This window comes from Pholcus phalangioides, unplaced genomic scaffold (assembly GCF_987345545.1).
Source record: "Pholcus phalangioides strain wild (caught in Gottingen) unplaced genomic scaffold, Ppha-v1.0 ptg000040l_1, whole genome shotgun sequence".
In the NCBI taxonomy this organism is placed as follows: Eukaryota; Metazoa; Arthropoda; class Arachnida; order Araneae; family Pholcidae; genus Pholcus; species Pholcus phalangioides.
Window position 1 is genome coordinate 4178822 of NW_028301626.1, and position 69493 is coordinate 4248314.

At 37.8% G+C, this 69493-nt stretch overlaps 3 protein-coding genes across 3 annotated transcripts; 2 read left to right on the top strand and 1 right to left on the bottom strand.

The window, feature by feature from the left end:
* Positions 1 to 1485: 1485 nt before the first annotated feature.
* LOC149065290 (adhesion G protein-coupled receptor B2-like) lies at positions 1486 to 23622 on the bottom strand. The gene is made up of 8 exons (XM_089254197.1): positions 23549 to 23622; positions 7682 to 7792; positions 6127 to 6232; positions 5846 to 6002; positions 5659 to 5725; positions 5373 to 5522; positions 2099 to 2276; positions 1486 to 2005 (listed from the first exon to the last, which is right to left on the bottom strand). Exons 2-8 carry the CDS (start codon positions 7774 to 7776, stop codon positions 1835 to 1837), a joined length of 924 nt encoding a protein of 307 aa, XP_089110323.1. The 5' UTR covers positions 7777 to 7792; positions 23549 to 23622; the 3' UTR covers positions 1486 to 1834.
* Positions 23623 to 29443: 5821 nt separating this feature from the next.
* On the top strand, positions 29444 to 45802 carry LOC149065291 (receptor-type tyrosine-protein phosphatase kappa-like). Its single transcript, XM_089254173.1, has 17 exons — positions 29444 to 30009; positions 32641 to 32893; positions 33021 to 33108; positions 33310 to 33383; positions 34862 to 34898; positions 35012 to 35109; positions 35451 to 35567; positions 36048 to 36208; positions 36329 to 36464; positions 37768 to 37917; positions 43118 to 43217; positions 43450 to 43517; positions 44372 to 44506; positions 44604 to 44735; positions 45070 to 45224; positions 45323 to 45458; positions 45552 to 45802. Exons 2-17 carry the CDS (start codon positions 32654 to 32656, stop codon positions 45615 to 45617), a joined length of 1893 nt encoding a protein of 630 aa, XP_089110299.1. The 5' UTR covers positions 29444 to 30009; positions 32641 to 32653; the 3' UTR covers positions 45618 to 45802.
* Positions 45803 to 52854: 7052 nt separating this feature from the next.
* On the top strand, positions 52855 to 58926 carry LOC149065292 (uncharacterized). The gene is made up of 2 exons (XM_089254208.1): positions 52855 to 54446; positions 58418 to 58926. Exons 1-2 carry the CDS (start codon positions 52983 to 52985, stop codon positions 58430 to 58432), a joined length of 1479 nt encoding a protein of 492 aa, XP_089110334.1. The 5' UTR covers positions 52855 to 52982; the 3' UTR covers positions 58433 to 58926.
* The last annotated feature ends 10567 nt before the right edge of the window (positions 58927 to 69493 follow it).

Genomic DNA, 69493 nt, shown 5'->3' on the forward strand with positions numbered 1-69493 from the left:
TATTTACGCTGTTGTCAAACGAAACAAAACATATACAGTACATTTTTTTTGTACATTTACAGTACATGTATATTGAAATGACATGAGCTTCCCGTGATGATTAAGAATTTCTGTTGTAATCAGAGGATTTCGTAATGTGGAGCCAATGATGCGGTATTCATTCCGTATCAAAATATAAAATTATCAAAAGGTTATTCATTCAACCCACATTCATTTTTAAAAATATTATATCTTGAAACTCGATAATCTGGTCCCCAAATTTTAACTGTATACAACATCAAACCCTCTTATACGTATCTTGATTACTTTATACGACAAAAATATGGAACGCGCAGAACTTTACGAATTAATTGATGTGGCCGCCAAAAGTTACAATTTTAAGATTCCTACGTTGGGATCGTGCATATAATGTATATACACGCACAACACTTTCCAACACGCAAAGTTGTTCAGAGAAATGCTTGAGGTACATGTGCACATGGAGTAGTTGTAGCAGTCTTCCCATATCTTGATTCTCGTGGTCTTGAAAGAGCGTGGGATGTTGAGACTATATTTCAGGATGGATTCGCACTTTGGGAAGGATCAAAATTGCACAAGTGACGTGAACTTTACAAAACGACCTAGGTGTATCTGATTCTCCAGGTTCAGGCCTTCGTGGGACAGTTCCCGTAATTCTAGATTTTCCTAGAATATGAACATCTTTTTGTGATAATAATTCCTTGTTTTCCTGGAAAAAAAAACATCGCTGTCTCAGGATATCAATTCTCATAGTGTTTCAAAACCCAGTGATTCTCGTAGTCAATCACGGTTGGTACCATAAAAACTAGTCCTAGTATTAATTGGTTCCCATGGTCTTTTAAAAATTATTTCTTAACCTATTCAAACTTATTCTCATCACTGATTTTGATCGTTGTCTTCTTAGAATTCTCGTCATAGGTGGAGATAGACTTGAAGGTCTGGGGGTGCACGATGTTGACGATGTTCCGTATATATATATACACATAGGTCACACGTGAAAATTTTTGTCGTTAGGGGTGGCAATGCCCTCCCTATGCCCCGCGTATCTCCTTCCATTATTCACGAGGTAATTCAACAACTTTCAGGGGCGTCGGGTGTGTTTCGAACCTGTTGGGAGCTCGGCTTTAGTTTTATGTATAAAATTTCGATTTCTGAATCCATTCGGGATATGCTCGGATCCATACCACAAACTACTGAGGGTGCTCGAGCACCCACCGCATTTCCGGCTCCGACGCCAGCTTGCACACACGCTTAAATCTAACGGAATAAAACGAAAAACGTTCGCTGAGCTCTGTTCAACGTCCTAGTTATTAGTTGTCTACATTTTCTCATTCTGGTTTAGAATTGAAAAAAAATATGCAGAATAAAGAATCGTCTGGGGATCACCAATAACATCTTGATTAATTATTATTTTCTTTCCTGAATAAAATTTACCATAAAACAAAAAAGAAAAAGATCAAACAAACGTGTGTGTCAACATGATAAAAACACCATGCTTTATTCTCTCGAAACGCGCTAGAAAGCTCCTTCCTACGAATACATGGTGATTTATCCAAAATGAGCAAAACAACGAATGTACGAGTATTCAGTTCTTCATGAAGTGGTACGTATTATAAAAGTTCTAAATGCAATTCAATAAACGAAACCAGAACATCAATAAAATTCTCTCATTGTCTTTAAAGTGTCTCCAATATGGAATTTTCTTCTCATAAATTCTCTCTTCCTTAAGAAAGGTTTTTATGCTCCTTCGTTGGCCTTGAGGTAGACGTTTCAGAAACGTGTAATCATTATTCAAAGATCCATCCTAATCCGATTGCTATCGGTGTGACGTGAGTTGACCGGTAGAATTGATTTGAGGGACATCCATTACAAACTTCTTGGCGATCGTCTGAGGTTTTTTAGCAACTACTTTCTCAGTCCACATGGTGACTTTATTTCTCGAACCAGCAAGGTGGCTTAGGACGTGTGATGTCATCACTTTGCGTATCTGAGGCAAGACAAAGGGAATGTATAAGATTCAAGAAACTAAAGAAATTGAAATTAGTCACATTTTAACAGATAGCCTGATTGTTATTATTACCTCATCATCAGTAGATATCCTCAACGTGAAAATAATCACCCCGAGAAAGATACTGGCCACTGTAAAAGCTGCGTAGAAGGACTCCTTGTTGGTGTCTGATGCCAAGATACCGAATATCCAGGACAGAATAGCGCAGGGAGTGATGATCAGAGATGACCAACGTGTTTTCAAGAACGAGCTAATTGAACGAGAACGAAATGAACGAATCAAGCATTAACCCATTGTATGACAAAGTCTATTATTTAACTTTTTCAAAAAAAAGAAAAAACATAAAAATGATAACATGAATGAAATATGAAAGGAAAACTATTTGAGAAAAAAAGTTTATTAAAATTATTAATTAATCAATCATTATTTATTAAAAGTTTTAGATTATTTTTATTGAGTTTATAACGTTTATAGCAGTCTGTTCAAAATTTAAGTGCAACAATGAAATTCACTGCTTAAATTAGAAATGAAAACAAGCGTTTCGACAAAAAGGACAATGGTAAATAATGGGTTAAGTAATTTGATTGTGATACTAAAAACCACTTTCATTTTTGGGGAATTATCATATTTCTAGTATTAATTGAATATTTTTGTTATAATGACTAGATCTGTGAAAAATAGTTTTGATGATTATAAAAGCTTTTTGAGACGAATTCAATTAATTAGTCATTGCATATTTTCAATGTTATACTAGTTCGCTCCGTAAAATTTAAAATGGAAATTAGAGGTAACTAGTCAGAAAATGCAAAACGTGACAATATTGCTTTTGAATGTCGATGCAATGTCTTAATAGATTAAATATTTGTCAATTACGTGAACTAGCAAGGCAAGCATTTTACAAAATTTCAGTTAAACATTGGAGTTTATGATATGAAAAAAGTTGCTCCCGTGTTACAACTAATGTAACTTTGGGTAGTAACTGGTTATCAAGAATATTACCGCTTATAAAGCGTAAAACTGATGCGCAGTACCAAAATTTTTACATTTAGGCCGAGTATGACCTGACTAATCGCACAAGACGATTTCCTACCAAAAAATGATCATTTCAGTTCTGACGGTGGAAGAAATTCATTCTCCAAAGCAGGGAGTTTTAGGAATCCCAAAGTCTCACCTGGATGCGCATTGGAGACTACCAAGTGTATGAAACTAAATTATAATATACTATAGTCCGTTTCAGGTTAACTTTGCAGTGAAGGGGAAGCTACGAGGGAACCGCATCACTCGTTGCTATGGGAACGAAAGCCTCTTAACCTATGTATCGATGCGCGGCCTCGGTAAAGTATGGCCGATTCTCGCCAATCTCACTAAAAAAAATCTTTTTTACGTGTAACGTAATTGCACAGTTAAATAAGTAATAATTATAGAATTAAAAGAAAACCATTGCCGATACTTTCAGAAATTAAAGTGAAGTTTTTGAAATCTGTTTTTTGATTAGAAAGTGTTTTAAAATGTAGAAAAAAGAATTATCTTCTATCAGCGTGTCACTTACTCTTCATTAATGTGCCGTAAGTAACACTAAAAATTTCAAAAAACAGTCATATGTTTCTGCAATACTTCCCTTCCCTTAGCTGAAATTTATTTACAAAAAAAAATCCGAACAATAATATGAAAGCAACGTATAATTTTAAAATACTGTATATTAACCATGGCTCTCAAAAACTTGGTGATTTTTAGTTTTTTCTTCAATTTAAATGGAAAAAAATTAATGTTAAATAAAATTGAGAAGAAGCAGATTAACTCTGTTTTCACGTGTAAATGCAGGAATAGCCCCAAATAATAATAATGATACGGAAAAGTTTAGAATTTTTCTACTCACTTTTCTTGCCGAAATTTCCGTCGCTCGACCTCCCCCCTTCCCCGAACGGTATACGTCGATGCCACTTGTTTGTTTTCACCACAGTTTTAGTCTTTTGTTACGGTTGATGTGCTGCTCATGGTTGTTACGGATGATTCTTATTGAGTTTTGTTTACAGCGAGTATTCAAAAACCAAAAATATAGTATTCAGGAATGGAAGAGCAGAGAACTTTAGCGTGGCTATCTCTGGTGAAAATAAAGACACAACTGTCACATAAAAGATGAAAGCCCACACCACTGTGGACCCCCCCCCCCCCGCCCATTTATTTTATCTGAAGAGACACTAAAGGCAAGGGGCGCATCGAGAGAAACAGGTGGGTGGAAGACGGCGTCCAGAGTTGCCAGGTCCTTAAAAAGTTTCCAGCCAAAATCCTCTTCAAAAGTAGCCAAAAAGTAGCCCAAAATATTTGAACTTGTGCTTCCATCTATGAAGCAACAAGCGAGCTACAGTTTGGCGATATTCTAGTCTGGAAATGTGTGGTTTATAGCTTTTCTTATTATAGTCCAGTGATTTTTCTGATTCCCTACATGGAAAATCCCCGAAAAATACAACCATCTCTAGTTTTTCTGAGGCCCTCTTCTCTTGAGGCCTCCGAGCCATGCCCTGGTGGGCCCATGCGTTAAGACAGAACTGGTTCCTGGGCTTGAGCTCTGCCAGCTCCACGCTTGTGAAGGCTACGGTTTCTTTCAGAGGCTTCTGTGGTCTAGATACTGTGTTTCCCAACCGTCGGGTCAGAGCAACACCTTCTATAGCAGAAGGCCTCCGTGCGAAGCTCGTGAGGTCACTGAAGTCTCCCATTTCCCTTATAGTCATTGCATATACAACATACCTAAAACTTCTGTACCCATAGAGGGCCTCTCATAACAATATCGGTGCTCTCGTGGAAGAGAAACACTTCTTGTAATCTATGAGTGAATATCTGAACTCACTGAAGCCTATTTTTGGGAGAAAATAAAACTGATTGAATATTGGTTTTTATGTAAGCCTATAACTGCATGTAAAATAATGAAAAATTGTATTGTTATGGAAAATTCAACCAAATAACGAAAAAAAAAAATATATATATATAGTATACAATTGTGTAACGGAAAAAACACGACAGTGATATTGGCGGGAAAATTTCTAGGATATCGCGCCAGAGTGTCGTTGCCGTTGCTATGGATTTCTGATAATGGTAACCAATATTTTTTATAATTTTAAAATTTTAAACAAGTAAACATCGGTTCAAAACGATGTTTTTTCAGTATTTTTTTCAAAATCATAGAAAAAATGTAAATATTCTGTATAAAGGTTCATCTTAAACCTCCGATATATGAGAACTATATTTTGCGGCGAAGGAATACACTCTCTACCTTTCTCTTCACTGCAAAGTTAACCTGAAACAGACTATAAATTACAATACAAAGCGTAGAAGTCTGTCCGCTACTCACAACGCACGATCGTATTCATCCACGGACAGGTAATAAGGCACTTCTGAAACACACACGACCATAATAAGCAGCAAGGCGTGTACAGCGACGAAGATGCACACGGGTCCGACCGTAGCCCATAGGGCATCTCCCGACATATTCAACCAGCAACTGAAATATCATCGATTATTAAAACCAGACATAATTTTGGACAAACTCGGTGTTTAAAGAAAACTAAACTCTACCTGAATTAACAATTAACAGAGAAATTAAATTCATATATTATACATATAAAAACGGAACTTACTTTCTCTTGGAAGTGTATTGATTATGTAAAATAATAGCGGAGAGTCCCGTTATGAGAAATGGCAAACCTATATGATGGAAACACACAAAATCAATAAATATGGGAAAAGTTTCTATTTTAAATTATTCTAATTTTGGTGATTCTATGTAAAGTTATTCATATTTTCGCAAATATTACGAATTATTACCAAAACCGACAAAAAGTAAACTCCTCCATGTCGTGAGAACATTCTTCGGCATGAAATCGAGTAGATAACGTGCTATGCAAAACACTTCGAGCAACATGAATAGGAAAAAACTCATGAAAATGTACTGCAAGAAAATGGCTACGCCTAAACAGAAACCCTGGAAAAAAATGGGGAAAAAACCGATATATTCTCTTAGCATGTGTTGCCATGAGGTTACGAGCATTCAAAACATGTGAAAGTGAAGAATACTACTTTAAACATCATGATGGATTTTCACGTACCCTATCCAATCGCGCTTTCTCCGTGGTAATGAGAAGTATGCACGTGTAGGCACACAGCAGACAGATTTCCGAGCATATCTGGACCAAACAGTCGGGGTAAAACATACTAGAATATGAGAAAAAAGACTGATTAGTTTATCAGTTATGACAACCAAATTCTAATTTGTTAGAAATAATTTCTCAAACACTTACGTCTGTACAGTATTAAGATTCAGTACTTTTAAAGCGAAAGAACATTTGTTTTTTATTCTAATTGTTGACAGTATGTATAATAATCCTGAGTTTCAGTTCCACAGAAACTTCGAACTGTATTGTATGTTGGCTCAACGAGTTCAGGTCCCGGGGACTGAACATTTTTTGAGCCCTCGTGAGTCCAGATTTTACACATTTTTTGTTGGAAGCAAGTCGGCATACGAAAAAGGCATGCAACGACTTGAAGTTTACGAAAAAGCCTGAAACATACGCGTATAAACATATACGCACATTAAAATAAAAATTATAAAAATCCGCAATGATGAATGTAAAAAACTTCAAAATCCAAGGACATACACATTCGTATTGGGGTTGGTTATTTCTTACTTATGCTTGCCATACGCTTTAATTTTTTTTATACAGTATATACTTGCTATTTGTACTGTTCACCTAAATCCAATGGACACTCGAATCTTCTCCTGGGATAACGAAAAACCTGATTTTTTCCCCCAATTGTTTTCTTGTATGTGTTGATAGAATCTATCAATTCAATGCTACAGGTTCTATTGTCGAATCGAATCACAAGGTGTCAAAATGGCACCAATCTAAAAAAAAACCCCACACCAACTTGTTTCTAAACATCATTTCTAAAGCCACTCTACTTTCAAAACCAAGGCAATCGAATTGTCGAATATCACATGATGGAGGCATTTTAAGTCTCATTTCGTGGTATTCAAACTACACGCATGACATCCATATGATATCCAAAATATTGTGGTACTTTGAAATAATTGGCGAGGAAACACTCCTTTAGAGTGAGCGTATTTCATGCGAAAAGAGAGAGCTGCAGGTTTTTTTTTATATTAGGCCTGGCCTACCAAACTTACGAAAACAACGCCAAAACTAGTAATGTTTTTCTTTCACATAAACTGATCAACATGAAAGGCAAAAACTACGTCAGCAACCATATGTAGTATTTGCCATTTTCACTTCAAAATATGGAAGGCAGCATCAGTAACACGGAACAGGCCGGAACTCTGGTAACATAATTATACGTATAAATATTATACATATTGTACGTATAAATTATATGTATACACACACACACACACACACACACAACACTATCCTGCATGTGCTGATTTGTTAGAAATTCCGCAGAGGTCCATGCACGGTTAAAGTTGTTTTAGTACAAATACAAATACAACGCCACAACAGGCAAAATGCCCAACAAAGTGGCTGAGAAAAAGATGCTCATAACAAATATGGGTGTCATATGTTTCAAAAATGCATCAACCCAATTAAAAATGCAATTACAAACAAAGCAGTAATAGTATCTATCATCTCTGTGCCAAGTACTTACCCAGATGTGATGTATATTATGATGGTGACACCTACGAAAATGGCCACGACGGAACAACCGATGATACGGAAGGCCAGTAACGGCGGATCGTCCATTTCGTGTTCAAGTTTCCTAAAAAAAAGAAACGCACACATTAATGCATGATAATATATGTGGACATGGAACGGGCGATATACAAAAACTATTGGTAGTGTTGCTTCACAAAGCAACAAAAGCCACAGTAGCTTTGCTACGAATTCAAAAAACAAAAACTAAGTATTAATCTGTTTGGCTGATTTATCAAAAATGAAATTTTTATAATACGATATAAAATTTGTGAACACAAAAGCTCTAATTTTTTAGTAATTATGCAAGCATAATCAATTCGATTAGAAATTTTGTTGATGCTAGATTCGTAGGCATTCTGTATTGTGTACTTAATTATGGCAGAAAAAGCTATTGAATCTTGCTTATTCGGAGGTACATCCGAGAAATTTAATCGGGAGCTCTTTCCTCGATAAACCCTGGAAGAAAACTTGATGCAGAAGCACTTTTTACCCTTTCAAATGCCATCTTGAAATTTCAAATGCCAATTGGAACCATTTCTAAGATTTACCAGCGAGATTATGTTTGGCAGCACACCTGCGAATGCACACTTGCATACCTCAAGAACCATTGGTTAATTGTCTTTGATACTGAGGCAGTGTAAGGTTTACAATTTCTTCTAATACCACTGTGATTAATAGATAACTCCCCATCTCAAATTTATGGGGAGCGTCTATCTTGAAAAAAATCACTCATTTTTTTTCCCAACCAAAGTGAATGGATGTTTTTTCAAGGCCTGTTGTAAATCCTATCCTTATAATATCGAGAAATCGGGTCGAAATTCGAACCATTCTTCTCACGGCAACATACATCGATCTCACTCACGTATGTAACAAGAGAAAAGGAAAATAGCCGTACTTGTGAGAATTCCAAGTCCAGTATCAACCCATACAGTGATGTATGAAATGTGTGTAGTATGCGAGATAGGGACAGTTGTGTGTCTATCTCCTATCGACAATAAATAAATAATGTAAATTCGGGTGCCATCTGCAGATATTCTTGATCCTGTGGCGCGCCGTTGCCGCCGAAACCATTTTCCAGGAAGTCCAATATTTACGTATCTAATATGTATATGCACCAATATTATCCGTTCTACCTTTTAATATAATGACATTTCGTCTCTCTCTCCCTCTGTGTACGAGTTACTATAGCTACAAGTTCCATTCCTCACGACTAGCCATTTTCTTATTTTTAATTTGAAAAATGCACACACAATTTTCTTTTCTCCATTTCATAAGAGACACGAATATCCGTGGCACTCTTTTTTTCTCCAATTTCGAAAGTTCCATTTTTATCGACGTTTCCGTGGAATCCATAAAAGAAAACCTTCATTGTATGTATGAATATATGTCTTGATTGCGTGATGATTGAAGCTTAAAGAGCTAATTGGTAATGGCAAGAAATATTCTGAAAAGAATAGCGCATTTGGCGGGTTTTTTTGCCCTTATTGAGAAAAAAAAAATTGGGTTATGGTCACTTAGGGTCCCTGCACGAAGGCTATAAAATAGCAGTGACGTAGTTTTGGCGTGAGAGAATCACTAAAGAGAGAGATATGAGATCTGAGAGAAATACACTGCTGGCCATCCAAATTGCAACACCAAGAAAGACAAGAGATATCGCAACAATATTTATTTTGTAGATAACATGTTGACCAAGCATCAAATGATTAAATTTATAGACTTCTGTGAAGTGTGGTTTCTGCCAAAATCAGTAGCCAGAGCAGCCGCCATTGTTGGAGATTACCGCTGCCACACGCCTCGGCATTGATTCAAAGAGACTTTGGATGTGTTCTTGGGGTACAGCAGACCAAGCAGCTTCCACGCGTTGCCAAAGTTGATCTGGTGTGGCAGCTGGGGATGTAATCTGGGTCAATCGTTGAGCAACCATGGACCACGTGTTTTCTATCGGCGAAAGATCCGGAAAGCGAGCTGGCCAGGGAAGCAATTCAATCTGGCGATTGACGAAGAACCTTTGGACAATGCGTGCCACGTGTGGTCGCGCATTATCCTGTTGAAATATGGCTGTGGGCAAGCCCTGAAGGTAAGGAAGGACAACTGGCTCCAACACCTCGGAGATGTAGCGCTGGCTTTTTAAAGTACCGGCAATGCGTACTAGAGGAGTGCGAGAGTGATATCCAATACCGCCCCATACCATAATACCCGGTGCAGGACCAGTGTGGCGGTGCATAACGCACATAGACTTAAGATATAAATAGACCGCGCACGCTATTCATAAAACTTGTCGAACGTGAAGAAAAGATGAGCAGTATTGTCGGGGAAAGAACAGGTTCTGCGCTATTACATTTGGCGCGTTTTCGCCGAAGCTAGGATGTTGCTGTAAAGAAATTTGACTCAATTCGATCAAGTTGATGAAAACTTTCCTTCATTTTTTCAATGAATTTCACTCATTTTTATGTGAAATATTTAGGGAGTATCAGATTTGAAAAAATAAATTCTATAAAATAAACAAATATTGAAAAACGGAATTTTTTTATTTTCCATTAAGGGATAATTCTTAATAATTTCTTAACACATGGGTTTTTAAATTTTAATTGAATATATAATATTTGAAGGAAGTGAATATAAACAGTATAAATTTCATGAAATAAATTTTTTTGGCACAGTTTTTAATAGCTTTCTAAATATCTATACACACACAGGAAACAAAATATTGTATACAACAAATATATAATGTTTATGTTACTGTAAATTTGATACATTATACAAAACATGTTGGAGTAAAAATGAATGCTAGAAAATCGTATATGTTGTAAAGCCTAATTCATTTATATTTTTAAATATTCTCTTCATTCACTTTGTCGCTTTTAATTTCGAAAATTTATTTAGACTAGGGGTTATTAAAACAAAAATATATCTTTCCAGAACATTACAATTACTCTATATACTCATAATTAATGTATAATTAATTATAATGCATCATATTATGTTATGTAATGTAACACATTCACACTCATACCATATTCAGTCATGAAATAATATTCAAACAATAAGAAAAAGTTTCATTTCTAACATTCCTGAAAAACCTTTTATAACCCCATCACACAAAACTGTAAACACTTACATAATATTTCAGGATTAAAATAGATTTTACTCAAGAAAATTACAGAATCTCATCATCAATTTCTCTAAATTATAAGAATTAAAATTCCATGTAGAGTATATATGTAATAATTTAAAGTGTGTGTATATATATATATATATATATAAAATATTTTAGGATATAATATTTCATATATATAATATAATATTTACACATGTCACACACACATATATATATATATATATATGTGTGACATATGTAATCTCTTCGCTCCAAAAGTATGCATATGTTAATCTTAATTTAAGGTATTAAATCGTTTTTAGAATGATTCTTTTTCAAGATAACATCTGAGGTACACAATATATGACTTCAGGTCTTAGTACAGATATTGACTCAAAAAATCAATTGAATAATTAATTTTCTTGTTTGAAGAGGCAATTTCACATACAACAAACATAAATTAATGAATAAAAAAAATTTCTTTTCTGTAATAGTTTTATCTCAGGTGTGAAGAGGGGTAAAAATACTATTATTTTTAGAGGTTGTTATGCATTTTTATGCCAAACTGCAATTGTCTAGGGGGGGGGGGAAGTTTTCCTCACATTATATTTAAATATAATATTTTTCATAAATTTCTCCTTCTGAAAAGCATATTTTCTTCCAAGTTGAGCAAAACTCGAATGAACTCACTAGCTCGCCAAATCTCGCTTAATCTTGCGGAGACGTATATTTCAGTTAAAACTTCATAAAACTCACAATTTCAATCATTTATTGCCAAAAATCCTATTAAAACATTTAATAATGATTCATGACATTTGAATTTTACCAAAACTTGGAACTTTAATTGAATTAAATCTAAAATGGAGTCGTTAAAAATTGAGATTACGTCAGAAATCCATTGCATCGTCAATTTAATATTCCAATTTTTAATTTATAAGAAGGGGGAATAAGCAAAAAAGTATTCCCATGTGAAAGGACACTGGTCCCCCTTTCCTAAACCGTTCAGAACATCCGAAAGCTGCACACGTGGTGACCATTCTAATGAAAAATAAGACAGCACGTGTAGATCGTCATACGAGTAGCCATAAGGAAAGCATTGCCAGCGAGATTCCCTGACCAGCCTTTCGACCGGAGTCACGTGACTCCGGATCTTTGCTTCACATTGTAACCCCTCGCGCGCACTCTATAGTATTATTACTCTGTGATAACGCAGCTGTTCAGCATCCTCTCTCCACGGTGTCTCCAGACTCGAATCCGACCATCGTGGTGTTGCAGACAGAAGCGTGACTCGTCAGTAAAGACAATTTCATTCCATTGTGCCGTCCACATCCTTCTTTCATCGCACCATTGGCGGCGGAGACGTCTGTGGTTCTGCGTCAAGGGTAGACGAAGCAATGGACGTCTTGCGGACAGACCACTCTGCTGTAAACGGCGTCAAATGGTACGCGCAGACACTGGATGATGCGGTACAGACTGAATGTGCTGTGCTATGGTTCGTGATGTGGCTGAGCGATCCGTCACTGCCATACGCCTGTCATCACGTGAAGTGGTGCACTGAGGTGGATGCGATCGAACACGTCGGTCCGTCGTACCCTCCTGCATCCAACGATCACATATCCGCATTACAGTTGTTTGGTTTCGTCCAACACGACTACCGATTTCCCTGAAAGATAATCCACAATCTCGGTAGGCCACTATCCTTCCTCTGTCGAACTCGGATACTTGATCAAAAGATGATCGTTTTTTTGAAAAAACCACAAAAAAAACACAATTGCCGTACTTCAAATCGTCGAAATCTCCAAGCCTTACATAGCGCTTTGAAGTGGCGCCACAGGCGCGCGTGATGTGCGTCTGCGCTGAAATTCTAATCATTTGCATATCTTACCTCCGCTAATGCATGTTGTAAATTTAATATTATTTGCATGCTTCCTTCAGGGTGTTGCATTTACGGTGGCCAGCAGTGCATATGGTGGAATTATGTAGATGAGGTGGGTGGTAACTGGTATCCAATTGGGAAAATAAAATATTAATTGCTATTATCAGCTTGCTCATTAGGAATAGTTCAAATGGTAATTTCGTTCTGACATGAAACTTGGAGGGGAGGGGGCATGCACATATTTTCTGAACATATTTATTAATAGCATTCACTATGGCATTTAAATTGATCTGTTTGAAACTAAAATATAAACTTCATCTATTGAAGTTTAAATTCCCGTTTCCAATCTAAATTAGTTTGAATAAAATTGACACCGTATTTTAACTGACCAGTCGATGGTTGATAACGCGTTAATCAGAATTGTACATTGTATTCGTCTCGAAAATCTTTGAATTAAAATCACCTGCCTAATATGATGCGAGTTAATAAAAGAAATTTTATTAAATTTCTGACGGTTTTCATACACCACGTCTACAGCAATAGATCCTGCTATATCTGTAGGAGAGATACCTCCAAATCTCAACAGGATTTGCTGTTGTCGCAATATAGTCCTTCGTTCTGGTATCTCACAGGGCAGTCTGGTGCTCATGGCCCTGGACCAGAAAGGGCGCAAAGTTCAGTTTTGTTCGTTCAAAATTACGAAGAACGGGCGCAAAGATGGATATTTGTCTAAGACAACAGAGCAAATTTTTGTTTCTAGTTGCGGCTCTATAAAAGGATAGGATGTGTACAGTACAAGTGCACGGAAGCTCATTTTGGTTCGAACAACCCACGGCACTCTTACGAGTTGAATGGTGTCACTATCCCGGATGCAAGTAGGGTCACCGATTTGGGAATACTTATTGACGAGCGGCTTAGGTTTTCTGAACATTGTTCGGCGGTGGTCAAAAAGCGAATAGAATGCTTGTTTTCATTTTCAAAAAGGTCTCTTAGCGTTCTCCTAAACTCATTCTTCCGCTTTTCCGAGGCTTATTTCGTCCTGGACTAGAGTATGCTGTAAGGTTTTGGAGATCATACTTACAGCGGGACATGGGTTGAAGGGTTGCAGAGAAGAGCTACGCGACGTACTTGTGTCCTTATTGGCACACGGAGCTTGACTTATGAAGAGAGACTTCATTTTTTGAATATGGTTACATTGGATGAACGGCAGGTGTCGGGGAGATATGATCGAAGTATTCAAAATTTTCAACGGGATGATTCCTATCCGTCGACCATGAACTTTTAGTACATCGCCAATCAATTGCTTTTACAAGGGGACACCAGTATCGATTGGTAAGGGACAATGCGAGGTTATGGTGTCGCAGGGAATTTTTATCCAATAGGTTTGTTAATAAATGGAATAGCTTATCCCCCCGGGGGTTGTAAATTCTAACACAATTTACACTTTTAAAGAGAAATACGATAAACATGTTGCGGTAAATCGAGAAGCTCGATTCATACTTAGAATAAGACAACCATAAGTATTCTTTATGGGCATTGTATAATATTTCATCATGTACGGGGTGATTATAAAAAAACTATCCCGACATATGGGCCCCTAACTATCATACCATTGACAGAAACTGAATGAAATTTTGGCATAAGGTATTTTGATGTATGCGCTCAAGAATGATATGGAAAACAACAGTGTTACTCTAACAGTTACGGTTACAGTGAGAAAATTTCGAAAATATCAAATGGCAACACCAAGTTTTTTGTATTGGAATGTGATCTCCAATGTGAAAAACCCTAAATAGCGTTCGAACGGCAACTGTAGCATGAAAATCACCGGCGGTAGATAGACTAAAAGTGAGGACAACCAATAAGGACAGAGAAGCAGCATAAAATAAAGCATTTTATTGTGTTTCACAAATTTTCCACATGACCTTGTGGAGGACTAATCAGGCTGGGATCGAAGAAACGGTGTGACGAATAAAACGAACATTAATGCTGTGGTGCATGGCAAAGTCCTTTTTACTTGCCTAGCTCCGGGGATTTTCGTGCTACAGGTGCCATTCCAACGCTATTTAGTGTTTTTCAGTATGGAGATCGCAATCCAATACAAAAAACTTGGTGTTGCCATTTGATATTTTCGAAATTTTCTCACTGTAACCGTAACTGTAAGAGTGACACTGTTGTTTTCCATATCATTCTTGAGCGCATACATCAAAATACCTTATGCCAAAATTTCATTCAGTTTCTGTGAATGGTATGATAGTTAGGGGCCCGTATGTCGGGATAGTTTTTTTATAATCACCCTGTATATATATTGTTTGTAACTACATTTTTAATTGGGTTGCTGTATTTTTGAAATATATGACATCCATATTTGTTATGGGCATCTTTTTCAAAGCCGCCTCGTTGGGCATTTTGCCTGTTGTGGCGCTGGATTTGTATTTGTAGTAATTGTTTACAAAAAATAAAAATAAATAGATGCCTTGCTCTTCTCTAGTATTCTCAGCTTATGAGAAAAAAAAAATCAAGGTTTCAAAGTTGTTATCGCGTTAAGAGAGAAGATTTGAAAATCTAAGATTCACAAGAGCAAAAAACATGTAAAAACTCGTATACAACGTGTTTACAACAAAAAAAATACAGGAATCTCTAAAGCGATTAGAGTTGTAGATCAACTTCATTCTTTGCGGAGTAAATTTCTGATATAGCGGAAATTGTATCCAGAATTCAAGTAAAACTTTAGAAAAAAAAGTATTATCCAGATATTGAAAATATGGGTTAAATTTGCTGTGTTTTTTTTTTTTTAAGGTCAAAAATACTTACAAGAGAATCCCCAAAACGACAAACTACAGTTCCGTGATCGGGGAAGAGATCCACTCAAGATTATATGTCGCAGGGGAAATTCAATGTTATATACAGTATATTCCTCAAAAGAGTGTGAATTATTTCTTTCTCCCCGTCCAATTTTTTGTTACAGGTTGTATTTGATGCAAGTCTTCAAAGCATGACTTGAAGAGCTAAATACTCTATTTATGCAAGATAGTGATCTTTTGAGTATAGTGAAAATTAAGGGTAATCGTCTTCCGTGTAAATTAAATGCCGCTGTGGTGGTCGAGTGGTCATAGTGACGGACTCGCATCGCGAGGATCCGGGTTCGAACCCCACCGGCGCCGCAGTGGTGGTCGGCTGAAGTTGGTTTTCTGTGGTTTCCAACTTCAGGGCGCGAATGCGAGCCGATCTCCCCGTTAAAAAGTCTCGCCACAGAGAGCAACAGGCCTACAACGTAACAAATATTCAATCATTACACTTCACTCACAATTTGATGTATAGATGGCAGCACTGAAATATCAAGCACAACACTAGCTACACACTCAGACTGTTAGGTGCACTCACTTCGTTCCAGACCCTGCCACGAAGCTGGGCTGGAAGAGATCTCGGCAACGGGATAAGTCCGGTGGCAGAGCCCCTGGCGTTCACGTGTGTAAATTAAATATCACGGGGTGTAGCGCGCGGAAGAGAGCTTTTAAAAATCTCAGATGCACAGCCTCCAAATCATGATTATCCAGACCCCAAATTTCACAGCCATATAAAACAGCCGACTGAATCAGAGCTTCAAATAGTCTGAATTTTTAACGAAATCTTGTAAGATATTTCATGGACTGTGTACGACGAAGAGTGTCAACACGGTTAAAAGCGATCACTTTAGATTTATCAACACGTTTCTTAAACGAGCTATTGTAATAAAAAGTAAACCAAGATATAAATATATTCATTAACAATCTCAATTTCGTCTCCCCTATAAAACCATTTAAAATTTTTGGGGCGCTTGTGGCCTCTACGGAAGATAACTATCTTGGATTTAGACAAATTAACCTGCATCAAATTGAGCATCGCAAAATTTTTCTGAACGTCTAATCATTTTTTGCAGACCGACCATAGAATCCGAAATCATTACTATATCATCTGCGTAAGCAAGTATTCTGATCTCCACATCTAAGATTGAGACACCTGCCGCATCCGAATTACAAATATCGGTGATCAGATCATGTATAAATAAATTAAATAGTACGGGATTTAAAATGCAACCCTGTTTTTCACCATCATCAATAGGAAACTGGGGGGGGGGGGGGAGAAAAGACCCGTGTTTGCATTACTGCGCATGTTATGGTAGAGATGTTAAGCAGGGCCGTCTTGAGAGCATTATGGGCCCCCAGGCCAAATGATTTTTCCGAGGCTCCACCTATATATGTATAGCAAATTTTCGAATAATTCAACTACTTCTCATTTTTCTGAGGCCCCTCTTCCCTTGAGGCCCCCGGGTCGTGCCCGGGTGGGACCATGCGTTAAGACGGCACTGATGTTAAGGATTAGTACAGAGATGTAATGACGAATTTATAACATACTGGCTATAAAGTCTTTTTCATAACAACTGCCGATTAATCGTACCGAAAGGCGACTTGTAATCGACGAAAAAACCAAATAATTTTCGTTGTTTTTGTTTCAAGACTGTTAATCACTGTCTAAAATGAAAATGTTATCAAGTGTTGATCTTCCTCTCTGGAATATTCCTCTCTGATATTCTGAGATAACATCTCTTTCGTTCAACCAATCGATCAATCGTTTGTGAAGGATTGATGTATAGATTTTGTAACAAGCTGGGAGTGAGGGACCAGGGCCGCAACCATAGGAGTGCAGGCGGGTCTCGTGCCCCGGGCGCTAGACCCGAGCGGGCGCAAATTTCATTCTGAAACCTCTCTTTCAACATTAAAAGGGGGCGTCGAAATGCGCGCTTGCCCCGGATGATCAAGCATCTAGTTGCGGCCCTCAGAGGGACAGGGGTGTTTAATTGGTGATCTCAGACCTAAATCCTTTTTCGAATAATGGAAAAATCAGATTTGTTCTCCATTCCAGAGAAATTACCTCACCATTAAAAAAACGATTAAATAGCGATGTAAAAGAAGGGCAAAAAATTGTCATTCTTTAAGAATTCGCTAGAGATTCCGTCAATGCCAGGAGATTTCCCAATAGGGACGCTTTTTATGGCTTTGTATACCTCAGATATCGTAATCTCTTTATCCAGGTCCTGGTCATACTAGTTATGGCAGAAATTGAAAGTTCTAAGTTCCAAACCATCTGTTTTTTTCTCGAAAAGAATAGTAAAATATTCAGCCCAAGGTAATGCCGAAGGAGTGGAAATATTCTATTCCAATCGGGACTGTCCCACGAATTTCCAAAAGATTTTACTATTTGGTTTACCCCCAAAAATCATTGAACGAATAAAATTTTCCCTTTTATTTCTGCAAAGCTTTCTAGCAAAATTTCTATATTCTTTATATTCGGGAACAAGATTCTCAGAATTAGTTTTGCGGATATGGCTTAGAGTATCATTCCGTTTTTTATAGCTTCCAAGCATTCATCGTCAAACCAATCGAACGAATTTTTTGTAGAATGAGTCATGCCTGTTTCATTCGCTGCGTGAACAATTATTTCTTTCAAGGTCTGCCAATCAGTATCCCGATCCCCAAACATATGTATTGAATGTGAAACAAGATTGTCATATTCAATCCTTTTTTGTTCATTCCAATAAAGTCTTTTACGTTTAGTGCGGTTTACAGAACTCTTGAATGGTCAGAGAATTTCGTGGTTGTCTGAAACTTTGAAAATTTTCACTGACACACAGAGATCAGCGTGGCAAATGCCGTAATCTATAACTGATGCGCCATTTCCCCCCGATGTATGTTGAATTTCCAACAGTCACCAAGGTCTCGACCATTAAGGATAACCATATAAATTAAGAGAGTGGCACCTCTCTGTGGAAGCGCTAAATGCAGGTACTCGATTTGGAGTTTATGTTTGTCTTGCCTCTACCAGTAAGTACTGCCAGGAGATGCAGTGTCCGGTTTACTTTTGTTTTCTCATATACACTTAGGGGTGGGTCGACGGTGTATCTCATATATTATAATAGTATCGTATTATATTTTGTTCTCTCATCTTTGAGAAGAAAAGCGGTCGCAAACTTCATTTTTATTTTACTTTAAGAAACTATAACAAATTATTTTGTTTCTATTTGATAGATGGTAGCAGGGGTCCCAGTGCACAACGCTACTTTTTTTACACGCGTAACTATAAAGTACTATATTATCGTTACAGGGACTAGAGGTAAGCGAAGGGAGCAATTGTCCCGGGCAGCAAACTTTCATAGGCGTCGATTTTAGGAAAGAACAAAAATACCATTATAAAATCATCTAATTTTGCGATGGTGGGGGTGGCGAAATTTTGTTTGCGCCCCTTTCCCCCTTCCCACCACCATCACCACAAAAATCCTAGTTATCGCCCTAGTTACAATAGAACTGCTACGATCAACAAAATGATGATCAACAAAAAACCTAATCTACAAAAGAAAAAAAATTAAAAAATTGCATAGCAAAATATATAGGGGGGTTATCTGCCACAAAATATTCTATCACCCATTAATTTCACGTTCAACTACTATATTCATGTTCAAGTTCCTCAGAGGGATGTTTACGAGGTGCATATGCTGTTTGTTTAGCATTAATAGCTGTAAATTCATATTTGGCACATCAAATAGTAGTAATTACTGACATCCTACGGCAAACATAAAAACAACCAGTATGGGGCATAAAAATTTATACCAGTATCATAACATATCGTGTATTTTCAAGATGCACACCGGTTTTAAACCAATGGCTAATTTTCAAATCAAATCAAATTTATTCATTTCCAACATACAGAAATTTAAATTAGTTTAAAAAAAAACATATTTATCATCCAGAGGCTGTGATGCCTGTACGGATGATTGAAAATTTACATGATAATTAATGAATAAAATATATAAAACATACGACATGAACAGAAACATTAATTTCTGTTCATGTCAACACTGTGTTTCTGTTCATATGACATGAACAGAAACACAGTGTTGCTGAGGGTATCGTCCCGAGAGATTGGAAACTGGCTAACGTTGTTCCGATATTTAAGAAGGGTAGTAGAGAAGTGGTGTCTAATTATCGTCCAGTGAGTTTGACGAGCTCCCTCTCGAAAATTTCGGAAATTATCATCAAAAGGCAGTTTGTGAAGTGGATAGACGAGAATAATGTATTGTCGGATAATCAGCATGGGTTCAGGAAGGGGAAGTCGTGTGTAACTAACCTCCTTTGCTTCTATGATTACGTGACTAAGGCTTTGGGTAAGAGCAAAAATGTCGACGTTGTTTACCTTGATTTCCAGAAGGCATTCGATCGGGTCCAACATGGCAAACTCTTGAAGCGTTTACACGAGATTGGAATAGGGGGCAACTTGCTGAATTGGATAGAATCGTGGTTAAGAGATAGGTCGCAACGAGTTATGGTGAACGGGGAATTCTCTGGTTGGACAGACGTCACAAGTGGAGTTCTTCAGGGAAGTGTCCTTGGCCCCATACTTTTGTCACTTTTTATCGACAAACTCGATCAGGGTATCGATGGAATTACTAGCAAATTCGCAGATGATGTGAAGCAAATGGGGGTAATCGGGAATGAAAGCGATAGGGAGTTGCTCCAGACCAACTTAAACAAGATTGCAGCATGGGCAAATGATGGAGCATGACTTTTAGCGTAGATAAGTGCATGGTCGCTCATTTTGGTTCGAACAACCCACGGTTCTCTTACGAGTTGAATGGTGTCACTATCCCGGATGCAACTAGAGTCACCGATTTGGGAGTTCTCATTGACGAGCGACTTAAGTTTTCTGAACATTGTTCAGCGGTTGTCAAAAAAACGAATAGAATGCTTGGTCTCATTTTCAAAAAGGTCTCTTCGCGTTCTCCTAAAGTCATTCTTCCGCTTTTTCGAGGCTTAGTTCGTCCTGGACTGGAGTATGCTGTAAGGTTTTGGAGACCATACCTACAGAGGGACATAGACTTGGTTGAAGGGGTGCAGAGAAGAGCTACGCGTGTCCTTATTGGCACACAGGGCTTGAGTTATGAAGAGAGACTTCATTTTTTGAATATGTTTACATTGGATGAACGCAGGTGTCGAGGAGATATGATCGAAGTGTTCAAAATTTTCAATGGGATGGATAGGATGGACCATGAACTTTTAGTACACCGCCAATCGACTGCTTTTACAAGGGGACACCAGTATCGATTGGTGAGGGACAATGCAAGGTTATGGTGTCGCAGGGAATTTTTCTCTAATAGGGTTGTTAATAAATGGAATAGCTTACCCCCGGAGGTAGTAAATTGTAACACAATTGACACGTTTAGAAAGAAATACGATAAACATGTTGGGGTAAATTGAAAAGCTATCCATACTTAGAATAAGACAACCATAAGTATTCTTTATGGGCATTGTATAATATTTTATTATGTGTATATATTGTTTATAATTTGTGTTAATAGCATTTTTAATTGGGTTGCTGTATTTTTGAAACATATGACATCCATATTTTTATGGGCATCTTTTTATCAGCCACCTCGTTGGGCATTTTGCCTGTTGTGGCGTTGTATTTGTATTTGTATTAAAAAAATACATATACAACATAAAAAAGACAAAGTTATCACTGTCAAATAAAAAAATACGCTAAGATAAAAAATCAAAAACGGCAAAACATACACCACACAAAAAAGACAAAGTTCTTAATGCATGGTGAGAAATGTAATAAACAAAACATTAGTAATAAACAAATATATGAAGAAAAAATGAAACTCGCACATATACAATAGACAACACAAACAAGAACAAGTTTTTTTTTTTAAATTGAAAAATATACATAATTAAAGTGGCAAAGCTAAACTGAATAAATTTTATTGCTCCTCCTAAAGGTCAAAATAAGAGTCTACATCGTAAATTGAAATTAATAATTTGAATAATGATTTTTTAAATGCCGCGTTTGTGGGTATATTTTGTATTTCTAGTGGTAGTGAATTATATAATTTCGGAGCTAAATAATAAAAATGTTTACGAAAAATTTCTTTCCTAAAAGTAGGAATACGATAAATCATATGAGGTCTTCGCTCGGAAACATTATCTTTTAAACTGCATAAGCCTTTATTACGGTTTAAGAACAGAATAATACGAAAAAGAGCATTATGGCGTAAAGGAAGTAGATTAAGATTTCTAAAAGTTGTAGAAGAATGAGACTGACCCCGATTCAAAATTTTGAAAACTCATTTTTGTTTTGAAAATAAAGGCAATAAATTAGTTTTATAATCACCACCCCATATAATTGCACCATAATTTATAAGTGAATAAAACCAAGCATAGTAAAGGTCTGTTAAGAAATTAGCGGAAACTTTCTTACTTATATAATAAAAATTATATGAAACAAAACGAAGTTTTTTAAGTAGTTCATGAACATGAGGTTTCCATTTCCAATTGCTGTCTACATTGAAATCTAAGTATTTAATATTATTTACTTTATGGTGATGCTAGTGCTGGTGGATGTGTCTGGTTGTTATTTCGGAAACATACAGTCATGACTCCTTTCTTTTTTTAGTTATTTAATAGAAGAGAGAGAGACTTTTAGGACATGTTCGGTCAACAGTTGGAGCCAGACTGAACTCCAATACAAAAAACACACTAGATAATGCCTAGCTAGTGAGTGGCATAAAAAATATAATAAAAATATAAAAATTGTACAAGACAAGTAGCGCCACAACTTCTTGAATTGCATCGCAATGACAATAAGGTTGAAAATCACAAGCGAGGGTGTGAAATTTAAGATTAAGATGTAAACCAGATTGCATAAGATTGAAATTAACGTATTTTGTCTTCTGTAAATTTAATTTTGAAACTTTAGCATCGAACCATTTTTGAAATAATATTAAATCGTGATTAATATGATTCTTAAGGCTGTCAAGATCATCACATGAATACATTAATACAGAATCATCGGCATAAGTGATCACGGAACCGTCAAATTCTAAATTACAAAGATCATTAATGAAAATCAGAAAAAGCAAAGGACAGAATATAGATCCTTGTGGGACTCCTCTATTAATATGGACATAATTACTCAAATTATCCTGTATTTTGACTCTTTGTTCTCTATTATATAAATATGAAGTGAACCAATTTAAAATATGACCCCTAATACCAGCTGAATTGAGTGTTTGAATGAGAATATAATGGTTCACGTTGTCAAAAGCCTTTGAAGTATCTAAAAATATTGCAACAGTAAATTTGTTCTTGTCAATGCCATTATAAATAAATTTCGGAAAGGCCAAAAGGGCATTTTACTTCTAGAATTATTACAGATAGTTTAGTTTTTATTTGATAGGTCGCAGAGAGGTCCCATCTGAACGTTGTTTCTCGCATGTATAGCAATACAGTATAAAAGAAAACGTCAGCAAGTTGAAAAGTTTTTCTCACTTATTGTATATTTTCAATAATTTCCATGATTGCATACCAAAAATATTGTATGAATAAATAAATAAATAAAATTGTACTTATAAAAGTAATCAGACACTGATACTCCGATGAAATCTCACTTGAGTAATAGACAAAAGGGAGATTACAATTCATATAATTATTGTAGTTTCTCTCTGATGAAGAGATGCACCCCAAGGCTCTGTGTGTGTGTGTTTCTGGTCTTCTTTCATTTCAAATACTCATAAAAGATTTTTTTATATTTTTATCGTTTATGAAGTCAGCGCATTAGATGACTTATATCCTTAGCTGATGACACTGCTTTTCTGTATTCCAGAACAGACGTGGAATTTTTGATCATGGGAAAGGGAGTATGAATTTTAATAATTAATAATTAACTATAATAACTTAAAATTATAAATATTATCCAAATAAAATGCACCATTGATCAGAACTAAAAAATACAACGGATATAACATCATCACTCACCACAACGCAGCTAATACATGCCACGCAGGTGCCCTTGGAGCCCACGGTACAACAACAACAACACGCGAATGGAAGAAGCCATCACATCGTTCGTTATGCGTGCCTCAGATTATCTGTTTCTAACGGCGCATGTTTTCCCAATAATCGACAAGGAAATGCATCATGGTGACATGTTTTTGGCGTTGTGTATGTAAAGAGATGGCGAAATGTGCGAGACATGGGAGTAGAAAAGAGAAAAAAAACCAATATAAGAGAAAGGTCATTGGAAGTTTTGATTCTAATTCTCGATTGACATGTTGCTGCTGATGCATCATCTACTCGATTTATTGATTCTGGAGAAGGAATTTACCATCAATAAATAATTATATATTCGATACGAAAATGACATGTTTACAAATTTGAATACGTCAATACATGCAAGATTTTTTCCTTATTAATCTTTTCATGTTGATTATGCATTCCATCGTCAATAGAGTGGAAGGAGAGAAAAAGAAGCCAATGAATATTTCTCAATCGATTTTTCTATTATACAAAAATAAACTGGTCATATAGCAAATAGAAACTACACATATTTAGCAATTTTGCCTATGAAAGTACGTAGTATATTAAATCGATTTCTTCTAATCAGTAATTGTTTATGCATAGCGATTTTCGAAAAAAAGCACCCCTAATGTGGTCTATTTCCACTCATAAATATTATTATCATAGATATTTCTGCAAAATGAGATTATCATATAGTATGGATTATATCTAGCAATGCTCACCCATTAGCATAGGCTGCGTAAAATTTTAGGGACTGATCCAGACAAAATTTTTGAGTCTGCTATAACTTGAATCTCCATGGTTGGGATGGGCATAGGAGCGTAAAATGTTGTAATGCGCAGTACACTGCACATGACACTCACAATATTTGTTTAATATTAACCATTAATCATTAATGCATATTCAACTGCACCATCACCGATTTGACGGGAGTGCAATCTTGGGGGTTCGAGAAAGCAATGTCAGGAATGTCAGGGGTGACAGAGAGAAAATGTTCTATGATACGACTATTTGAAGCACGACTGTCTTAGGGGCCGTTCAAGTATTACGTCAGCAAATTTTCGGCCATCTTTGACCCCCCCCCCTGTCAACAAAAGTCAGCAAAACTCTGACCCCCCCTCCCCCTTGTCAGCAAAATTTCGTAAGCACTGACCCCTACCTCCTAACGCATATTGGTGGGATCAGAAACGTACGCAGGAGGGGGGGGGGCATAGGGGGCTCGTGCCCCCCCCCCCAGATGAAAAAAAATATTTTTTAATGCAAAAAAAAATTTTTTAATTAAAATTTCGAAAGAAAATGCCTTTATATGCGTGTTATTATAATCAGTTTCTGTTAATTTCAATGCTATTTGAAGGCTAAGAACACAAAATTTCTCTTTAAGAAATTCATTGCGACCCACCCTTTAAGCCATATATGGTAAATCCTTGACCCCGTAGACCAAATGTGGCCCTGAAGGTTATCTGATGTTTCTTGTTCCCCTCAAATCTAATTTTGTAAAAATGACCTAAGCGGCACATTTACAAATCGCTTAAATGACCCGTGGCACAATTCCAGAGCATTTGAGTGGCCATCACTGAAGTAGGCCTCAAAGATCACTTTCACATTCAAAGATCACTTAAGTAACCCGTGACACATTTCCAGAACACTTAAATGAACCGTGGCACATTTAGATATTCCTTGAGAGACATGTGGCAGTTTTAGAGCACTTAAGCGGCCCCCAGTGCGGTTCTACATCATTCAAGTTACCTACGGAACATTCACAGATTACTTAAGTGATCCGTGGCATAATTACGGATCACTTGAGTGATGCGTAGCACAGTTCCAGAGCACTTAAGGGGCCCGGACACATTTGCATAGCACTCGAAGGATCATCCTTGAAATATTTAGGGATCACTAAAGTGGCTCTTTAGGGGACTTATCAATAGGGAGATTGTTAGTTCAGGTGCCTAATAACTATCGAAAGGTTTTTTTCGTTTTTGGCGCACCGAATACGATACCATTAAGAATATTTCATATCTTCATAGAGGGTGGTTGATGACGTAAGTATCGTCCAAACCCCCCCCCCCCCCCGTCATCAAAAGTCAGCAAATCGGAAACCTGCTCCCTGATCGATGCTGACGTAATACTTGAATGACCTCTTAAAAGTATCATGGGGGCCTCCGGGCCAAGTGATTTTCCTGAGGCCCTTTTTTACACGACAAATTTTCAAAAATTTCAACCGTTTCTCATTTCTGTGAGGCCTTTCTTTCCTTGAGGCCCCCAGGCCGTGCCCATGCGTTAAGACGGTACTGATTTGAAGTGGTTGTATGTAAAACGTAAGTTCAAGTTTACTTGAAATGGGGAATATGAAGTGAAGTTTACTGAGGGGAGCGATCCAGTAAAAAGATTAAAAATAACTGCTGTTCTATGTGTGTCTTTTCGACTTTCCCTAAGAGCCTAGATCCAGGGTCGTAACTAGGCTGGGGCAACTGGGGCACTGCCCCTGGGCTCCCGAGCAGAATAGGGCCCCAAAAAAGTTTACATTCGTTTTACCTAATAATAAGCTTTTCAAGAAAGGCCCCGAAAGGAAAGGTCTGCCCCGGGGCCTCGAAAAGGCCAACTACATCCCTGCCCAGAGAAAATAATTTCAGTTCGTAGTAATTTTCAGTTACTACCTATTCTATGATTTTTCAGTTTTAGCAATTGCACATCAGGAAAATTAGATTTTTAACATAAAGGTAAATAATAATAATCATACATATAAAAAAATTCGAATGAGAAATCTTTCCAAATGATTATACGACACATATTGTTGTATATTATTATACAGAAGGTCTCGCCATCTAGAGGATGGCAATTAAAACATAAACGTGAAATTCTTTCGACGTCGTGGTATAGAAAAGTCGATCAAAACCCGAGGGAGAAAATTCATTGTTCATCATTCAATTTCGGTAGATGGTTCTTTTTTTATTTTTTAAAAAGACGTTTTCTTTCTTCTAATACAATTTTGTCACCATACACAGTAGAATCCCGTTATAACGAACTCCAAGAGACCGGAGAAATCACTTCGTTATAAAGGAATTCCAGGTGTTTGCAGCATTTTTCTTACGTAAACTTATTTGAAGGATTAGAAAAGTGTTCGTTAAAAAACGAGATTTTCGCTTTAACGGTATTCGTTAAAACGGGATTTGACTGTATACCCACAAGGCCGCACCCAGAAAATTTTAAGAACATGATCACTTGACTAGAAATAGGGGCGATGAGAAGAAAAAATTTATGAAGAAGTGGGCGATAGATGAGGAAACTGAATTAAGCCATAAAAACTGAAAAATCCCATTTTTAACATATAAATATGAACGCAAGTTCAAAATAGATTTCTAAATAAATTTCAAGCTGACTTGTGTATGTTTCAAATTAAATCGGTAATAAATCTTTATTCTGTAAAATAATTTAAAAACAAATCTGTTATATATAAAATTTTATTTCAATTTTGATTTTCATCGAAATCGAACATAGGATCCCGTTCAAGACATAATTGATTTCCAATATAGATCAAGATGTCTATTTGTTTTCATTCCTGTTATATTATTGGAAAAACATTAGTTTATGTTTTGGTTAGGAAAATAAACTAAGAATCAATAAAGAAAAAAAAATGGATATGCATATAAATTTCTACGAAGAAAAAGAGATTTTATCTGCGGTTTTGTGGCGATGGCCTTTTCGGTTTTTCGTCGTGGACGTTTAGAAATACGTACATGCATTAAAATACTAATAGACGACGTACATGTTATTTTTTTTTTCCCACTACACTAACTATACTGGGAGCCATTTTTTTTTTTTCCTTTCCATATTCAAAAGTCGTGAATATTGCAGCAGGTTACTGCGAGGAAATGGCGGAAAAAAAGAAGAGACGACATATTTGCGTGATCACGGCATTTTGCGGGGAAAATACTTCAATTCAGATATCGTTAAGTTCCGGTTTGAAATTCTTATCTGTATTGACGTGAGAGAAATTTTGTTTCGAAAAAGAACTTTGTAAATGAGATGATAATTGATCACTTCCATATTGTGAAATTTGAGTGAATCGTTTCCATATTGTGTGTAAGAAAGTTCTAATTATTTTCTATAAAATTATTATACTTTTATAATCATTTATCCTTTAAGTAAATAACAAATAAATCAAATAACTTTCACCTTGTTCACTTTTTCCATTCATCAACACTATTGTTTCTCAGCTCGATTATGTTTCTACGTTCCAAAAAATCAAGCAGGATTAATTATATTTATTATACTACTAGGAAAGTCCAATTGAACCAAAAGAATGAGGAGTCAATGAACTATGATTATGATGTTGGTTTAATAATTTAATATCGCAATGTTTAAATGTGATTATCATCATCATTATTAATTCAGAAAATATATAACTTTTTAAAATATTGTTTTGATATATGTAAGACCTTAGTTTCTATTTTATAGTTTATAGGTTAGTTTTTTTTTTGAGTTTATCAATAATTATTTATTTTATTGTTTTGATTGTAGTTTATTTCAATCCATTTTAATTCGAGTTTGAGTTATAATCCATTTTAGATCACACACATTTCACCTTATAGTTTATTTTTATTTCAGTTATTACGTTCGAAAATTCAATTATAATTCATTTATTATTCAATTATAATTCATTTATTATTCAATTATAATTCATTTATTATTCAATTATAATTCATTTATTATTCAATTATAATTCATTTATTATTCAATTATAATTCATTTATTATTCAATTATAATTCATTTATTATTCAATTATAATTCATTTATTATTCAATTATAATTCATTTATTATTCAATTATAATTCATTTATTATTCAATTATAATTCATTTATTATTCAATTATAATTCATTTATTATTCAATTATAATTCATTTATTATTCAATTATAATTCATTTATTATTCAATTATAATTCATTTATTATTCAATTATAATTCATTTATTATTCAATTATAATTCTCAATCAATTTTGATTCACAATTTTTCTATGCTTTCGGGTTAGTTTATAACTTGTATTATAATTTATATTTGGAAATTGTATTTACAATTGCATCATCAATGTTAAAAATATTGCGAATGAGTTTTACAGATTGCAAAATGAATATTTTAATTTATAAAAATTCTACGTTTAAAGTGTTAATCACTGATTCGATTGATGCTTTTTACAAACATAATTATTTTTGTTCTACATTTGTATCATTTCTTTTGTAATGCTAAACTTCTTTTCTTGATAAAAATCTTCAGATCACAATAACCAATTGTTTGTTGTAATTGATTTATTTATTTCATCATAATAAATACCGGGGTGAAAATAAAATAATAAAATCGTATATATATTTTTATGGAAAAAATGGTGTTTTTAGAAAATAACTAATTTGTCACATACCTTTCTTACTAGTTACTAGATTAACTTTCTCACTAATTACTAGATTAACTTTCTTACCAATTACTAGAGTAATTTCTTACCAATTACTAGAGTAATTTCTTACCAATTACTAGAGTAATTTCTTACTACAATTACTAGGCGGAAAAAATACGTTAACACCAATTAATGGAATTAATTGATCACGAATATTGTGATATTTTTTGTGTGACAAATTATTTTAGATTGTTTCGATTGTACGACATACGTATAATGTTAATAAAATAATATTTTAGGAACATGATACCACGAAGTGTTTTAGTTTCTATATTGTTTTATTCATATCCTCTGATAACGGTTGTTCATCGGCGCATTTTGTGATTGGTCCCTTTTCGCATGGGCGCATATGCCCATCACGTGATTCTAACTGACGTTCGCCAACTGGCAAAATACAAAAAAAAAAATGGACATGGAAGGTTGGTTGGTGGAAATGGCGGTACAATAAACTTGATTTCGAACGGAACACTAAATAAATAACTGCAAACTCATGCAGTTGCGTTTGCAGCGAAATGTTTTCCTCTGTTTGCCGTAGATGCATGCTCAGCTGATACAAAGCCAAGATGATACCTGAAAAGACAATACGTGCGTAAACTTAAACTTGATCAGCAGGTGTATCCTCGCCAAGCCCGACCCCGTTTATCAACACATAGATAGATAAAAAAAATGCGTTTCTTCCTCAAAATTTGGGTTTAGTCACCCAAGTGACCCAAATATTGTCCATGCGTTTGTTTCATTACGAGCAAAGACATCATTCTTTTCCCGCCAACCCGAAAAAATGCCCTACTAAATAAAATAACTCTTTATTTAGTGAATTAAGGTGTTAGTATGCGTGTAGTACGTAGTAGCGTGTGTGATATTACCAAATGCAGTGCCGTTGGCGTTGAATAAGCGTGGGCGTTTTACTGACGCAATTTTGTAGTGAAAGTTTTGTGACTTGATTCAGAAACAAACATGGTGGAAGATTTTTAGGTAAGTGTTTATTTATCTTTTCTTGTTTTATTTTCGTTGCTCGTTGACGTTTCGTTTGAGGTTTCGATACTTGGACATGTTAAGCTTTTTTTTTTTTATAACAATTAGTGCATGGATGTGCTCGTCGTTACTAAATATCGGGTAAATCATTCATTTACATGACAATTAAAGAATCAAGCGTTTTATGTGAAGAATTTTCTTGCACGACACCTTATAAGGTAAATGTTGATAAGGCTCTAGCCTTTCAGCCTTGTTTTTGCAATATAAACTTGATGTAAAATCAATGCATGATGAAAAAACGTGGATATATATATATATATATAATTACTGTAAGTCTTGACCTTTACCCCCTCCCCCCCCCCCCATCCGAAACAAAATTTTCTGACCTTGAATCTCCGTTCCAGGACGTGGGAGCGACGATCTTGGTGAAGGGAAAGAAAACCTACATACGTTGTAAAGCAGTGGTTCCCAAAGTGTGGGTCGCGACTCCCTGGGGGGGTAGCGTCAATATACTAGTGGGGGGGGGGGTCGCGAGAGATTATTCGAAATAAAAACGTTCGAATGAGAAATTTATTTAAAAAAATTGTCAATAACTAAAAAATGCCTTTTCTCAGTTGAGTTACTTACCCTGCATCATACAATGTAATTTTATCAAATTCTACTTGACAATAATCAATATATCAAGAAAATACGGAGTGATTTAGAGAGAGAATCCCCTGATTTCAAAATTGTATATTTTTAAATTTGAAAACGCAGAATGGTAAGTAATATGTGAATATGGGGTGGGGGGGGGGTCTGTGTTTTATGAAAAATGTAATTAATTGTTGATTTCAATCACCTTTAGAATCATTCTGAAATCAGATTGTTCTTTCTTAGTCACCCTGTATACTAAAATCAAGTAAGCAACCGAATCAAAAAGCATCCCGAAAAGGGCTTTCGGGATGTAACAGCATATTTACTGGCAAAAAAATCGGATTATCTCGGAAAACCGGGACATATGTTCACCCTCATGTTCGGGGGTCGGCAATGAATTTCTTGTCAAAAGGGAGTCGCGTTTTAAAAAGTTTGAAAACCACTGCTGTAAAGTATTTTCCCAGTGTCTTAGGGGCCGTTCAAGTATTACGTAAGCAAATTTTTAGCCAATTTTGACCCCCCCTCCCCCCCACTTGTCAGCAAAAATTTCGTCGTCAGCTCTGCCCCTCTGAATCCTAACTCATATTTTCATAAAGGGTGGTTGATGACGTAAGCATTATCCAAACCCCTAGTCATCAAAAGTCAGCAAATGGGAAACCCCCCCCCCCATCGATGATGACGTAATACTTGAACGGCCCCTTACAAGACTGAATCGAATAAGTTTATTCTTTCTTTTTTAAAATAAATCTTTAACGTTATAGAATATATGGTATTTAAGGGTGTAATGTCTTCTCAATGATCTCAAAATACATTTTTATGTCGTAGGCCTATATACGTGTGTATATATATATGTATGTTTTTCCTAATGGTTTCTTTCGGTGTTTTGCTCTACTTGTAGTAGATTCGAGCATTTCTAGTGATTTCACCTTGAGAACGAAAGCACAATATTCCCTTAAACGGGTTATCCCCTCAGCTAACCATGCAAAATAAATGCTACGTGAAATCTGTTCACTATAAACGCTACAAAAAAAAAATTAAGCCAGTGAAGCTTTATACATGAAATGTTTATTACAAGCATGCTTTCTAAATGTTTCTTTTTGTACAAACAGGTATAAAAGAAAATGAATAGAAAAATTCAGTACTCCCTCGGGAATATTATCTATATATGTTTAAGAAACAGACGAAAAAATAAGCATTTAGTTGAATGGTTTTAACCACTAAAATGGAGTCCGGTTATCCGATTTGTCATCACCAAACGAGAAAAAAAATTATCCAAAACTGGTTCATTCTCTTGCCCTATATGTGTCCACGAAGAGATACGACTGCACATGATAAATGCAATTCTTTTAATAGTTAATTCATCATACTACAGAGTTTTTTTTCACAAATTTTCAGGTTGTTCATTCGAATTATGTACTAAGATTTTATCAAGTTCTACTTGTGCAATAGCCAATATATCAAGTTAATACTTTTACAGGATGACTCAAAAAGAATCACCCGATTTCAAAATTGTATATTTTTCAAATTTGGAAACACAGAATGATAAGTAATATGTGAATATAAGGGGGGGAAGGATGTCAATGTTCTATGAACAATGTGCGGAACACTTCCGACGCCCCCTGAAGACTATTCAGTTAACAAAACATGATAAACTATACGAAATCAAATTACATTTCATGGGGCAATCAACCAGTTTTGACTCTCGAATTTGCATTTGTGTAAAACAACGAGACACTGATATATAAATAATAAAGCATCCTCACAAAGCAATTTAAGGTCAATAAAAATTACGTTCTTAACTTGCTTCACGAACATGAATCCACATGTCCACATCCATCCTCTTGTGGATTATACATATAACCTGAAATTTGGTTAAAACTCGTCTGTAAAAGAATTTTGACAACTGAAAATAGAAATTAATCGCGTCATCAAAATAAAATTGAATAATTTAATTTATCAATTTGCAAATTTTATTGATAATTAGAACTAATTTTCCAGGTGAAATACATCCATGGAGACAGCAAAGAAACCGGGGAAAAACATAGTCAACGGATTTGACAGCTTATCTAAAGGTTCGACAGGCAAAGCATCGAGCTGCATCAATGAAAGCCTCAAAACCTCCAACGCCTTCCATATGGAAGACTACGAAGCCCCGCCAGGTGCTGAAAAGCAAAACTTCGTGAGTTTAGAAGACCTAGAAAACTACGTCAGCACCATGATCAGGTCCGAGGGCTTCAAAGAACACTACAAGGTAATAATTAATTCCTTCAAGGCAATTAGATACATCTATTGTTTCTACGAGATAATTATGTTATCATCATATAATAATCGGGCCGCTTGTAGTCATCACGAATGCCTCATTATCCTCTGGTATCTAGGTATTGAAAAGTGGTCCTTTGAAGCCTTGGTCGCACGGCCAAAAACCAGAGAACAAAAGCAAAAACAGATATAACGATTTGATACCCTGTAAGTAAGTCGATTTGATTAGCCACTAATTAATATATTCATACAAGATAAAAAAAAAACTTGCAGTGTGCATATTAAACCGTGACTTGTTCGCTCAGAGCTACACGTTCTAACTGCTATTATATAATAACGGTATACTTATCGCGTCCTCAAAGTTTGTTTTTCCTTCTTTGATTTGTACCAGTCCAATTTTCATTGCAGATGACGATAACAGAGTCATTTTGAACCAAACAAAGAATCATTCATCTGATTATATCAACGCCAGTTATATTGATGTAAGTTAGGCATTTCAATAGCATCAAACTAAACTGTACGGGACAGATATGTCCCGAGTAGTCTCATTGAGAAGTTGCTATGCATAAATTTTACTGTGCATTTTATTATAATGGATTGCTGTTGTTGAGGGCGTGATAAAGGCATTGAGTTTTCCTTGAAAGTCAACTTATGCTCCAAATAACTCATTCCTCAAGTTGTTAAGTCTTTTCGTTATCCCAAAAGTTGCATCGTATATTCCCGAAATAGAAAAAAATTAGGCGCTTATGTAAAATCCTACGTAATGAATAGTAACTCCTCTCTCTGAAAAAATAACTGCTGCAATTTAACAAGGTAGGGATTCAAGTATGAGAATGTACAAAATACAATCGCCTAGACACAAGCACCGGAACCTAGGGGCTGAGGAAATTTGAGCCCCCCCCCCCAATAGTTTCAGAATATGCAATGTACCACACCCTTCCTCCTCCTGAGTACACGTTTGATTCCCGTATATACGGGACCACAGGCAACTTTCAGCCCCTCCCCCCTCAATTTTTTCTTCATGTCGGCTCCTCTGTGCCTGGATACCAAGCAAAGATGAAATTCAGGAAGAAAATTCACAGTCCTCTGTGTGGGAGTTGAACCACCAACCTCTCACTGTCCGGTTGAGTGCTTTACCATTAAGGTACAGAGGACAAATATTTTCTTTCCCAGGTATATTCACTCTGAACGGGACTGCGCTGTAGACAGCATCCTAACTCAGAACAGTTTGTAACTATATTAGCCCCCAGATGGCGACGTACCACGAAACGTTTCGTTATCAAAAACGTTAGTTGACACCAAAACTAAACCACTGGGTCATTAGCCGATCTTCAGAAAGATTTCCTGTGCGCCTATGATTCCGTATAAATTGTTGTTGTAGGTAGTAACACAACTTCTGCATAGGGTTTAAATCGAGTGTAATTTGCTTTCTCTCTAAATTTGAGTTACCGAAAATGTCCACCATGTCATTTGCAGATAGTTGTAGCTAGCTCAACATTTATCGTCCTAGGATATATCTTTCCAAATTCTGGCGATTTTTCAGATGCTGGGCAAAAGGTGAACCAACAACAGCTATCCACGTTCTGAATATAACCGCTATAAGATCATGCAAAAGCTAAATATAAACCGTGTGGGTTTCAGCGAGTGTAAAACCACAACAAGAGGGCTTAGTTCTACTTAACTGAAGCGGTCTCAGAGCATCGCAGAATCCAATTTGCCTGCACCACGCTTTACACACTGTCACACACAAAGACTTCATGGAAAAATTTATATTTTATGCGGTTTTTATTCAACGACTGGAATGATTATTGTACGGGTAAATGGGAGACGTACTAGGATTAGATCACAGGATACGTCTTTAGACGGGTCTAATTTTTTGTCCGGGGAATTTATGTCGGAATAATTAACTTCTTTAACTGAGCTCAAGAACTAACTTGTATTATGTTTTTGTTTTTACCAGAGTTACTCCCGCAAGAAAGCTTACATATGCACTCAAGGTATATACGAAATATTTTATTACATAAACGATCTCACACATTACTTTTAATCAAGAAATGTTATACAAAAACTGTTATACAATGTTATCATTATAATTTTGTTTCCTATCCAGGTCCTCTGGAGAATACGGTTGATGATTTCTGGCAGATGGTTTGGCAAGAAGACATCAACGTCATCGTGATGATAGCTAATGTATTGGAAAATGGCAAAGTAAGTTAACTAATAGCATGCATACAGTATTGAAATACTTGTACTTACACTTGAGAATAAATTCGAAGGAGATATTATTGCCATGTTGAAAACAGTTCATCATATATGTTACGATAGCAACAACATGGATAACCTCTTATTGTTTCCCTTATCGAAGTAACACAGTTTGATTCTGAGCATCCACTTTTTTTCCTCACATAAACGGCTTCTACAGAATGACAACGATTGAAACATTTATTTTTAATTGGAAGTTTTCAAGATTAAAAAGTTTAGGAATGAGCTGTTGCTTACAACAGTAAGAGTAGATACTCTGTACAAATATGTTTTCTTTTATTTTTCAGAAAAAATGCGAAAAATATTGGCCCGAAAGCAGATCAAAGTATTCAGACATGACAGTTACGATCCTGAAAGAGGAAGGCTTCTTAGATTGTACCCTCCGAACTATGAAGATAAGAAAGGTGAGTTATGACCATAGTGTCTTTGCACATACTATGCTCACGAAGCTCTCAAATGCTGATCAATACCAATCGTGCCGCTGTGGTGGTCGAGTGGTCATAATGACGGACTCGCATCACGAGGATCCGGGTTCGAACCCCACCGTCACCGCAGTGGTGGTCGGCTGAAGTTGGTTCCTGTGGTTCCCAACTTCGAGGCGCAAATGCGAGCCGATCTCCCCATTAAAAAGTCTCGCCACAGAGAGCAACAGGCCTAGAACGATAAATTATTCAATCATTACACTTCACTCATAGTTAGAAAAACTGGTGGCAGATGGCAGCACTACACGTAACAAGCATTACACAGAAACAAACTTCACGTCAGGTTTCACTACACGTACACGCACATTCCCGCATGTACCAATTCGTTAGAGGTTCCGCAGAGGAATATGGACGAGGTGCATGTGTGGTTTAGTAGTAGTAATACCAATCGTATCTTTACAGGCAGGAACTTCAAAATCTAGGATCATAAAGCAGTATCAATACACCGCATGGCCCGACCACGGTGTCCCAAAAGACCCGTTAACGATAATCTACCTGATGCAGGATGTCGTCGAATATCAGCAAAACCTAAAGAAGGCCAGTCCTATACTTTTACATTGCAGGTGAGTTTTGTTTACTTTGCTCTGAGGCAGTTCCTTCTTTAAACAGAATTGGACGAATTCTGTATAAAATCTATTCACAGTACATGCTAATATTAACTATGTTCGTACTCTTGGCACTAGTGCTGGAGCAGGTCGCTCGGGTACGACGGTGGCACTGACATCAGCCCTGGAAATGATTGAAGCAGAGGGAAGAGTCGACCTTTTAGGGATTCTCTATAAGATGAGGCAGCAGCGTGTCAACGTCATTGGAGCTGTTGTGAGTAGTTCGTTAGTATAATCGATTTCTAAGTGATGATATCAGATGTTCTAAAATTTACGTCATATATCCTAAATGCAGTGTGAATCAGAAACTTGATTTTACAGAAATATCTAGTAATGAGTAAGGTATAAAAAGTTGGAACCCTAATTTCCTTCGGGTCCTCACACGTAAATCTCGAACTTTTGTGACTGATATCGGATATGATTGGCCATCGGAGGGTAAAAAGAAGTATCAGCATGAATCAATGGAATCTCTGCACATGCTAGAACCACTCAACATATCTTACTAGAAAAGAAATCAACTGAGTCCTAAATGGATTAATCCTCTTCCATAAGACAGCGTACACATGCCGACAGTGTAACAACGTCGAATACCTTTCATCGTCGTAAATACCCGTTGCGCCAATTTTAATGGCTTCATTTGATTTTGTTATGTGCTGTGATGACGAGTACGCCACGATATCTATATACAAAATAACATGTCCTAACTGACTGATTCATCATCGCCGAGCCAAAACCGCTGAAGCTATAAATATGAAATATTGTCAGTAGTTTCATTTCACGATGTAAAGACTCACTAAGTAGGGGTTTTTCAAAATTCGACCCCTAAGGGGGGTACAAAGGTTATATAAAGAAATCATGCCGAGCCGAAACCGTTCAAGCTATAATTTTGAAATGTGATCTCAGTAGCTTTATTTCATGACGAGAAAACTAACTAAGAAGGGGTTTTTACGAAGTTCCACCCCCCTAAGGGGGCATAAGGGGGTTCATAGGTTACATAGAGAAATCACGTTGAGCCGAAACCGTTGAAGTTATAATTATTAAATTTGGTCAGTAGTTTCATTTCATTACGTAGAAACTTACTAACAATTGGTTTTCAAAATTCGAACCTCTGGGAGGTGGGGGGTCCATAAGGACGTTCAAAGTTTACATAGAGAAATCACGTCGAATCGAAACCGCTGAACCATAAGGTGGTTCAAAGGTTATACGTTGCAATCATGGCCGGGCCGAAACCATTGAAGCTATAAATATGAAATTTGGTCAGTATTATATATCTTATTCAAATGAGGGGTTCAAATGTTATACGGGGGAATCATCGCCGAGTAATTTTCAGATTACCAAATCCACGCGAGCGAAGCCACGTGTAACAGCTAGTACTGTATATTCGAAGCTCAATAAGATTATGTTTAAGCTTCGTTTGTTCTTCGCTTCACCTCTTTTTTTTTCTTTTTTTTTTGCTTCTAGAAATGAGACTTTTCGTCCTCTCATGTTTTTAACAATTTGTATTCGTTTCTTTTTAGGAGCAATACATATTTGTACATGAAGCGCTAGTACATTATTATTTCGGTGATGTCACGAGGCGACCGTCGGGGCAGCTAGTGCTATACTTCAACAAGCTAAGACAAACTGATCCTCAAACGCGGAAAACCGGGCTAATGAAACAATTTGAGGTGAGTTGCAATTGGCTGTTATAATTATATCAGTAGTTTAGCAACTCGTGTCTATATAGGAATGAAGCAAGTTTCGTTACTTTATTCAAAAAAGCATGAAAGCTGTCATTGGTTCTACCAATAGATTATGATAAAACTTGATAATATAGGCAGGACCTGTTCCTCATAAGTTCGGACCCTGCGCAATTATGAATTTTTGGGCCCTTATACGTGGTCTTGTTTGTCTTCTTTGAGGCAGCGATGCATGCAAGGGAAGCAGTGGCGTACCCAGGGGCACAATTCCATAATGTACTTAGGTTTTACCATGGGATACGCTCATTGGCGAAGATCACAATTACGTCATTAAAGATGGAGGGAACTCCTAACCTATCTCCTGACGTAGTAGCCGAAGAGCCGAACATTACCGATTCGGAGCTACGGCTGTTACGTTTGGCAACTTATCGCCAAACACCAGGATTCATTAACAATATCGCTTTGATTTCGTCATGACTGCTCGCGCGATAATATTACAAGGATCTAAAATTTTATAGTAATATAATGACATAATTATCATAATAATAATGATATATAATATAATATCACAACGCAAAAAAAAAAAAGTTTTCGACTACTTTATTAGTAAATACCCCAGTAGGCCGAACATCGTTCGGGCTCGGACGTCGCTTCGCTCCTCCGGCCGTTAAAGGGGGGGCCCCCTGCCCCCGGACTACTACTACTAAACCACACATGCACCTCGTCCACATTCCTCTGCGGAACCTCTAACGAATTGGTACATGCGGGAATGTGTGTGTACGTGTAGTGAAACCTGACGTGAAGTTTGTTTCTGTGCAATGCTTGTTATGTGTCGTGCTGCCATCTGCCACCAGTTTTTCTAACTGTGAGTGAAGTGTAATGATTGAATAATTTATCGTTCTAGGCCTGTTGCTCTCTGTGGCAAGACTTTTTAATGGGGAGATCGGCTCGCATTTGCGCCTCGAAGTTGGGAACCATAGGAACCAACTTCAGCCGACCACCACTGCGGTGACGGTGGGGTTCGAACCCGGATCCTCGTGATGCGAGTCCGTCATTATGACAACTCGACCACCACAGCGGCCCTGCCACCGGACTGAAAATATCAACTCTGTTCTTACCACAACCGGAAATATGGCAAAGTTGATAAGTTGAAACAAAATATTCCAAAAACCAATCGCGGGTAACACTATTAAAAAAATGCGAGCGGGTTTTTAATGGATTTGAACACACCACCTTCATTTACACAAACCCCATGCCCTAACCATTACACCGACTGACACATGCCGATCACAGGTAAAATTGGAAATTGGATATATATATCATTAAACGTTGCCCGGAAATATATTGACGCCTACCAACAGTCACCGGAAAAACACGCGCCAATAACTATGTCGCACATGCGCATTACATCGAGGCCCGAAGTCACGATCAGGTGTGACGATTTAGTGACGTAATAGTGATTTTAGTCAATTGAGGCACATCCCATGTTAAAAAATCCTGTGTACGGTATGGAATTACGCAGCCGGGGGGTGGGGCAGGAAGAGCGATTTCTCCCCCAATAAAAAATTTCCCTACATTGACGCCTAAATGACTTTTGATCTCCAAAAAAAATTTGATAATTTTGTTTTCCTTTTCTACCTTCATTGACTAAAATGATAAGTGAGAAAAAGTAAAAAAAATCTCCACTTATATACATGTGCGCCTCTTGCAAATTCACAGCGATTGAGCTTGTACTATTCATTTGAGAGAATAAGAAAAAGGGGAAGTTTTTTTCGACTTACGACTTTTAAAAATTGCTCTCAAGCTCTTCAAATGCTAGCGTGTTCAGAGCAGCCCCTGTTCCCGCCTTTATTGAAGGGCAAAATCTTGCCCTTTTCTTGCTGTAATCTTTTTCTGCTCACTATTCGTTACTCTCTGTAGAGCTTCTAGAAATGTCTTCCATATCAGGTGCCTCAGTTCTGAAGATATGGCTGGCGTTCACCAAATGCTCGTTCTGTTGTGAAAGGCCACTAAGAGCTTTCATTAAGGTTCCTACTGAAGGAATTAGGTTCGGGAACCTATTGTGGAGAGACCACTGAAGCTATGAAGCAATATGAAGCAATGGCTAGGATACAAGATCCAAGAAGTATCGCCTTTTGTTGGGCGCCTTAGGTAGAGCTTGAGCTCCTAGAAATACCACCTAGGAGCTCAAGCTCTACCTGCATCATCACATCTTTTTTGATGAAGTAGGCTTTCTTCCGATTTTCAGCAGGTGCAAACTAAGGGGTAGAGGGAGAAATTTCCCATTGCGAAATCAACTTTACACTTTCTTAACCTTAAACAGTTTCGCCAAAGGAAGCCGTCAGACCAGCAAACATAAAAGTTATTTCAATCGATTCATACACCTGCAACTTTCACTTCGATTTGGAGGATGGACAGTGGCATTTCAAACACCTAATATATGTATCAAACATACTTAAATGCATTATGGACAACACATACGAAAATTTCCGGCACGCACCAATTCGTTTGAAATTTCTAAGAAGTGGTTCCCAAACCTTTTTTGGATTTATGACACCCTTTGCATGTACGACTGCAATGTAGTAGCATGTGATAGCCACTGTGTGATCGTATCGTACGATAGTGTGGGCATCATGATGGACTCGCATCGCAATGATCCAGGTTTGAACCCCACCAGTGTTGGTTGACTGGAATGAGTTTTCTTTCAATTTTCCAACTACGAGGTACGAGTGCCAACCGGTCTTTCGTTTGAAAAGTTTTCCCGAAAAGAGCAGGCAGGCTTTTAACGTGGTATTTGCATAACACGAAACTTCAGGCATCTGCCAGTTTCACTTCTAATATAGGAAACACAGATGACAAAACTTCTCGAACACAAACCACACATAATAACTGTGACATCATACAAGGGGTGATCAAATGAAAAGGTACGAAACGACGTAAAAACGTAACAGTTAAATATTGCATATTCCGCCATGGGAGAACGTAGCGAGACATCTCGGGATGCGATTGGAGTCTCTGACTGGGATCGGAGCATGCGCAGGAGAGAGCAGAGGCTCTTATCAAAAGCGGCGTCCAAATGATGCGGCAGTCCGTATGAGGACAAGATGGCGTTCGTGTTGCGAAATTCGACAATTGAGGAGCAGCGCGGTGTTATCCGATTTCTGACAGCGGAAGGTGAGAAACCGGCAGCTATTCATCGCCCGATGGTGACAGTTTACGGGGAGAAATGTGTCTCTGACAAGTCTGTCAGAAAATGGAGTGCCCGTTTTCGTGCAGGCCGTGATAGTGTGGGTGATGACCCGAGACCAGGCCAGGCAAACACTGTCATCACGAGCGATCTCATCGACAAGGTGGACGACCTAGTGAGAAGTGATCGGCGTGTCACATTGCGAATGTTGGCGGTGAAGGTGGATGTCAGCTATGGAACCGTGTGGACAATTGTTCACGACAGGTTGCGATATCGGAAGGTGTGTGCCGCTTGGATTCCGAAGCAGCTCACCGACCAGCAAAAGGAACTGCGTATGGGGCTAGCACTGCAACATCTGTTTCGGTATCAGGAAGACCCCGCTTTCATGGAGCGGATCGTCACAGGTGATGAGACCTGGTGCCATCACTACGAGCCAGAGACAAAGCTGGACAGCATGCAGTGGAAGCATGCGTCGTCACCTCCCCTAAAAAGTTCAAAGCCGTGCCGTCAGCAGGCAAGGTGTTGCTCACCGTCTTTATCGACGTTCAAGGTCCGCTACTTGTGGAATTCCTCAAGCACAGAAAAACCATTAACTCCGATGTGTACTGTGAGACACTCCAACGCCTACGCAGGTCCATCAAGAACAAAAGACCGGGGCTGCTCACGAAGGGTGGGGTTCTGCTCCATGATAACGCGCGTCCACACGTCTCCAAAGTCACACACATGGAACTGGCCAAGTTCAAGTGGGAGCCGTTGGACCATCCGCCCTACAGTCCGGACATGTCGTCCTGCGATTTCCATGTGTTTGGTCCACTGAAGAAACACCTGAAAGGGAAGCGCTTCAACTCGGACGACGTACTCAAGGACGCTGTGAAGGACTGGGTCTTGTCACGGCCACATGAATTCTGGGAACAAGGAATCCTGCGGCTTGTTCATCAGTGGGATCGTTGTGCTCAGGCTTATGGTGTATATTTTAAATAAAGTCTACATTTGTACCCACCGTGTCGTTTCGTACCTTTTCATTTGATCACCTCTTATAGATACGTTATGGTCGCGCATAATATAAGAAAGGACTTTCCGGCATGCACCAATTTGTTAGAAATTCTGTAGAGAAATTTTTTGGATGTATGATTGAAATGGTAGTAGTGTATGTATATGTGATATGTACTTATGATAAGAGTGTAACATGATGTGAAAGCGATTGGGTGGAAGCATGAAGAGTTTTCTGTATTTTCATATCTTGGATTAAATTTGGAGAGAGAGAATATTTTTTTTTTCTGTTTATTTTATTTTCTAACATCATTTTTTATATTTTAATCTAAATTTTTTTCCAACCACCTTTTTGGGCGATTTCCCAGTTGTGTTTTTGGTGTTTGTATTTGTATGAGTACACAAAACATAAAATGTTATTTACATTTTTTTAAATTAATTAAAAAATTGAAATAAATTAATGAATTGAAAAGTAATTAATTTAATTTGAAAAATTACATTAAAAACAGAAAATAAATTTAATTTTAGTATTTAAATTAAAAAAATTCAAGTTCCTTCTACTAAGGCATAATTTTGTTTGCGCCCAAAGCAGGAACAAAAAATGGCGCTTTACCGAATTTCGCTCCCCCACTGACGAAAACCTGGCTACGCCACTGAAGGGAAGGGGGCATGTGGGCTGTGCTCGAAACACAAAAGTAAATAATTTTGTGGCTCTATGCACTTGACACCCGTTTGCCCATGCGGGAAATATGTAGGTCCTGAATATAGGCGCCTAAAATTAGGGCCTTGAAATGACAATTTTTTTAAGACAATTAAGATATGGGGGGGGGGGGTGGTGTGACTATCTGTTTTGTCAGATATCATTGAGGTAAAATTGCACTACAAGTTAGGTTCATGAGGATTTGCATGTTCAGATTGCCAGTGTGAAAAGCATTCTTTATTTTTCCGTACAGAACTCGATTCCAATACGTTTTGTTTCTGTTTTATTTTTTTCGATTCCAACCCAACCAGCATCTCAGGAGCTTAATTCCAGCAGATTTCAAAGATAAGTGTACAGTAGGATTGACATCATCAAACGTAAATAAGAATCGTTATTCCGATATCATACCACGTGAGTATTTGTTCTGTGAATCCTCGAATATACGTGTATAAAGCAGTGATTATCTCTCAATTCAATAAACGTCAGAGCATGTTTGTATAGCTCTCACGTGATTTTTATTTATTTATTTATCTTTCCTTGTGACCCAGTGTTTTTATGTGATTTTTTTTTTTCATTCCGAACAAAAACAAAACTACGCCATAATATCGAAATTGATATCGATGATATTTTTTTAATTTTCCAGCGAATGACGGGAGACCGATACTGAAATCCAACCCTCCTTCAAATTACATCAATGCCGTTTACGTTCACGTGAGTAGAAAAAAAATCTCGTATATATTTAAATAATGCATCAGCTTCAAGAGTTCATTTCTAAACTAGGTATATCGAGACGCCTAACCCAGGCCAATAAGATACTCGCTTAAAGTACTAAAGGATTTTTAAAGGTGTCGCGAGTTTGGTATCCGATTCGTCCTTGGCAGAAACTTTCCAGACGCGGAGGTGTAACAGAAACGGCGAGAACATGACCACACACACACACAAAAAAAATTCCTACCGCAGGGAGTCCCACACCCCGGGGTTAGCGCACTAACCTTTCGGTAAGTATAAGAAAAGGCAAAATGTTAAATGTTGCCATTCAGAATCGGCAATAAATTCTAGGTTCCGGTCTAACTAGCCCTCACGTGAAAAAAATTACCATGGTGCGTCAAAAATGATTAAACCAGAAATGGCTTCTCGAGTATTTTATGAATGCCAATCTCTGAGTAGAGTTGTAATGTATATCACAACAGTTTTTAAATGTTTACACAACAGTTTTTACACATCGCAACTACGTCAAATTGCGACGAAGTCGTTCATTTGCTGAGTAAATAAAAGATGCAATATTCTATAAATAACAGGCTTACTGTCACCAGAAAGCACGTCCCAACTGAGCTAACTCTCCCAACTACTATTTTTTCTTGTCGTATCAGCCAATTCGCTACAATTAATGAAGAGCCATCGGGAACCCCCGCGTCAGAGCGTATCACTCACAATGTTATTTCGTTCCTTTGAATGACATTATTGTCTCAAGTAAATACTTCCAAATTACATTATTTCATTACGTATCAAAGCAAATGGAAAATTATTTTCTGTGGTAACAATAATTGTTTTTTTTATCATTTCAGGATTACGGTAAAAGTAACCAGTTCATAGTCACACAGTTTCCGTTACCGAATACGATACCAGACTTCTGGCAAATGCTGTACGACGTCAAAGCTGCCACTGTGATAGTGCTTAACGAGATCTCCAGAAATGACGAGGTACGGTAAAAATCGACAAGAGAGAGAGAAGAAGTGTCTATTCTCTAACCCATATTGTTCATATACTCAAACTGAGAGATTATGTTATTTCTCGTAGGAATCTCCCATGTTTTGGCCGGTTTCTGGCAATATGTTCTACGGTAATTTCAAAGTCGAAAACGTTACATCCGAATCTGAGTATATTAACGGCGTTTTGGCAAGAAAACTGAAAATAAGGAATGCAAAAGGAGTATGTATGGGTAATATTATTCTCTACAAACTCGATCCCGAGTTCAAAAAGATTTTCATGGATCGATTGTATGATCCTGACCAGAGCCGCTACTAGATGCTTAGTCAGCAGGGACATACATACATTTGACGCCCCTTTGTAATGTGGAAGGATAAGTTAAAGAGTGGAATTTGCGCCCTCCTGGTTCGGCGCTCGGGGCACCAGACCCGCAGCTCCCCCCCCCCCCCCTCTAGTTGCGGTTCTGATCTTGACGGTATATAAAGATATACGATCTTTCATAGTAACGAAACTTGATGTCACACGTGATTTATCAGTTTTTTTTTTTAAATTCTAGTCTTTGAAATGTCATACTGTCAAGATGTTCGAGTTGTATGGCTGGTGTAAGAAGGAGCACATCCCACCTCAACGTGACTTCATCATCAATCTCCTGAACCGCGTTCAGCAATGGTGTAGGAAGAGTGGTCCGGGCCCAATAATCGTAACTTGCTTGTACGTATTGAAGTAATATCATTCAGATTCACTCTATTTTTTGTGTGCCGTTGGTTTGAATCCTGCATTCATAACCGATGTCTTTTTCGTAATTGCAGTGACGGTTACACGGCATCGGGGTTCTACTGTGCGGCTTCCTACATAGCCGGGCAGGTGAAAAGCACCGAAAACGTCGACGTATTTCAAGCTGTGAAAACGATACGGCTAAACAGGCCGGCGTTCATACCTAACGTGGTATGTTAGGTTTACATGTTCATAGATATGTTAGTATCAGATTACATACATTTATTTATGGAACTTCTGATGCCAGTTTACTTTCTATTACAGGAGCAGTACAGGTGGCTGTACGAGACTGCGTGTTCGTTGGTGACTAACAAAAAGCTGCTCAAATGATGATCTGTGTCAAAAAGAACTAACTTCTTTTCTTCTCCTCCATGGCTTTGAAATTCGTCTGCAACGAATTTTAAAATTTTCTCATGTAAATAACTACATCTGTGTTATCACGTTTTACGGATTCGTGTCACTTTGACGAACGAACTTTGAGCAATGATGTTGAAATAAAAGTCATTTTATTTTTTTTTTATCTGTCATTTCATACAATTCGAATATAAGCTTTGCATTCGAAGCACTTTTAGGGCCTCACAAGATATTTTTATTATTTTCATTTCTTTTTCTAATTTGATCAACAGAATGCTTTTTCATCCGTATCTTTCTTGTGAAGGCGTATTTTTAATGATCCCCCAGGGGGCTCCTACAACATCCTTCTTTCTTGTATTCTCTCTCTCAAAAAAATTCCTCTTCAAGACAGATTCGTACACATAGGGAACTTGTGCCCCTTAATCCCCAAGACGATGAAAAAATAAAAAATAGTCTTTCAAAAAATAAATAAAATATACCGAAAGAAAATATTTTTGTATGCCATCCTAAATCTATTTCTGTTCATTTCGAACGCTAGAAACTCGAAATTTCTCTGAAGGACATTTCTTTTGCCCCCCATAAAATGCTGAAATTAAACTAATTCGATAGAAAACGAAACAAACTGAACCTGGGAAAAATTTTAGGGCGTAGTGTTATTGAAATAGTATAATAAATAACTTAGTGGATAGTTAAAGAGATAACAAAAGTGCAGAAAAAGTAAAATACATCAAAACATACGTCGAAACGAGGCTCAATAATATTTTCAAACATGGCGGAAGATGACGAAGGAAACTGCTTTTGAAAAATTGAGCACACGCGATGTAAATTCGCACACATAGTGACAGTATTAAGATTTCTTTATAATTGGGTAAAACTTGGACGAGGTACGTGTGCACTTGGTTAAACGGCCGTTCAAGTATTACGTGAGCAAATTTTTAGTCATTTTTGACCCCCCCCCCTTTGTCAGCAATGTTTCGTCATCGGCTCTGCCCCTCTGAATCCTAACGCATATTAATGGGATCAGAGACGTACACGGGGTGAGGGCGTAGAGGGGTGTCCCCCCCCCCCGACGATCAACAATTTATTTTTTTAATGCAAAAAATATTTTTTAATTAAAATTTTGGAAGAAAATACTTTTATATGTTACTACCTCCACCTTTGGCGGCCAACCCCCCCCCCAACTTCTCTTCACAACATATCTTGTTTATTTCGTCCCACTTCATCAGCGTGCTATGGAAAGGGACGGGTGAAAGCACCAGCTTACTGAAGTAGCGAATTTTAATAAAAATTATAATAAAGCAACAAAAAACAAATGAGATTCATCAAGTACCCCCAGCAAAATTCCCCATGGGTGTCCCCAGATTCAATTCGTTGAATTTTAGTGGGGCCCCACACTGGATATATCTCGGGCTACCGATGTGTTGTAAATTTTACAATGTTAAACAACAAAAATCAATGAGATACATCCAGGGGCCCCGCATTAGTACCTGTCAACATTTCCACGGAGCCCTGACCTGGAAGCTTGTCCGACACCCCCCTGTGACCTGTGAAGGGCCACGAAAATTTTTCATTTTTATCAATTTTACAACGAATAAAATCCAGGGCCTCTTATCCAGTAGCGGGGACACAATACGCAGATTTTTAGTGGGGAATAAAGACTGGATTTATCTCAGTCTTCCGCTGTTGCAAATTCTACAGTGTTAAACAAAAAAAAAGAATCAGATTCTTCCAGGGCCCCAAAATGAAACCTATAAACATGGGGCCACAGACTTGGAAGCTTGTCGGTCATCCCCCGCTGCGAGTGCCATGAAAAATTTTCATTTGTATTCGTTTTACCAACGAATAAAATATAAGGCCCCCAATCAGTTGCCCGTTGTATTCTCATACTTTCAGTGGGGCCCCAGACTGGCTTTATCTCGGGTTTCCGCTGTTGCAAATTCTACAACAGAAAAGAATGAGATTCATCCAGGGCCCCCAAAATGAAAACTGTGAACATGGAGCCCCCGACTTGGAAGCTTGTCGGTCATCCCCCGGTGGGAGTGGCATGAAAAATTTTCATTTGTATTCATTTCACCAACGAATAAAATCCAGGACCACCCACGCAACTACCCGTGACCGAATTCGCAAATTTTATGGGGCCCCCCAGACTGGATATATCTTGTGCTTCCGCTATCGCAAACTTTTCAACGTTAAAGCAGCAAGAAAACAATGAGATCCATCAAGGGCTCCTGGAAATGAAAACTTTTAACTTTCCCATGAAGGTATACCTGCAATCTCCCCGGGTACCCCGACCCTGTGTGTTGGGAGCACTGCTGTTATATATATATATGTTATACATCTGCATACCTCTCGGCATGACCCCCCCCCCCACAAGGGCAGGGCTGACAGGGGCCACAACGATTCTTAACACTTTTTGATTTTTCACACTATAAATTAACCACAGAGGGGCCCCTGAAAAGCCATCTAAATTCCAGCCCAAGGGCCCTGCTGTAAGATGTGGGAGCCTCTCGGTACATGCACATAACATGGTCCCTACAGGTCAAGCGGTTCCCGATGTCCTCAGGAGTTAAATGAAAACTCGACCAAAATCGTAACCGACTTCCGTAACACAAAAACGTATAACACATTTCCGTCACAAAAACGTCACCCATTTTGGTAACATAAAATCGTCACTAATTTCGGTTGCTTAGAAACAGACCCTTTTCGAGTTTGTGATTTTATATTATAGAGTAGATTATAATCAATTTCTGTTAATTCCAATGTTATTTGAAGGCTATGAGCTCAAAATTTATCTTTAATAAATTCATTGCGAACCACCTCTAAGCCATATAATGATAAATCGCATAAAGCCCCTTGGCCCGCGGACCAAATATGGCCCTGGGGGTTATCTGACGCGGCCTGCCCTCCTTAAACCTAATTTTGTAAAAATGAACTAAACGGCACATTTACAGATCGCATAAGTGTCCCGTGGTACATTTCTAGAGCATTTAAGCGGCCCGTGACACATTTTCAGATCACTTAAATGACCTGGGACACAGTTCCAGAACACTTAAGCGATCCCTTGAGTGACATGTGACGTAGTTTTAGAACACTTAAGTGACCCCCAGTGTGGTTCTACATCACTCAAATTATCCGCGGCACATTCTCAGATTATTTAGGGGATCCACGGCATATAATTACGGATCACTTGAGTGATGCGTGGCAGTTTCAGAGCTCTTAAGCGGCCCGGACGCATTTCCAGATCAATTGGATCCACGAAACATTTAGAGATCACTAAAGTGGCACTGTAGGGCACTTATCAATAGGGGGAATGTTACTGCAAGTGCCCACAAATTATCGAAAGGTTTTCTCGTTTTTGGGGCAGAGAGTAAGATGCCATTAAGAATATTTCACATTTTCATAAAGGGTGGTTGATGACGTAAGCATTATCCAAACCTCCCCCCTCTCCCTTGTCATCAAAAGTCAGCAAATCGGAAACCCCCCCCTCCCCCATCGATGTTGACGTAATACTTGAATGGCTCCCTAATTCGAAATTCAAAGTTACTGGAAAAAAGTTCGAATTATCCAAAATTCAATTTATACAATTGATCTATCCTGGATCCGTAAAATGATTGCAAATCGCGACTTAATCATCAACATTCACATAAGATAATACTAATTATCAGTCATTAAAATTTTATGATCAGTCAGGAACCTGTGTCCCAAATTTTAATAATTTATAATTATAATAATTGATCTTCGCTGCCACATCACTGCAGAATTTCATGACCATGCTCAAAGCCTGAAACGGATGTTCATGAAACATTTCATGATTATCCGTTTCGAAAGTGCTTTGCAAATTTTGCTAATCATTCTTGTGCTATTAAAAAAAAATAATTCATTAACGTATTTATCTCTCTCTCAGGGCCGTCATTTCAACTTTTTCCAGGGGGGGGGGGGGGCAAAGAACATGTACTCAATGTATGTATATATATATATATATACCATTTTTAATGTATTTTCAAAAGCCATGGGCCCTTCCCAAATGACGGGCCTGGTATTTATATATTTTTTTACTTTCAGATACTTTCCGTACCAAAAAATTCAGATTTTCAACGGTATACCTTGATTTATAGGTTTAACAACATAATCGGTATTCTACATTCTCGACGCACTTCAGCTAAACTAAGTTAAAATGGGCATTAAATTATCGAAGAAAGCGTAGAGGAAAAACAGAATTTTCAAGCTTTTTGTCTTCAAAGATTGGTTTAACAACGTGGTCGAAAAAAAGTGAAGTCTGACATGTAGAATGTTTCCAAACTTAATTTGCTCGCACAAAAATCATCATTTTTTCCCTTCCAACTTCGAATTATCGAAAAAATTTAAAATAAATTCGAATTAAACAAAAAATATTAACATTGAATTTGATAGAAAACCCAAGGGGGGAGCTTGTGAGAGTTCGAATTATCCAAAATTAAAATTAAACAAGTTCTACTGTAATAGAGCAATAAGCAAATGCCAATATTGATATGTACAATTTAATTGGCATCCACTCCGCAAGTATTGTGCAAATGAGCAGGCATTGCACGCGGAAGCATCTACCACTCCCATGGTCCATTGTGGTATCTGAAAAGATATATATATTTTAGATCAAAATCGGTTTTCGTTTGAATTAATTTTGTGATGACGAGCAAATTTGAGAGTTTTTCCACGCTGTTATGACGTTTTGATGAATTTTTTTGGCAATATGAATAAATTATTGAAAAATCCTCCGATTACTCTATTCAACTGTTTTTGTTGTGCGAATGTTATGGCTTCAGTTTTTACAGAGTAAATAAAATCAGTAAATATTTTTTTCACCCTTCTACCCCAGTTGCGGCACAACCGTGCTGTCGCACGGCCGTACGGAAAAAGAACCACCCCTGGATGAGTCAAAGAATGTTTCTCTAGTTCAGTGGGTTCTCAAATTTTCGTCCCCGTGTCTCCCTTGCTCTAGTTAACGTTTATACACGGTTCCCTAGAAAAGCCTAACGGAGAGTCACTTCATAAGTGTATACAGGTTTTTTAAATGAGGAGGTGGATTTTCCTCCTTTCACCTGTGCCAGTGTTTCTCAAGCTTTTGTCACTCGTGGCTCCTTTATCCTATTCATGGTTCATCTTCAGCTGCCCAGAATAGTAATGTATTGTGCATTCATAAAATAACTACGTCAAAGCTTAAATAGGCACACACACACACACACACACACACACACACACACACACACACACACACACACACACACACACAACAGTATTTCCAGCTCGCCACGACGCGTATGGAAAACGTAACATAATTTATTTGCCCCACCCCCAGTCATTAAAATAAAATTAATTTAATGAAAGAAACATTGGCTTCAGCTAATAATAAAAATTCTTGGGAAAGGGAGAAGGCGATTGTTCTCTTACTGCCTCCCTTGTTACCGCCTATGAGCAACTTCAAAGTACCGAAGGGGTACACGTGAATATCGTCAGTTCATCACGACGCCCTCAAGAAGGAACCATGCCCCCCTAGGAACTACGGCGCTCTCTTTGAGAACCACTGCTCTAATCAGGACCCGTTTCTCAAAGGCTTGGGTGCTGGGCAAACATGAATATCCAAACACGAACTCTGGCCACATCACTGTCTATTGATGGTCTCCTCAAATTCGTTAAGATATTCGTTAGGATATATATAGTATCTTATGTATATCCTCCCTCGGGTTCGAACCCGGGACCATGTCAGCAACCTTCACGGTGGTAGACGAGCATCTTACCACCATGCAGGGCCGAAACAAGTGCGCATTTTGGTGCCCCCTCGTAATTGTTGAAGGAGAGGTTTGAGAATAAAATTTGCGCCCCCTCTGGTCCAGCGTCCGGGGCATGAGACCCGCTTGCTCCCCCCTAGTTGCGACCCTGCCACCACGCCACTCGGGCACTAAACATGAATAGCTGAGACCCATATAGAGGCGTCATTGCGGCATAATTGCAATATACTATTAAAATGAATTCTATAATATGCTATGGAACATCCATCGATATGTAATCTAATTTAAAAGAAAAAAAAATTAAAGAGATAAGAAAGTATAAATACGCAGAACCATGTCTTCCCCACAAGGGTGGGGCTGACAGAGTTCTATCCTTAGCACCAGGGATAAATCTCATCATTTTTTTGCTTTTTTTCACGCTATAAATTAAAGCGCCCGTGAAAAGTCCACCGGATGGGTCCGCAAAAGAGTCTAGCCTAGGGCTCTTCTCCAGGATGTGGGGCCATGCGCAAAACAAACTCTTAAATTTCAGCCCCCCCCCCCAAAATCTGTGGACCCTGGGCACATGCTCTGCGTAGGGCCGTATTAACAGCACCCCGGACCTCAGGTAAATGGATACTCTGGAGCCAGGTTCGTCATTTGGGGAGGGGGTCGGCTTTAGAAAATACATTGAAAATGGTGTATATATATATATATATATACATTGAGCATTGAGTATATGTTCTTTGTCCCCCCCCCCTCTGGAAAGTTGAAATGGCGGCCCTGTGTCTGGGGCCTCTAATTATCTAAAAATATTTGCTTTCTCTTGGAAATCACAGTAATTATAGCTACAAATATCTCATTATCACGAGGCCCTTTATGCTCTGGAGGCCTCCGAGCTTATAACCCAATGAGCTCATGCAGGACCGTAGCCCATGGCCCCCACAAAGAGGGGGCTAACAAGGCTCCAGCCCTGCGGCCTGGGAGGATTTTAATCATTTTTTTGTTTTTTCACACTATAAATTCATCATAAAGGGGGCCCCCGAGAAAGTGGTCGGGGGGCCCGTAAAAGATCCCAGCCTAGGGGCCCTGCTTCAGGATGTGGGGGCCATGGCTCTAGCCCTGGGGCCCGGGACAGTTCTAATTATTTTTTGCTTTTTCACGCTATTAATTAACTGTAGAAGGGGCCAGTGAAAAGTCTGACCGGAGGGCCCGCAAAAGATCCCAGCCTAGGGACCCCGCTCCAGGATGTGGGGGCCATGGCGTAGCCAAAAATTTCTTTAGAATGGGACAACTGATGTTTTGGGAGTCGGACCAAAATGACCGCAAAATAGACAGACAATCGATTAAAAAAAAAGCTATGTAATTTCATCCCCATTCACATAGTTTAAATATGTATCACTAGATAGCGCTTCAACTGTTAGGACTATTCTTGAAGAACGAAGGAAGATGCTTCGGCTCCGGCCGACCATGTGTTTGAAATTTTCAGTTGGGCAAACCAATTAATTTTAGGAAGCGCCAATCGTCTGCAATTTCAAGCGACCGTGTTGCCGCATGCGTGTGTGTGTTTCCTATCCTAGACCTACACTGAATGTAAACGATGAGTGGAAAGTCCATTCTTGCCGTCGACCGACCTTTCACGTGCAAAATGTGCAATGATAGCTTCCATTGGAAAGACGCATTGACCAATCATTTGCTGGAGGAGCACTGGAACGATGAAGGAATCGAAACAGACGACGAGGATGAGGACGAGTCCTATTTCGCGTGCGAGCATTGCAACAAGGAATTCGCCACGAGGCTGGAGCTTGCTGGACACTTGCGCATTCACGACAGAACGAGTTCAAATACTGGCGAGAAGACCCCGTGTCCGAACTGTGACAAAACTTTCGCACCCGTTGCCTTGAGAAAGCATATCAAGGCCGTCCATTCGAGCAAGAAACCTTTCTTATGTGAGGTGTGCCACACACGTTTCAGTTCTAAAACGATCCTAGCTTACCACATGAATGTCCACTGGAGGGAGCTCCCGCTAGCTTGTGGGACCTGCGACAAGCGGTTCCGGGACCCAGAGGAACTGGAGCAGCATTCCTCGACTCATCAAGATGTGGTCCACTCTGTGAATAGACCGTACTCGTGTAAGATGTGCAGGGAGCGGTTCCTTTGGAAGGACCAATTGGATTACCACATGCTGGACCATTCCAGCAACGGGACATCCGGAAGTGCTGCGACTGCATCTGGCGTCTCGGAGCGGGTTTCATTCTCGAAGCAGCTGTTGTTGTACGTTTGCGGCAAATGTAAGCAGACTTTCCCTACGAAAGCTGGGCTCAAGATCCACGTGCGGTTTCACAATAAGAGCACTGCGAAGAATATGAAGAGGTCCGCCCATTGTAAGTTTTGTGACAAGAGCTTCGTGAAGCAGTCGAGCTTGGAGAAACATTCTGAGGAAGTCCACGATAAGAAAGGTTTCTCATGTAGTCAATGTAATAAGCGGTTTGATACTGAAGAGAGTCTGAAGTACCATACTGATTGCCACGGTGACAGGAATCTTTTCGTGTGTGGTATTTGCTGCGAGGGTTTCGCCTGTGCACAGTTGCTGAAGATCCATCTGAGAGTTCATCGGAGCAAGAATTACAGATGCAATATCTGCAACAGCAAGTTCGATACAGAACCGTCCTTGAAGAAGCACATAATACGTCATACTGCGGGTAATAAACCGGTTAAGTTGGGGGATCATGGCGTGGAAACAGGTTCGAAAAAACAGGTTTGCCTCCGTGTTGAGAAGTGTTTCCTTTGTGGGAAATGTGACGAGAAGTTCCTTAAGGTGGAAGATTTGAATAGGCACATGCTTTCTCATGGTGACAATGAGGAAAACGAGAATGTTGAAAGGGAGACTCGGTCGAGGAAAAAGTATACCAAAGCTGTATCAAATGATTCTAATGCAGCATCAGATGATTCAAAAGTGGTATCGATTGATTCTGTGACTGAAGATGGGAAGCTGTTGCAATGTAAAAAGTGCCTCAGATGTTTCAAATATAAAATGAGCTATACAAAGCATTTAGCACTTCATGTAAGTACAAACTTGAAAGCACTTGTGGAATAGTGATACTACTCGCAGAGAACTTGGTGAGAACTTTACCCTGGGCATGACTAATTTGGAAAAAAACTCTGAAGTGTCACATCCAAACTTTTTTTTTTTTTCGAAGAAAAATTATTCAAAATTTTTTCAACTCTTCTAGACCCTACTAACCCTGACAACTACTAGTGCAAACTATCATTCTCACCAACAGCGAGAGCCAAAGATGCACAAGCACTAGATCAAAGCAATAGAATCATCAGTCATATAATCAATTCGTACCCAGTTTCACTCTGGCTTGAAACAAAATTTAATCGCAGCTGTTGGGAAGACACCCAGTATATATCACCAAAATATAAGTAGGGTAAATTCACAATGCACAATATACTGCTGCTTGGTGACTCATTGCCAGACCTGATTTGGCATGTATGCCTTTTGCTAGAATTATTGGGGTGGGGGGATGATAGGCACACCCAAAGTCTTTAAAAATGTTCCATAGCAGATAGCATAGCCTGGAACTTGGTAACAAAAAAGGTACACTGTGTATTTATTAACCGATGTCAGTGGTATCAATATTCTGTGAGTGTTCTAAAACTTGATCATTCCTAAAGTTTATAAACTCTTTGATGCACGTTCTTCAATGTTGTGACTCTATTTTGTCTACTGCGACTCCTGTACCATGATCATTGTTTATTCAGGGAGCCTTATTTAAAAGAGATGCAGGTTACTTTTGCACACATGTGAGCTATAGTGCTGCGGGTTTCATGTCAGGACGGTGAATTGTCTGCCAGGGATGTGTGAGGTATGGGGGGGCCGTTTCCTTAACACTAGAGCCACAGCACTTTCGGTATACCTAGAACCGTGGACTAGGTCAAATTGACCCATACTGTGAAGAAACAGTGTTTCATAGCGAAAACAGGAATTTGTTTTCGTTTTCCTGGGTTTTTCGTCTACTTTTATTCAATATTGTTTAATTGCGTATCCATAATGGAAAACTATATTTGTAAAATGGGCTTCAAAATAAGCTAAAAATTGATGTAATTCTGTAAAAATAACACTTGGTATACATTATTTACATTGCTCAGTACAAAAACTTTTTTCAGTGATCCCATAATATGACAAAGATGTAAAATAGGTGTGTCAAATTGAGTATGGAAAAGACTATATGATTCTGTCAAATAAGTATTTTGATTTCTTACTGATAAGGGAATTTATGATGAGCAGCGGAGAAATTATTTTTTTTTCGTTATTCTTGCACATTCACCTCGTTGAAGTTGCATAACTCATGTAAAAATTAAGTTTTGTTTCCACATTTTGATGTCACTTGACATCAGACTCTCTTATTTATTTGCTTTTATTTTATTTGATGGCTAACAAACAGTTACATGATCAAGAGCACACTGACATTTCCTCTTGTGCAAGGGCAACAAGTATGATGAACCCAAACCCAGCTCTTCAATAAGATTTTAGAAAAACTGCGTCAGAAAAATGTTGAATCATGTCTTTTTCTTTCATATTCTAAAACGGGTAGCATGCGGCCCACGTACTAGGTAAAGTTACTGTGTATTAAATTGATTTTCTTAGTGTTATTTAAGCTATAATTTTCAACATCAGACCACTTACATTCGTTATTTCAGGGCTCCCACTCGTCCTACTTTTGTCTTACTTTCTCGGTTTTGTCCTACTTTCTAGTTTTTGGCCTATTTTTTTTACCAAATCCTATAGACAAAATTTGTGTAATTGATTTTAATTGAGCAGGAAATCATTGATATATTGTCAAATATATTACAAATGTTGGGGAATGCAATTAATGATTCTGCCAAAGTAGAAATTATATCATTTTTAAGGTTATTTGAGGGGGGAGGGGATGTATGTAGATCATTTGGTTGATTAATTTTTCATTTGCTTAGTTTGAGGGTTCAACAAGTATAGCAGTCATTAAAAACTTCTGTCTGGATGGAAAAATAAGTTTGTATTTATTACTTCATGGTCTTGTACAGTAACTAACATTCATCATTCAAAATTACGGTGCAAATAGGTGAAGCAACAGTTTGCATTTCAAAGCAGTTGGATACATAGGTCTGTTTTAGGTTTGGTGATTCTTATGCTACCCAATAGCATTCAGTTGTCTTCTGTATTTGTCATGTAAGCATGAAGTGGCATAAACAATATTAACAATGCTCGGCAAAAAGCTAGAAATGAAAGTGCTTCATTTGTCAAAAGCAATTACGCTGACATTGAACAGTAAAATGTGAACAAATCCCTTTAAAAAATTATGGACAACGCAGTAAAACTATCTGGTTCACTTTGTTTTGTTTACATCGGATCTTGTAATCTACACATTTTTCGCTGTTCTTTTGAAAGTGATCTCGAAGGAATTTTATTAAAAAGTCAGCCAGCGTTTAATAAAATGCGCATTCTTAAAAAACGTACATCTTCAAAATTGGCTGTGCATTGTCGAAGAGAGTTGACAAGCTCTGCACTTTGGAAGACTGGAAAAAGAATGTAATATATATATGAGGAGAGACAGCAGAAAAGAATTATCTGTGGTTGCTAGTACAGTCAAACCTTGTTAGTGCGTCACCTGGTTAACACGTCACTCCGCTTACCGGATCACTTTTTGGAAGTCCCAATTATCTTCATGCAGGAATTGGCACAGCTATGGCTTACTCTGTTTAACGAGTCACTCCGTTTATCAAGTCATATTTTTGCTTTCCCAAGAGTGACTCATTAACGAGGTTTGACTGTACACTGTTTTGGCCAAAAATTGGTTTTGTAACGAAGTCATTTGTCATTTTGCTTCGGCTTGAGTCAATCTTACAGGATACTGAAATAATGCTATAAAAAAAAAGTTAATTCAAAATTAAAAAAAAATTTTTTTAGGGATTTTTTTCCATTATGCTATGATTATGTTGTCCAAGAGGGGTTTCCATCCTATTTTTTAGTCCTGCGTTTTCCTATTTTTTCTCATTTTTTAAGTGGGAGCCCTGATTATTTCTAGTGACGATAGTAATTGGCCATGCTCTCAAAGTTTGTTATGAGTATTTTTTACGCCGTTTCTTGCCGCCACCTGGTTTGACAAGTCGCCTTTTTGTGCCCTCAGTATTTATAGCTGAATGCATATTTGGTGTTCTGCTTACAGCCACAACTTTTTTCAAAGTGGATACCAACTCGTAATTGCACCTAGAAATTTCATACGACTAGGCTACGCAGATCCTTATAATTCCAAAGAGCAAAAGTGTGTCATTTTGGATAGTCGGGTTCATATTGTGCCGTTGATCAAGAGACTCCCATACCCAGACATAATGATATTTTGTGTCAAAATCAGAGAAGCAGTCATCTCTAAATTTTAACATAGCCAGTTGATGACACTTTCTCAAACCAAAATGCTGATATTCTGTTCCAAGAAAGTAATTCAAGTAATAAGAATACTTTTACGATCTATAGATGATAGTTGGCACGATTTGTTCGATGGCTCTCAAAAATATTGAAATCTGTTGGCAACAGCAGTTGATACCAGTTTCAGTTTAGCGCAAAGACGTGCGATTGGCGGAGAACATTCCTGAGGCTTTTGCACCTCCAGACAGTGACGCCACAAATCTGATACTATGAAATAGAAATTTGTGAAATATTCTTTTTCTCAAAGTTTCGACCAGAGCTATAAATAGTGAGGTGATCACGAGGAGAGACTGGATGAAAAGTCAGTTGTGATTGAACTTTGTGAGAAAGTTGTTAGCTCTCTGATAAGGTTGTAAATACATGTAAATTGTTGTTCTGTAAATAAATCGGCATCATCCTTAAGATGATGCAAAAATCAGCATCAGCATTATAAAGTGTCTTTACCACTACAGATTTTATTTCTCTTGAGGAAATATAGTTAACATACACATTTTTCTTCGTCGTTATCCATGAAGCAAAATTCCAATTGTTAGTTCTGATTGATTTCGTTTATTCTTTAATTTCAGGAGAAGAAAAAGTAATAGCAAAGATGTTTATGGAGGGAGAGGAGACAAACGAAACCTGTCAACACCAGTGAGAAAACAATATGTGATGTTATTTTTTTATCTGTTTTGTACCGAACTGTTATCCATGCTTTAAGAGCCAGTTGTAACTCATTACTATTGTTTTTTCGTTTTTTTTTTTTTACATATTTAAAATATTATATTTATTTTTCTTATGCATTGGATATAATGCAAAGAAATATATATTTTTTTGTTGTTCGAAACATCTGTGTAGATGCCTTCTCCGCTCAATTTTGAATGTGTTATATTATTTGCTGCTCCTTATCCCCCTTCCCCCATATCCTGTGTTTCGAATGAATGACTGCGGCCAAAGCCAAGTCAGATGTCTGTTTGATAGCATGAGTAATTTTTTTTCTTTTATTTAGATGTATTCAAAATAAAATACTACGTTCTGCAACACGGGTAAGAATTTGCCTTATAGTATAAAGCGCCAATAAAATGTTAATTTTGAATCAGAATGGCCAGATTTACTCCTTTGTATGCTGTGTGAACACTTATTGCTTCAAATGTCCAAGGGACGTCAGGTTTCATTACACTAAATTAAATAAAATACAGTATATAGGGTTATACAGTGCATGCCACTTAATGTGATCATATCAATACTTGGGGGGGGGGGGTGTTTTCCTAATCACTACCCGAAGGGAATTTCGGCCTTAATTACAATGACACTATGTCCCATTTGGTAGAATCAGGACTAAATTTTTCTTTCCCACAAAGCAGGTTTCAAAAATGTTGAACTATACATTTTTTTATAAAATGGTTTTCTCTCCCCGCCCTTTTTTTAGGCTGGGCGCACAGCAATTAAACAAACCGAGACTGCTTTAGACAAGCTTAGTCACTGTTGTTCATGTTGATTTGTATGGCACAACGTACACCGGTTTCTTTCTTTCAAATCGAGCACAGCTCCAGTCTATCGGCATGGACAATTTACTACTGATTGAGTTGTGCCGGAAGTGTGAATCTAACATTCTGAGTGCAGTGCTGCCATCTATATTTTGAAAGTGAAGTGTAATGATTGAATATTTGCACCACTGTAGGCCTGTTGCTCTCAGTGGCGAGATCGGCTGGCATCTCAAAGTTTGGAACCACTGTGGGGTTCATCACTATGACCACCCAACCACCACAGCAGCAATGCATACTGGTTAGTCAGAGAAAAAATTTAAATGTTGCACCATACATATCAATGTGAACTTCGCTTCTCTTGTCTAACCAGTGTGCACCCAGCCTTAAGATTTAAACCTTTCTTATTTATATTCTGAAATTGTGAGGAGTCGCAATAAGGCTGTCCGATTTGTATCGCAAATTATAATTTTTTCAATGTGAGGCACGTTCTATAGATTCCCTTGTTGAAGGAAAAAAAAAAGATTTTTTTTTTACTTCACATACCTTCGCTATAGAAAAGCAGAATTGACACTGCATGTATATGAATCAACTATTGTGGCCCGAATTGAATACGGAAATTTTTGTCAACAAGGGAGCCTTCTGACCTTGCACATTAACAATAACTTTTAGGGAATGAGTCTTGTTTAACCTTAGCTTCAAAATATGCATGATGAAAAAAATATCTAAACCGAAGTCGTGATAACTGAACCAAATTTTTTGTCATGTTATATTTGTCGGATAGTGATGACAACGCCCCAATGATAACGCTATCTGTGATTCCAATGGGCAGCATATCTACTGTATAACAATGTAATAAAACACTCGTGGCCAACCTTGTTGGACTGACTGACGGGCTACATACTCTTATGTACAGTAAAACCTCTCTTAAGTCACTCCTACTTTATACAGCCAAATAATTTCCCTTAATAATTTAACCCCCATGACTAACGGTCACCCCTCTTTTGATGAAAATATTTTATCCCACCAGTATATCTGCAAAAGAGGGGTTTCGCTGTACTCGTGCCGTGTGAATAAGGCTTTTAACTTCAGGAAATGGCACCTGGGTGGGACAGTTAAAAGCAGTGATTCCCAACGTGGGCATTAAAGCCCCCTTGGGGCGGTGGAAGCTACGGGTATAACATAAGATCCTATGGGTTAGATTGCATTGGGGGCGATGGAAGATCGGTTGGGAAACTAGTTTATAAAGAGATAGATGGCTTTTTCTCAGCCCAAGAGATATCAAGGAAACAGTTATTTTCTGGATATTATGCTGAGGTGAACTCTGAAAGAAAAGAAGTGATGCGACTTCTTTCTAAGGGGCCATTCAAGTATTACGTCATCATCGTTGGGGGAAGGGTGTTTCCAATTTGCTGACTTTTGATGGGGGGGGGGGGGTTTGGATAATGCTTACGTCATCAACCACCCTTTATGAAAATATGAGTTAGGATTCAGAGAGGCAGAGCTGACGGGGGGGATCAAGAATGGCTAAAAATTTGCTTACGTAATGCTTGAACGACCCCTAAGAAAAATCCCTCTCTCTTTAAATCACCAATCATTATCAAAATGTTGTTAAAGGTACATGAATTGTTAATATAGCCAATTGGCTAAAATTACTAATCATGGGAAATGAAGCTAGGGAAGAGAGCTTGGGGGCTCTTTTCATATCACCTGACTGCGTTTTTCCTCAAATTTAATTAAGCATTAATGAATAAACTACGAGCAAAAAATTGAACAACAAAAACCTGTGTTTATGTAACATGAAAGGTCATCAAGCCCGAATTAACTTCATGGATTAACATTTTTTTTATAGAGAAAATGTGCTTTTATTCATGAAACCCCCCCCCCCCCCCATTAAAGTGAACGAGTGGTGGCAACTCAATTCACTGGATATACAACCAAAGGGCCATTCAGCATCAACTAAATAAAACAAATCCTATTAAGATTTTTTCTTGCAAAATTGGTGGATGTGTTTCCGACTTGCATAAAGTTACTTAATGTCGTTTACACATTTTTATTCTTTTAAATTTAACGAGTTTTGTTAAAAAAAATGAGCAAACTCAAAATTTTAATATGAAAAGTAAAGTGGTATAAAGTAAGTCCAATGGTATTTACGTTAGTACATCATCTATTATTTTGAATCATCATTTAGGGCACAGAATTCAAGACACTATATAAAAAATTCCTATTTTTTAATGGGGGGGAACCATAATGCCTACTTAGTGCAGTTTAGTTGAACTCCCTGTATTTTTCTCATGCACAAAATCTAGAAATGGAGCAGCTTTATTTCTGCACTGTGTATCTAGGGATTAAGTTCAAGTCTATATTTACCCCAAAAAGGATCTCCTATACTTCTTTTAATCATAAATTTTATAACATATCATTAACATGCAAACAATACCAGGTTACATTCATTTCAATATCATTGAAGTTATGCAAAAAAAAAAAATGAATTTTTTGATTTAAATCAAAAATGACGTTTTTTAAATCGCCATAACCCTGCATAAATCTATCACTATTTATAAACAGATACTTTGCTTAGAGTAAAATTTATAACATATATAGGCCTACATATACTTCTTTCCGTTTTAATAAGTCTCACATTCTCATCATAGGCTGGTAATCTTTATGGCAAGAAAATTTCTAACTACAGAAAAATATGATCGAATGAGTATGACATACTTTAATATGTGCGTTTGTAAGTAGTATTAATTTTAATGCTGTTTTTTTAAGGAACAGTGTCTTAAAATTATTAATTTCATTCAGGAAGAATGACAGAAAGTGATTTTTTTTTTCTCTCTGAAGGTGGTAAAAACCGAGGGGGGGGGGGGAAATATTTAGGGGAATTTCAATTATAGTAGAAACAAAATATACCGTAATCACTGGTATGTAAGATACACACCCTCAAATACAAGAGGTGTAGATCCAGATGATCATCGCCCTCCCTCCAAGAAAATACAAAACTGGAAAAAGGTCTCCAACTCACCCATGCAATAAAAAAGTTGCCCCTATCATCACATCACTCTGCATCCGTGCTTGTGCATGGTGATTCTACTGGGTCCAAGTGAATTGAACCCAGTAGTTACCAACCTTTTATCTGATACTGTTCCCCCAACTTCCGAAAGCATAGGAGACTTATCGATGTTTTTACCAAGATGGTATATACCATGGCAAGACGGGTGTGGATTGATACTTCTTTGCAAACACCTTTCGCCAGCTGGAGAGAATTGAGCATTTCCACATGACAGCTTTCAAGCCCATCTTTCACACTTTTTTAGCAAACGAAGAAAAACAACTCAACGGTAATTTGAAACATTTGTTTTATTCCTATATCTAATTTAAAAAAAATATTCAACATGACAAGAATAGTACTTTTTTTTCTCTGTCTCTCTCTTTGGTTTGCTCGAAAATGGTCAAACACTATTATTTGCGGCCATAGTGTAACAATTCTTCAAAACAAAAAATTAAAAAAAAACAATGAAATACACAGTCAAGATTAAACATTTTATAATACAGTCAACACTCGTTATAACTGCCTTACGTTATTGCGACCATTCCATTACAATGCAAAGTAGGATAAGTCCCAAATGTTTTCATTATAACGTCCATTTCTGACAGGACACTAGGGGTCATAACGAGCGTCAACTGTATATAACATCCTCGTCATACATATAATGCCCCAAATTAATTTTCGAGCAGTATCTCATTTGGAGTATTTCAATGTGTGGAAATAATATTTTGCAACATTTTTTCCCCGATCAGATTTGTACTAGTTTCACGTTAATAACAATGTGCATCAATTACAACATATTTTCGATTGTCTAAAAAATCAAAGAAATCCAAAAGTTTTTTTTTAAAATACAGTAATTTCTCGCTTTTCATGAATGGTCTCGAGAAAGATATTGATGTCCTAGTACAGTGAAACCTGTCTTTAATGGAATCAAAAGAGAGTCTCCCCCCCCCCCCCATCAATGATTGTTAGCTTTAACATCCATCTTTGTGAAACGGATAATTCAGTCTCATGACTTCCCGTTTCACACAGGTTCCACTTTACTATCCTCGCTTAATCTGTTGAAAAACATCAGACGGATTAATACAACAAACATTTTAGGCTCTTTAGATTTTCCTTTTTTTTATTGGAATATTTCTTCCATGTATAACAAGCTGAGAACCATCAGTTCCTTGATAGTCGTTACACCCGTGGTTGACTATACAGTCAAAGCTCACTATAAAACTATTACAATGACCAGTAGGATTATTCCTAAATTTTTCTTCATAACGAGTATCATTACATCCCTTTCATATAACCACCATCCAATATAACGTCTGTTTTTTACGAAATGATGGTAGTCATTATAATGAGCGTCGACTGTTTGTCGTTCAATTATAATAAATTGGAGTACTCTCTTGTGATAGCTCATATCTCACACCACAGCCGTTTTAAGCATGTTGAGGTAAAATAAACTGGAACCTGTTTGATTTTTGCATTTATAAGTTTCACCCAAATTTCAGCAACATGCATCAGCTACGATTTACCCAAATCATGGAGGCATTCGAGAGGCTCCACTCCCCCAATTTTAAATCTAAATCGGGATCTACATCCTAAAGCTCATACAAAACTTTTTTTTTGCGATAAATTTTTGTTCTCACTTGTCTTCCGCTGGTTTTTTTTCCCTTGAACGAGAATTTACTGTATTCACCCCCCCCCCAATCGACAACAACATAACTTTAAGAAAACAAACACACTACATGGTATTGGAAGAATTTCAATTTAGTAAAAACAAAATATACCTCAAACCGTAATCACTGGTATGTAAGACACGCTCCTCGAATACACCAGGCGTTGATCCAGATGATCATCCCCTCCCTCTTCAAGAACACAATAAAACGGAGAAAAATTTGTGTCTCCAACTAATCTACACAATAAGTTGCTGCCCCTCTTATCATGTTGCTCTGTATCCACGCCTGCAATCCACTCCAACCGAGTGGTTACCAGCCTTTCATCTGATAAATACTTCCCTCCGCCTTTTCCGAAATGCATAGAAGCAGTGTAGTGTGTGCTTATACTTATCTCTGTACAAGGCTCACTCACTCCCTACTATAAGTGAAAGTCATGTGCCCATGTAGGCTACCATGTGTATTCAGAGTAGGAAGCCTGCGTAATGAGTGTAAATGTGTGTTAGATGTAGGCTCCTAAAATGTTGATAGGACGCTTGTGTACCCTCTCGTATGTTGTTACAATCAGGGCCGTAACTAGGCTGGGGCAACCAGAGCAGTGCGAGGGAGCCTCAGGGATAATGAACATTCATTTAACATAATTTTTTTCCCTCTTAAGGGGGTCCCAAAAAAGTCTTCCCTAAGAACGCATGCTATGACCCTGGTTACAATTGATGTTTCTTGCATGGGCAAACAGGGCACATGCCCAGGGCCATAAAACAGGTGGCCTTTTTAGGCACAGGCCCAGATGCCTTTAGCATACCTAAGTGGCCCATAGCATCTTCCAGGATCGCTTAAGTGACCTTCAGCACATTAACAGATCACTTGAGTGACCTCTGGCATATTCACAAATCACTTGAGTGACCTGTGACACATTTCCAGATCACTCAAGTGGTGCGTGACATATTTAGAGATCACCCACACAATCTGCAGTGCCCTTACAGATCACTTAAGTGGCCCGCGGCACGTTTGCCAACCAATGAGAGAAGTGACCCAAGACCTTCTAAAGGTTGAGCACCCTCGATTTAAATGGGCTTTTTCAATTAACTTTCAGTAATTCGGCACACCCTGGTATGATATGTACCAGGGATTAGCAAGAGTCTACTATATTTATTGTACGCACACAAACCCAGTTTTTTTTCAGGCCTATTCTCAAAAGAGAGTGTCTTGCTCGCCAGTGAATGCGGTGAATAAATAACTGAGAAACGATAATTATAATAAGGTGCATACCTTTCTGGCTGTTATACCATGTTCCAGGCTTCTTTGATGCAGATGTTTCATCCACTACTGCGGTGGACATCATCAGTGCCGTTTTCGACACAATCAGGGAGATATCCACTGACACTTTTTCTGAAGATATGGTATGGAAGGACCAACCTCGTCATTGTGATGTTGATGGGACGTAGCGGCTATCAATTGGATGGGTGGGGATCAGTCTTCAAATTTGAATGGAGATCGGAAGAGCTGATTTTCTATGAAGGGCTGTGCTTGAGCAAGGCATGGCACCCAACAGTTAGAAAGCAGACTCTTTTGGATTCCGATCCCCACCCACCCAATCAGAAGATGCCATGTCCCACCAACAGGGACACAAGGCCTCAATGTCACAACGATGAGGTTGATCCTTCCACATCTCTAGCAAAAAGTGGGAGTGGATAATGGTCATCAAAGGAGGTCGTTTCGTCTCCTTGCTAGCAGAAAGCTGCACGGAAGATGTCCATTGCGGCAGTGGACTAAACGTCTGCTTCAAAGCCCAGAACACGCCCCAACAGCCTGAAAGTTATGACCTTTATTACGACAATAACAATTATATTGAGCAACGATTCAAATGCATCTCTAATCTTTTTCAATATTGTACAGAAAAGTTACCAATTAACGATGTATATCAATAAATAAAAATACAAAACATGTCCGTCAATATTAGACTGAAACAATCGGTTGTAAACTATATAGCAAAAAAAAAACCAAAAAAAACAAGTACAACAAAAAACACCGGGTAAATGAGACTCAGTGTCATTGAGAATTGGTCGATAGAATATCAGCGGGGTGGTCATGGATTGAATGTTATGTTAGAGTATATTTTAAAAATAGCCTGGATCTACCTCGCCCTGCGAGTATTTCTGTATTTTTCTTTTCGATTCTGAGAATAACTCACAAATCTTGAAAGTAAAGCGCTCGAGAAGAGACGGTCCTACGGAAATGTCACACATACAAATATTACTCCACCACAGATATATTTTTATTGCAACACCAATAAAACAAATTCACAGTTTTCGATACAGCAAAACACAGGTTAGCAACCTATGTTCTAGGGAACCCTTGAGGCTATATCAATGCTCCAAGGAATCCATGGAATATTTATTTTTTACGGGGACTCTTGGAAATATGTGTTCTAGGACAGTGTTCATCAACCTTTGTGTAAACGCAGAAATTAGAAAAGATTTGCAGACTGGCAAAAAAAAAAGTTTGTCGACTAGCGAAAGATAGATATGAAGGAGTAATAATTTGCATACCAGTAAAAAAGGTCAATTTGCGATCAGCAAAAATTAATATGGAAAAATAATTTGCTGACCTACTAAAAAAAAATCAAAAATAATTTGCAGACTGGCAAAAATTAACAAATACGAGAAATCATTTGCGGACTGGCAAAAATTAACAAATACGAGAAATCATTTGCGGACTGGCAAAAATTTTAAAAATTGCAGACGGACGTTTAGTAAAAACTGAATATGGTAAATTAGCTGACCGTGAAAAAAGTAACAGATATAGAAGAAATTATTCGTGGACTGGCAAAAAGTAAATAAAAACAAGGAATAATTCTCACACCAATAAAAATAATTTCTAGACTACTACCGAATGACAAAACCTAATGTACCACCGAAAGACAAAAGATGTTTAGAAACTGCAGAAAAATAAACAAGGAAAATAATTTGCGGACATCAAAAACCATAGCTGCCAACTTTAGATAATGAGAATTAGGGAGGTTTTTGTGCAGATCCAGATTTTGTGTAAAAATAGAGGGATTTTTCATTAGTAAAAGTAAAATTATACGGATTTCTCCATAAGAAAAGAAAAAAAATTGCAAGGATTTTTTTCTTTCGCAGAAAACGTGACATCAAGGAAGCCATCGCCAACCAGTACGTTAAATTACCTGTCATTACTACTGTCAAATAATAACTTACTCTTGCAAATAAAAAAAATTGTCATCTGGCCTGAAGCAAGACATAGACTCAACGGAGCAGGGCTGTCAAAAGGCACAGTTGCTGCCGGCTGTGTTTCACAAATTTTTTCTTCCCCCCCCCCTATTTTTGTGATCTGACGCAATGGTGACAATTCAAATTGCGCTTATGACGTCTTTCCAGGGTTTAAAAATATAAGCAACTGTCTTTTTTTCCCAGATAAATTCTTTCGGAATAATTTTTTTCCCAAAAAGTGGGGTTTTTACAATAATGGGTGAAATTCGGGAGGCATAAGAACTTTTCTGGAGATTGAGTATAAATTCTCGACCCTCCCAAAAAATTCGGGAGATTCGGCAGCCATGAAAAAGTAAAAAATAATTTACTGACCAGCTGATGGCAAAAACTGAAATAAATTTAGACACTGTTTTAAAAAAATCTGAAATTATATAGTGGCTACATAAGGGTAGAATTTTTTGCATACCAGGAGTTGAAGAGAACACTGTTCAAAGAAACACCTCACGATCTGGAACAGTGGCTTTCGAGGATCTTTATCATTTTTATCTCACCACAGTCATTTTCTGCACACGAGGGCTAATTAGGCCAGGAGCTTTCTTTCTTTTAAACAGAGCACAACTGAGGTCTATTGCCATGGGTAATTTACTACCTAGTGAGTTGTGCTGGACATGTAAGTGTGTGGCACTGAAGTTACGGTTACGGCACAGCGATGGTCAACTTCAGCCAACCACCACTTTGGCACTGGTATGGAGGTCGGGACCTACAATTTATTGCCGATTCTGAATGGCAGTCTTTTTATTACACTCACTAATCCCCCGATGTGGGACTCCCTGCGGTAGATATAGAGAGCAACTTCGACACAGCATAAGGGTGTTCTTGATTCCTTCTGTATTTCAGTAAGTGGTCAGTACCAACCTGTCTAAAAATGGGTCAGTGACATTTTTTTTCATGCCAAAACAATCTTTCATATATATCTTGAGTTTTTTTTTTCACCGCCATCTGGCAATCATCCCAATAATAATCCACTAGTACCAACTAGGTCTTCAAGTTCTAATCCCAGTTGGTAACCTGTGCACCAAACTATACTGTGGAATTTCGCAAGATGTTTTACCACATTTACCAGTATGATGCTGTACATTTCCGTTCATTGCATATCTGGATATATATAAACACCTTTCAATTCTTAATATGACTTTGTAACCCACAGGGGGCTCATTGGAGCTTTTGAAGTTTCCTGAAATGTTGAAGACCCCCCCCCCCCCCCGTTCCAGCATGCAAGGAGGTTCCCTAGAACATGGTTGTTAATTTTAAAGGTAAAAAGGTTGAGAGAGAGAAACGCTGTTGTATAGAATTAATCTTCACTCAAACAATGGAGAAAGTAATGGCAGTGTTTTTTTTTGTACTGCAAGTGTCTCTGTGCAAAAGTAAAACATTTTGTTCTATATTATGGAAATGATTACCCATAACAAAATACCAGGAATAATGTATCTTTATATGCATGAGGGGTTTAGCCGATTTAAACTGAAAATTGGCTAAAAACTACCCGTTTTGGTCCAATTATACCATCCAATAAACAACAGGAATTCCCAAACTTATTGCGTTTACAACACTCTTGTGAACTTTTCTCACCGCACCCGTGACGGGTCTAGAGCTAGTTTTTAAAGTGCTGTGATGTACTGATTAAGAATCACAGCATTATCAGAAAAGGATAGTTCAGTGTAATTTTTTTTCAAAATATCTCACGCTCATAGGTATATGCAAGATTTTCCTGGGGCGAGGTTACATTTTTTTCTTGGAACTATAATCTCGGCTCCCCCTTTGCATATGCCAATGTTCATGCCATACCCATTTGAGAATCCCTGGTGTGGAATAACTACATTACAAGATACAATATGGATTAATCATTAAGTTTTCAAAAAAGCAATCAAAGGTAAGAAATCTCTCATAGAGTGTTGGTGGTGGCATTGAGAAGAAAAAAATATTATGAGAATAGAATTTTCGCGAAACCTGTGATGCAGCGATCATGTTTCTAGATATTCAAAATTCATATCGACATCACTCTTTAATAGATAGATTCCCAACCATGTTTTTTTTTAAATGTTTGTGCCACCTCTATTTAATCTCGAGTCACTTCAGTAGCACAGCAACACCAATAATACGGGATCAAAATTTCCACAATCAAAAACTCAATTTTTTTTCCTTTATCCCTGCAATGCTGTTATGAACTTGTGAA

What these genes read in the sequence shown, in the direction of transcription:
- LOC149065290 (XM_089254197.1), bottom strand. Translation starts at nt 7,776, where the DNA reads ATGGACGATCCGCCGTTACTGGCCTTCCGTATCATCGGTTGTTCCGTC. An exon ending in AGAAAGCGCGATTGGATAGG is followed by an intron (nt 6,003 to 6,126) that starts GTACGTGAAAAT and finishes ATTTTTTTCCAG; the next exon opens with GGTTTCTGTTTAGGCGTAGC. An exon ending in CAATACACTTCCAAGAGAAA is followed by an intron (nt 5,523 to 5,658) that starts GTAAGTTCCGTT and finishes ATGATATTTCAG; the next exon opens with TTGCTGGTTGAATATGTCGG.
- LOC149065291 (XM_089254173.1), top strand. Translation starts at nt 32,654, where the DNA reads ATGGAGACAGCAAAGAAACCGGGGAAAAACATAGTCAACGGATTTGAC. An exon ending in ATATAACGATTTGATACCCT is followed by an intron (nt 33,109 to 33,309) that starts GTAAGTAAGTCG and finishes TTTTCATTGCAG; the next exon opens with ATGACGATAACAGAGTCATT. An exon ending in AGATCTCCAGAAATGACGAG is followed by an intron (nt 44,507 to 44,603) that starts GTACGGTAAAAA and finishes TATTTCTCGTAG; the next exon opens with GAATCTCCCATGTTTTGGCC.
- LOC149065292 (XM_089254208.1), top strand. Translation starts at nt 52,983, where the DNA reads ATGAGTGGAAAGTCCATTCTTGCCGTCGACCGACCTTTCACGTGCAAA.